At 37.9% G+C, this 72089-nt stretch overlaps 1 protein-coding gene across 1 annotated transcript; it reads right to left on the reverse strand.

The window, feature by feature from the left end:
* Positions 1-25565: 25565 nt before the first annotated feature.
* LOC311183295 (uncharacterized protein) lies at positions 25566-60583 on the reverse strand (the record flags this gene model as incomplete). The annotated part of the gene is made up of 2 exons (XM_084252644.1): positions 25566-26509; positions 59647-60583. 2 exons carry the CDS (start codon positions 60581-60583, stop codon positions 25566-25568), a joined length of 1881 nt encoding a protein of 626 aa, XP_084108770.1.
* Between the last annotated feature and the right edge of the window lie 11506 nt (positions 60584-72089).

Below are 72089 nucleotides of genomic sequence, written 5' to 3' on the forward strand. Positions count from 1 at the left end.
GGGGATGTCTCTCCATTTCTTTGTGTCTTCTTCTATTTCTTTTAACAGTGTTTTATAGTTTTCTTTGTATAGGTCCTTTACCTCTTTTGTTAGATTTATTCCCAAATATTTGATTTTTTTTGTTTCAATAACAAAAGGGATGGTCTTTTTGATTTCTTCTTCTTCAGATTTATTGTTTGTGTATAGGAAGGCTACTGACTTTTGCGTGTTGATTTTGTATCCTGCCACTTTACTGAACTGATTGATGAGTTGAATTAGTTTTTCTGTGGAGTTTTTGGGGTTCTCTATATATATTATCATATCATCTGCAAATAGTGATAGTTTGACTTCTTCTTTTCCTATTCGGATTCCTTATATATCTTTCTCTTGTCTTATTGCTCTGGCTAGGACTTCCAGTATGATATTGAAAAGCAGTGGTGAGAGTATGTTAATGGTCACTGTCACAGCATCTCTCCTCCTTCTGTGTTTAGTTACAAATTTGCGTCTTGAAGTCCTACAGACTTCCCTGCAGGTGGGGCAGCTGGATTGCACTCTGGGTTCCAAATCTCTGGATCCTCCTCTGGGCTCCTACTTCCTGCCAGGTGGACCCAGGCCTGTGGGGGCCTTCAGCTCACCTCTGACTGTGCAGGGAACCTTCTCCCTCTGGCTCCACAGGGATCCTTCTGCCAGATTCAAGCAGTCTTTATGAAGAATGGTCCCTGTTCTAAAATGGCGCTTTGGAGACAGGCACACTCTTCCGCGTGCCCAGTCTGCCCAAGCTGTGGGTACCTGCTCCCCCTCTGGGTTTGGACTGCTGGCCTTAAGGGCCCTGGCGTGGGCAAACTTCCCAGCTCACCTCTGGCTCCTCCGGGAGCCTTCTGCCAGTTTCAAGCAGTCTAAATTGAAGAAAGGTCCCTATTCTAAAATGGCAATTTGGAGACAGGCACGCTCTCCTGCACGCTGGATCTGCCCTGGATGTCGGTGCCTGCTCCCTCTCTGGGCTCGGACTGCTGGCCAGAAGGGGCCTGGCCTGGGAGAACTTTCCAGCTCACTTCTGGCTCCTCTGGGAGCCTTCTACTGGTTTCAAGCAGTCTTTACTGAAAAAAGGTCCCTATTCTAAAATGGCGATTCATATACAGGCATACCCTTGCGCGCGCCCTGTCTGCCCCAGCCCTGGATGCCCACTCCCCCTCTGGGTTTGGACTGCTGGCCAGAAAGGGCCTGGTGTGAGTGAACTTCCCAGCTCACCTCTGATTCCTCCAGGAAACTTCTGCCGGTTTCAAGCAGCCTTTATTGAAGAAAGGTCCCTGTTCTAAAAAGGTGATGTGGCTATGCACTACCCTGCACGCCTGGTCTGTCCCGGCCATGGGTTCCCGCTCCCCCTCTGGGCTCGGACTGCTGGCCAGAAGAGACTTGGCGTGGGTCAACTTCCCAGCTCACCTCCCGCTCCTCCGGGAACCTTCTGCCGGTTTCAAGCAGTCTTTACTGAAGAAAGGTCCCTATTCTATGTGGTGTTGGTGTTTTTTTTTTTTTCTGGTCACGAGGTGGCGCCAGAGAGCTCTTCTAGTGTCCTTGGGGAGCTGTTTTTTTTTACCCCATGGGACAGGGGAACAGAGTGGGAGTGGTGGGGAAAGCCTCAACGGCTTTGGGGTGCTGTGTCTGCCTTGTGTCCCTCCATCGTGGGGAACCCATGCCCCAAATTTCGTGCCCCAGGTCTCAGTTCCAAAGCCTTCAGGTCCAGAACGCGGGCTGTAGCCCATTTCAGTGTCAGCAGAAATGGCACCTTTTGCACCCCGCTCCTGTGTCCGGGCGCCTGGTTTCTGATTACTTAGGGAGGGACATTCACCTCAGTGAGGGCCCCCGTGCATCTCCCTGCAAGACTAGGTCTCAGGTGAGGGGACCTGGGCAGCCGCGATCTGCGTTTACTTTTTAAGCGCACCACTTTTCCACACAAGCTTACCGGCTGGCCTGGGGCTGTTTGTAGGTCTCCAGGAGTCTTTCTTTTTCTCTAATGGCACCTGGAGCCATTCACTCACCTCTGTGGTGAATCCTGCAGCTCCAGTTCACAGGGTGTGGTGGCTGAAATAGTTCCTTTCCACTCACAGGTCTGCTTGATGTGTAGTTTGTACTTGTTGATTGTTTTAATTTTTTTGTTTTTTCCTCCTTCCTGTTGGTCGGAGTGTTCCGACTTTGTGGGTGGGGGAGGGTAGCAGGGTTCTGAGCTTTCCTCCCTTCTAGTCCTCTTTTATGGCAACTTTCTTCTTCAGGTAGTTTGCTGGAGTTGTCCGTTTATCTTCCATGTCCCAGTTCTCACTGGGACCTGCCGCTTTTCCTCCCTATTAACTTTTTTTAATGGGAGATCTTACTCACAGCGTTTCCTCACCACCATGTTGATCCACCCCCAATTGTAATTTATTTTTGATGAACTTCAATTTTGTGTGGGCTTTAGTTTATTTTTATTTTTTAAATTTATTGCACAGGTTTTATTAATGATTATTTTTTTTTAAATATTTATTTATTTATACAAGCTCTGGGTACAGTCAGAAACACGTGAGGGTGAGAGTTTCACCAGAGCCAGAGCGGGGAACAGAACAGACAGACCGAGGAAATACACTAATGAGGGGAGCAGCGGGTGCAGCAGGAAAGGTCTGTCTCACCATGTGGGACTCTCGCCTGGTGGCCAGTGATCAAACCCTGCTGCAGAGGCTGTGGGCAGCTTCGCAGCCCAGAGCTCAACTGCTGTGCCACCAGGGGAGGCCCATATTAGTGATAATTTTTATTTGGAGATAATATTGGCTTACAGTTTTGTACATGATTTAAGATCTTCCCCTTCAGATGTTGTTACCACACATACCCACCACCAAAACACTCCTATTCATAGTTTGCCAAACATTTATATGATTATACAATTTTAGGAGTACATCTTCACTCCTCCATCTGTATGCATGGTTTTATGGTGGCTTCATGAGGTGGCTACTGTGAATATGCCATGATGAATATTGGAGGCCATCAATATTTCTATTAGATCCGTCATATACTTTGGGTAAAAGAATATGTGGTATTCTGGATCCTTTTGCCACTGGGCAAGGAGAAGGTGCACTTACTCTTGTGGCCTCTTTTCCACCTAAGGCCTCTGCACCAGTGAGCACATGGCCTCTCTGTATGCCTATGTATGTGTGAAAAATTTGGATAAGGCACTCCTGCATGACTGTCTTGAGACACTGGCCCATATCATGAGGTGACCGGGGATGCCTAGGTAACCATTGACTGATTGTGTGGTCAGGAATCGAGAATGTTTGGGAGTAGCTTGAAAACCATGCCACGCACCTGCAAGGGAAGTACTCCCTGAACATGTGGCCGACATGTCCTCCCTGTTCCCCATAAGATTGATTACCTTTTGATCCCTTTGAAGTCCTGTTCCCCAGGTACAGAGGCCTTAAGTGGAAAAGAGGCCACAGCTCCAGTTTATGACTCTCTGACCTGGGCTTGTTTACAGGAACTGAAGCAGAATGCCAGTAGCCTCAGGTCCAGACCAAGCCAGGTATCTCCAAGAAGGTGATGGGGTGGCAAGTGCAAAAAGAGATTTCCACTTTCTGTACCTAATTAGGTTTCTTTTTTTTTTCTTTTTTGGTTATGATCATTTCTTAGTAGGGAAGGAATGATGCAGGGTATTAGCCCCATTTTCATTTTTTTTTTTTTTTGAGGTATCTCCATAATGTTTTCAATAAAGGCTGTAATAAATTGCATTTCCACCAACAATGCATGAGTGTTCCTTTTTCTTCATATCACCAACATTTATAATTTTAGATATAGGTCATTCGCATAGGACTGAGGTGATATCTCATTGTGGTTTTTATTTGTATTTCTGTTATAATAATAAGTGATGCTAATGTGCCTGTTGGCCTTCTGAATACCTTTGGAAAAGGGTCTATTAAGTTCATTTGCCCATTTATTTTATTTGGTGTTTGTGTGTTTGCCGCTATAGTTTTTATTGAGTTGTATGAGTTCTATAAATTTTGGAAATTAATGTCTTGTGGGATATAACGGTGTCTTTACATACAAATGTCTTCTTTCAGTTTGTAGTTTGCCATTTTGTTTTTGCAGTGTTTTCCTTTGTGGTACAAAAGCTTTTTAGTTTTATGTAGTCCCATTTTTTTATTTTTGCTTTTGTTTCCCTTGATATCGAATTGTGTTACCTAATACATCTCAGTGCTTGATGTCCAGAAGTGAATCTCACTCTTTGACTTAAAACTATTACATGGCAATAGTAATCAAAACAGTATGATATTGGAACAGAAACGGACCATAGAAAACCCAGAAATAAACCCACAGAAATATGGACAATTAATCTTTGGCAAAGGACCCATGGCCAACAATGGATAAAGGAAATTCCTTTTAACAAATAGTATTGGCAAATTAGATAATCACATGTGAAAATGAGATTATTAAACTCTGTACACAAAAATTCATTAAAAATGAATTATAGACTTGGACATATCATATGAAGCCACAAAATATATATATATATGACTTTAAAAATATTACTGAAGTTATTAGGGTTTTATACAGGTTGAGAAAATATAAGACTCAATTTCTAATTATATAAAAAATGTAAGTTTTGCTATATCTAGAGCTGATGATTCTCAAGGATTATTTTCCTTAAAAGATTTAATTCATAAATCAATTTTAACCTGGCTACTCAAAAATTTATTTCGTATCATTTTAAAGATCTTTCACATTTCTGGCAATTTGTGGATGTTGTATAAGAAAGCAGAAGTGCTTCATGTTTAAAAAACCCTTTTTTATAATTTTTTTTTTACAGACACTTACCCAAAAGAGTAGGTCCTTTTACTTCTAGGGAAATAATTGACTAGAAAGCAGTCAGTGTAGTTGAACCAGGCAAATTTTATTAGAAACTCATGCAGGAGTTATTACCAGGTTGGGGGTATGAGTTTGTCTATTATGGAGCCTCATGGTCAATGCAGTGTGTCAAATTGTTTGGACAGAGCTTGCCAGTCCATGATTCAGTTATTCCTGTTCAAATAAGACTTGGGGCAACTCATCCTACTGTAACCTGTGGCTGAAGCCATAGACTGTTACAGATGGTATTGGTGAGAATATATAATCTCAGGGAAAATGCTAAAAAGTATTGCATTTTGGGATGGAGTGACTGATAAGGACTATAAGGGACTGCAGACGGAGGCATGGATTCATTCAGTCTGCGGAATTCAGCATTTTTGGATCTTTAGCATTTGGGGTCAGTGGATTTTGGCTCCCACCACATCAATCTTCCAGAAGGCTCTTGTGAGCCTCTGAAGGTGGAGGCCTGCAGCAACCAACCTCAGAGAGGAAGAATTTGGAGGTTTTGCAAGTAGCTGAGCGACTGAAACTGTTCCTGGTTTTGCTGCTGTTACAGCCTGGCAGAGAAAATGAAGACCTGAGATGTGAGTGTGGCCATTTGTCTGGTTGTTCAGCTGATGAAGCTGCTGGTTTGACTGTTGCTGGTCTGGTGCTGCTTGGGGGCATACTCGCATCTCTGGGAGCAGCTCCTTCTGTGTCTTCTATTGTCTTTGTGAGTTGGAACGTGAATTATAGTCTGGCTACCATGTGCTCCAGGTCTGCAGAGGCAGGAAGATGCCATTTTGGGCACATGGCCTATTGTTTGGGAGAGGAGCTCTGTGTCCTCAGTGCTGGAAAGATGCCATCTTAGCTGCTTTTGTTTAGGACTTGAAAACACTAGACATTACTTTGGGCGAGATAAATGGCCATCTTGGCTTCAGTGATCCTTTGATTTTCTCTGGTTTGTTAAATAAATCCCATTATTGTTGTTCCCTGAGCCTGAGTAGTCTTGCAACTGTGTGCATGGCAAAGAACTCAGACAGTGACTGGTAAACTATTTGGGCAATGTCCTTGGCCACTTTAGCCCCCCTTGGTGCCCTGAATCAATGAGCAATTACTGTCACCTATGCTGTCTCAATTTTATCACTATATTTTCAATTACAAGGTAATTGATACTAAATTCTTGGTTTTTGTTAATTGGTTTTTGGTGCTTCATATGTTATGTGTTTTTCCATTACTAATCTTTCATTTTAATTTTTAAATTTTAAAATAACCTATGAGATTATTACCTAATAATCTATTTATATTTCTATTCTATTTCTAAGCCTATAGATATGTGATTTTCAATGTTTCAGCAGTTTTTAAAACCATAGATTCTGGATTCTGACAAATTTTAATAACACTGATATGCTTTATTACAGAAACTATGTGTATGCTTATTTATTCTTTTTGCATCTCAAACATTCATCTATTTTTAATAATTAATTTATTAAATTGAATACTGGCTTACATTATTGTTGGTTTATGGAAGTATTGCTTCCCCTCTCCGTTCCATTAAGTAACACTGTTTTATTGCACTCACTGCTAATTCACCCATAATCCACCACCACAGTCCATTGTGCTCCCGTCCCTTTTTGTTCTTTCCCTTCCCCCAGCTTTACCCCTAACTCTTTCCCTATCTGATAGCTTCAGTTCTCCAATCAACTCAAGGTTTTTAAGCTTGTCTCTATTTGACAGTTTGTTTTTGTACAGTCCACACCTAACACTATCAGGTGTTTATTTTTCTCCTTCTGATTTACTTCACTTTGCATTAGCCCTTCAGCGCCATCCCCTTTGCTGCAAATAGCATGTGTTTGTCCTTTTTGATTGCTGAGTATATTCCATTGCGTGTGGGTGTGTGTATGTGTGTGTGTGTGTGTATATACACACATATATATACATACACACATATATGTATATAGATACATATATGTGTGTATGTATGTATATGTATGTATGTGTGTGTGTATGTATATATGCACATACACATACACACATCACATCTTGATTCACTCATTTGTTTCTGTGTACTTAGGTTTTTTTCCCAGTTTGGCCATTGTAAATTATGCTGCAATAAACAGGGGGATGCAAATTTCCTTAAAATTAGTTTTTTTTTTTTAATTTTTCAGGTAGAGGTCTAGGATTGGAATTACTGAGCTGTATGTTAGCCCGTTTTTGATCTTTTGAAACACTGTCATACTGCTTTCCGTAAGGGCTATACCAGTCTGCATTTATACCTACCATGTAGGAAGATTCTGTTTTCTCCACATTCTCACCAGCATTTGTTGTTTCTGGTCTTTTTGATTGGGGCCATTCTCACCAAAGCGATTTGTATATATATATTTTTAAAAAGATTTATTTATTTATATATACGAGAGCTAGGGTACAGGTCAGAGATGTGGGGGGTGAGAGGATTTACCAGAGACAGAGTGGGGAACAGAACAGGCAGACTAACTGAAATATACTGCTAAGGGGAGCAGTGGGTGAGACAGGAGAGGTCTGCCTCACGATGTGGGTTGCTCGCTGGCTGGCTGGGATTGAACTTGTGCCACAGAGGCTGTGGATTGCATCATTGTGTGGTGCTTAATCCCTTGTGCCAGCAGGGAGTCCCATGATTTTTATGTATATAATGGTAAATGATGGTGATCTATTTTTCATGTTCCTGTTTGCCATCTGTGTGTCTTCTTTGGCAACATGACTGTTCATTTCTTCTGGCCATTTTTTTAATTGAAATATTTTATTTTATATCATTTTTATATCATTTTTCATCTTTGCACAATGTATGCATTTTCATTATGGTTACATTCCCCATGCAATTGCACCCCCCCCTTATTTGACTCTAGTCCTTCCTTCCCCCCCCCCCCGCCCCCATAGTGTGTCTCTGGTTTATAGTTGCTTGTTGATTTTGATTTTCACTTTGTATTGATTAGTCTTTTTCCTGGTCTCTTATTTAGGTTTTCTAAATTTCTGCTATGAGTGAGACCATCCAGTATTTTTCCTTTTCTTTCTGGCTTATTTCGCTGAGCATGATCCCTTCCAGCGCCATCCATGTTGCTGCAAACTGCATGCATTTATCTTTTTTTGATTGCTGAGTAATATTCCATTGTATATATGTACCACATCTTCTTGATCCAGTCATCTATTTTTGGGCATTTGGGTTGTTCCCAAAGCTTAGCTATTGTAAATAGTGCTGCTATAAACAAAGGCATGCAGGTGCCCTTTGGAATTACTGTTTCTGTGTCCTTTGGGTAAATACCTAGGAGTGGAATTGCTGGATCATATGGAAGCTCTATGTTTAGTAGGTCCAGAAATCCCCACACAGCTCTCCATAGTGGTTGGACCAGTTTGCACTCCCACCAGCAGTGCAGGAGAGTTCCTTTTTCTCCACATCCTCACCAACATTTGTTGTTGCTAGTTTTTTTAATATGTGCTACTCTTACTGGTGTAAGATGGTATCTCATTGTAGCTTTGTTTTTTTTTTTTTTTTTTTTTTTTTTACTTAGAATTTTGGTTTATTTTCTCCAAGACACTTCCAGGACACCACTTATTTATCACAAATTTATATCTTGGCATGACCCACGCTATTAGCCTGGCATTTAAGAGTCTATATTGAAGGTTTTTTCTATTCAAATGGCCATGACTAGATCTATTTAGAAAATTCATCTAACTTTTTTTTTTTTTTATAAATTTTATTGTTATATTCCCCATACAATTGCAGCCCCCCATTCTGACCCCAAGCCCTCCCCTCCCGCCCCCGCCCCCGCCCCCCTAAAAGTGTCTCTGGTTCATAGTTTTTTGTTGATTTTGATTTTCACTTTCTTATAGTTATTCATTTTCCTGGTCCCTTATTTAAGTTTTCTAGATTCCTGCTATGAGTGAGACCATCCGGTATTTTTCTTTTTCTTTTTGGCTTATTTCGCTGAGCATGATCCCTTCCAGCGCCATCCATGTTGCAGCAAATTGCATGTGTTTATCTTTTTTGAATGCTGAGTAATATTCCATGGTATATATGTACCACATCTTCTTGATCCAGTCATCTATTTTTGGGCATTTGGGTTGTTTCCAAAGCTTAGCTATTGTAAACAGTGCTGCTATAAACATAGGGGTGCAGGTGTTCTTTGGAATTGATGTTTCTGTGTCCTTTGGGTAAATACCTAGGAGTGGAATTGCTGGATCATATGGAAGCTCTATGTTTAGTAGGTCCAGAAATCTCCACACAGCTTTCCACAGTGGTTGGACCAGTTTGCACTCCCACCAACAGTGCAGAAGAGTTCCTTTTTCTCCACACCCTCGCCAACATTTGTTGTTGCTAGTTTTTTTAATATGTGCCATTCTCACTGGTGTAAGATGGTATCTCATGGTAGTTTTGATTTGCATTTCCCTGATGACAAGTGATGTTGAACATTTTTTCATATGCCTGTTGGCCATTTGCATTTCCTCTTCAGAGAAGTTTCTTTTAAGCTCTTCTGCCCATTTTTTGACTGGATTATTTTCTTTGTTGTTGTTGAGTCTCATCAGCTCTTTGCAGATTTTTGTGATCAGTCCTTTATCATTAGTGTTGGGTGCAAAAATGTTCTCCCAGTTGGTGGGGTTTCTCTTTGTTTTTGTTATTGTCTCTTTTGCTGTGCAAAAGCTCTTTAATTTGATGTAGTCCCAGCTGTTTATCTTTGCCTTCACTATCACTGCTTTGGGTGATGTGTCTGTAAAGATGTCTTTGATGTGCAAATCACGTAGTGTTTCGCCTATATTTCCTTCTATATATTTTATGGTTTCAGGTCTTATGTCTAGTTCTTTAATCCATTTTGAGTTGATTTTTGTGTATGGTGTGAGGTGGTGGTCAAGCTTCATTCTTTTGCATGTAGCGACCCAGTTTTCCCAGCACCATTTATTGAACAAACTTTCTTTGCTCCAATGCATATTCTTTGCTCCTTTGTCAAAGATTAGTTGACCATAAATCTGTGGGTTTATTTCTGGATTTTCTATTCGATTCCATTGGTCTGTATGTCTGTTCTTGTTCCAATACCATGCAGTTTTGATGATTATGGCTTTGTAGTATAGTTTGAAGTCTGGGAGTCTGATGCCTCCATTACCTTCTTTTTTTTTCAGGAGAGCTTTGGCTATTCGGGGTTTTTTGTGATTCCATATGAATTTCATCAATAATTGTTCTATTTCTTTGAAGAATGACATTGAAATTTTGATTGGAATAGCATTGAATCTGTAGATTGCTTTTGGTAGGATGGCCATTTTAATAATGTTTATTCTTCCAATCCATGAGCAGGGGATGTCTCTCCATTTCTTTGTGTCTTCTTCTATTTCTTTTAACAGTGTTTTATAGTTTTCTTTGTATAGGTCCTTTACCTCTTTTGTTAGATTTATTCCCAAATATTTGATTTTTTTTTGTTTCAATAACAAAAGGGATGGTATTTTTGATTTCTTCTTCTTCAGATTTATTGTTTGTGTATAGGAAGGCTACTGAATTTTGCGTGTTGATTTTGTATCCTGCCACTTTACTGAACTGATTGATGAGTTGAATTAGCTTTTCTTTGCAGCCCAGCGCTCAACTGCTGCGCCACCAGGGGAGGCCCTGAATTAGCTTTTCTGTGGAGTTTTTGGGGTTCTCTATGTATAATATCATATCGTCTGCAAATAGTGATAGTTTGACTTCTTCTTTTCCTATTTGGATTCCTTGGATGTCTTTCTCTTGTCTTATTGCCCTGGCTAGGACTTCCAGTATTATATTGAAAAGCAATGGTGAGAGTGGACATCCTTGTCTTGTTCCAGATCTTAATGGAATTGCTTTCAGCTTTTCACCATTGAGAATGATACTGGCTGTTGGCTTGTCATAGATGGCCTTTATGATGTTGAGGTATGTTCCTTGTATCCCAAGAATTTCAAGGGCTTTTATCATGAATGGGTGTTGCACTTTGTCGAAAGCTTTCTCAGCATCTATTGATATTATCATATGGTTTTTATATTTCTTTTTGTTGATGTGTTGGATAACGTTGATTGATTTTCGGATGTTAAACCATCCTTGTGCCCCTGGAATGAATCCAACTTGGTCGTGGTGAATTATCTTATGGATACATTGTTGGCAGCACATATACTAAAATTGGAACGATACAGATAAGATTAGCATGGCCCCTGCGCAAGGATGACACGCAAATTCGTGAAGCGTTCCATATTTTTACCTGATGGATTTACAAATGAATTCTACCAAACATTCAGAGACGAATTAGTGCCTATCCTTCACAAACTCTTCCAAAAAATTGAGAAGGAAGGGACAATACCAAACACGTTTTATGAAGCCAACATTACACTAATACCAAAACCGAACAAGGACAACACAAAAAAGGAAAACTACAGGCCAATCTCCCTAATGAACACTGATGCAAAAATCCTCAATAAAATTTTAGCTATCATTGTAGCTTTGATTTGTATTTCCCTGATTACAAGTGATGTTGAACATTTTTCATATGCCTGTTGGCCATTTGCATTTCCTCTTCAGAGAAGTTTCTTTCTAGCTCTTCTGCCCATTTTTTGACTGGATTATTTTCCTTGTTTTTGTTGAGTCTCATCAGCTCTTTGCCGATTTTTGTGATCAGTCCTTTATCATTAGTGTTGTGTGCAAAAATGTTCTCCCAGTCAGTGGGGTTTCTCTTTGTTTTTGTTATTGTCTCTTTTGCTGTGCAGAAGCTCTTTAATTTGATGTAGTCCCAACTGTTAATCTTTACCTTCACTATCACTGCTTTGGGTGATGTGTCTGTAAAGATGTCTTTGATGTGTATGCCATTTTTGATTGGGTTATTTGATTTCTTTTATCAAGTTAAATGAGCTTTTTGTAACTCTTAGATGTCAATCCCTTGTGAGATATATGGTGTGCAAATATTTTCCCCCATTCAGTAAGTTGCTTTTCATTTAGTTGTGTGTTCTTCTGCTGTGCAGAGTGTTTTGGTTTAGTGTAGTCCTAATTGGTTATGTTCTCTCTCTCTCTCTCTTTTTTATTTTAGGAAGATGAACCCCTAAAGAAAACACTGAAGCTTATGTCATGAAGTTATTTACTTCTATGTATTTTTATAGTTTCAGGTTTTACTTCCAAACATTTTATTCATTTTAAATTTAATTTTTTTGTATGGTGTGACATAATGGTTTAGCTTCATTCTTTTTATGGGCTGTCCAGTTTTCCCAACAACATTTATAAAAGACAACTTCCTTGTTCCGTGTATGTGCTTGGCCCCTTTGTCATAGGTTACCTGATTATATAGGTATGAGTATTTCCCAGTAAGTCAGTCAATAGTTCGGATTTTGTTTATTGGGCTCTCAATTCTATTCCATTGGTCTGTTTTTTTTTTTGTTCCAGTATAAAACTGTTTTAATTATTATGACTTTATAGTATAGTTTAAAGTCTAGAAGTATGATTTGCCATTGTTTTTCTTTTCTGTCTGGATTGCTTTTACTCTTTGAGGTCTTTTGTAATTTAATATGAATTTTAGTAATGTTCATTCTAATCCCTTGAAGAATGACACTGATATTTTTGTTGGGATTACCTTAAATTTGTATATTGCTTTGGGTAGGATGGCCATTTTTTTTTTTAAGATTTATTTATTCACATAAGAACTGGGGCCAGATGTGTGTGTGTGGGGGGTGAGGATTCACCAGAGGCAGAGCAGGGAACAGAACAGGCAGACTAATGAAATACACTGCTGAGGAGAGCAGTGGGCGAGATAGGAGAGGTCTGCTGCGCTATGTGTGTTTCTCCGCAGTCAGCTAGGATTGAACCCACGCTGCAGAGGCTGTGGACAGCTTCATAGTGTGGTGCTCAACCACCTGCACCACCAGGAAGGCCAGGATGGTCATTTTGATAATGTTGATTTATCCACTACATGAGCAGAGAATATGTTTTCATTTCTTTCTGTATTGTTTCTTTAAACAATGACTTAAAGTTTTCTTTGTATAGATCTTTTAATTCCTTTGTTTGTGTTCTTTGTTATTTTATTTATTTTATATTTTCATTTAATTATTTGTTTCTAGAGAGTCCTCAAAGATGTTTATGAAGTGTATGTCATGGACTGTTTTAACCTATGTTTTCTTCTATATGTTTTATGGCTGCAGGCATTACATTCAAGTCTTTTATTCATTCTGAGTTGGTTTTAGTGGATGTTTTGATGTAATTTTATTGACTGCATGTTGCAGTCCAGTTTTCCCAGCACCATTTATTGAAGAGACTATTCTTGTTCCAGTGTAGATTCTTTGCCCCTTTGTCATAGATTACTGGGCATATATGTGTGGCTATAATTATGGGTATTCAATTAGATTCTATTGGTCTGGAGGTCTTTTTTTATTCCATTACCTTGCTGTTTTATTATTATGTATTTGTGGTATAGTTTGAAGAACAGGAGTGTAATATCTCAAATTTTCTTCCTTTTAGTCAGGAGAGCTTTGGCTATTCAAAGTTTTTTTGTGATTACATATGAATTTCAGCAATATCTGTCCTATTTCTTTGAACAATATCATTGAGATTTTTATTGGAATTGCATTGAATCTGTAAATTGCTTTTAATAGGATATCTATTTTTTAAAATGTTAATTCTTCTGATCCATGAGCTGGAAATGTCTTTCCATTTTTTATGTCTTCAATTTCTTTTAAAGAATGTTTTGTAATTTTCTTTGTGTAGGTCATTAACCTCCTTTATTAGGTTTATTCCCATGTATTTAATTTCTTTGGGTACAGTTTTAAATAGGATGGTGTTCTTAATTTCCTCTCCTTTACTCTGATTGTGTGCATGTAGAAAGGCTACTGACATTTGTGTGTTGATTTTGTAACCTGTTACTTTACTGGTTTATTTTTTTCCATTAATTTTTCCATGGTATTTTTAGAGTTTTCTCTATATATTATCATATCAAGTGCAAATAATGATAGTTTTACTTCTTTCCCTATTTGATTTCCTGTATGGCTTTATATTGTCTAATTGCTCTAGCTAGGACTTCCAGCATCATACTGGAAAACACTGGTGACAGTGAGCATCTTGTCTTGTTTCTGATCTGAAAGGGAAAGCTTTCAGTTTTTCACCATTGAGAATGATATTAGCTCTGAGGTTTGTCATATAGCTTTTATTATGTTTGTGTATGTTCCTTCTACCCTAGGAATTTTGAGGGCAATCATCATAAATGAATGCTGAAATTTATCAGATGCATACATTTGATAAATTCTCAGCATCTATTGATATGATCATATGGTTTTTATTTTTCTTTTTTGTTGATGTTTTGGAATACATTAATTGGTTTTTGGATGTTGAACCATCCTTGTATCCCTGAAATAATCCTACTTGGTCATGATTAATTATCTTTTTGATGCATTGTTGCATTTGGTTTTCTAAGATTCTATTAAGCATTTAAGCATCTGTGTTCATTGGGGAGATTTGCCTATAGTTTTCTTTCTTTGTTGTTGTCGTTGTCTTTGAATTTGGCAATTGTGCAATCCGGGCTTTATAAAATGTATTTGGTAGTATTTCTTCTTTCTCAATTTTGGAAGGAGTTTTGTAGGACAAGCAAGAGTTCACCTAAGAAAGTTTGATACACCTAGTTTTTGAATCCATCTGGTTCTGGACATTTGTTTTTGAGGAGGGTTTTGATTAGTTTCTTTTCTTTTTTTTCCTTTTTCAGTAAGGGAAATTATTTTCTTTCTTTTTTTTTTTTAAATAATAAATTTTATTTTTATATTCCCCATACAATTGCAGCCCCCCCATTCTGACCCCAATCCCTCCCCTCCCGCCCCCGCCCCCCTAAAAGTGTCTCTGGTTCATAGTTTTTTGTTGATTTTGATTTTCACTTTCTTATAGTTATTCATTTTCCTGGTCCCTTATTTAAGTTTTCTAGATTCCTGCTATGAGTGAGACCATCCGGTATTTTTCTTTTTCTTCTTGGCTTATTTCGCTGAGCATGATCCCTTCCAGCGCCATCCATGTTGCTGCAAATTGCATGTGTTTATCTTTTTTGAATGCTGAGTAATATTCCATGGTATATATGTACCACATCTTCTTGATCCAGTCATCTATTTTTGGGCATTTGGGTTGTTTCCAAAGCTTAGCTATTGTAAACAGTGCTGCTATAAACATAGGGGTGCAGGTGTTCTTTGGAATTGATGTTTCTGTGTCCTTTGGGTAAATACCTAGGAGTGGAATTGCTGGATCATATGGAAGCTCTATGTTTAGTAGGTCCAGAAATCTCCACACAGCTCTCCATAGTGGTTGGACCAGTTTGCACTCCCACCAACAGTGCAGAAGAGTTCCTTTTTCTCCACACCCTCGCCAACATTTGTTGTTGCTAGTTTTTTTAATATGTGCCATTCTCACTGGTGTAAGATGGTATCTCATGGTAGTTTTGATTTGCATTTCCCTAATTTCACTGCTTGTTATTGGTTTGTTTCTTTTTCTATTTCTTCTTTACTCAGCTTTGGATGATTGCATAGTTCTAAGAATTGTTCCATTTCATCTAGGTTGTTGAACATGTTTGCATACAAATGTTCACAGTAATCTCTGATTATACTGTGGATTTCTACTGTATTAGATGTAATTTCTCCTCTCTCATTTATGATCTTATTACTTTGAGTTTTCTCCCTTTTTATCTTGGTAAGCCTGGCTAGAAGTTTGTCTATTTTGTTATTTTGTGGAAGAACTGGCTTTTGGTTCCAATGATCTTTTTGGATTCTCTTTTTTTTTTTTCTATTTCATTTATTTCTGCTTGTATTTTTATTAAATCCTTTAATAGTTTTATGATTTTCTTCTTGTTCTTTTTCTAGAATGTAAAGATGGGAGATTAGCTTGTTTCTTTGAGTTTTTTCTTGTTTCTTTTTGTTTTAAAGATTTATTTTTATTTGTTTATTCATACAAGAACTGGGGTGCAGTCCAGCAGTGCAGTGGCTGGGAGGATTCACCATAGACAGAGTGGGGAACAGAACAGGTGGATCTACTGAAATACACTGCTGAAGGGAGCAGCAGCGAGACAGGAGAGGTCTCTACACCATGTAGCTTAGCTCCCTGGCCAGGAACAAACTCATGCTGCAGTGGCTGGCAATAGCTTGATAGCGCTTAGACTTTAACTCCTGCACCATCAGGGAGGCCTTTCTTTCTTGTTTCTTCTTGTGGGCCTATATTGCTATATAGTTTCCTCTTATTACTGCTTTTCCTGTGTCCCATATATTCTGGAAATTTATGTGTACTCATGTCATTTGTCTCAAGGTATTTTTTAATTTTCTTCTTTGATTTCCCCATTAATCCATAGTCTTCCAGTAGTGTGTTGTTCAATCTCCATGTAATGGGGTATGTTCATTGCTTTCTTTTCAAGGTTGATTTCTACTTTGATGCCATTTTGATCAGAAAAGATAGTTGGTATAATTTTGATTTTTGGGTATCATTGATGTCTGTCTTGTGACCCAGAATGTGGTCTATCCTGGAGAATGATCAGTGTGCACTTAAGAAAAATGTGTATTTGGTTTTTTGGGGGTGCAGTGTTTTATAGATGTCTGGTAGGCCCATGTGGTCTAGATCTTTATTTAGGGTTTTTGTGTCCTTGTTTATTTTTTGCCTTGTTGTTCTGTTTCTTGGTGAGAGTGTAGTACTGAAGTCTCGTAATATATGTATTTTCTCTAATGTCTGTTTTTAGAAATGATAATAATTTTCTAATGTAATTTGGTTTGCCTTCATTTGTTAAGTATAGATTAATGATTGTAAAATTTTCCTGCTATATTGTCACCTTGATCATCATATAGTGTCCATCAATGTTTCTTGTCACATTTTTTTAGTTTGAAATCTATTTTATATGATAAGTATAACTGTCCTGACTTCCTTTGTTTTAGAATTGTTTTCCAGCCCTTTGTTTTAATCTGTTTATTTTTGGCAGATAGGTGTGTTTCCTGGAGACAGCAGAATTTGGATTCTGTTTTCTAATCCAGCATGCTACTCTGTCTTTTTATTCATGAGTTTAATCCATTTGTGGTTAGGGTGATTATTGACATATGGTAGTCTATAATTGCCATTTTGTTCATCATTTCTTAGTTCTATTCAGTATCTTGTTCAGTTCTTCCTGTTCATTCCTTTGTTGGTTTAAATTTTAAGGCTTATTGTAATGTATTTTGGGGTGGGGTTTTAGCTGTAGTGAATTGTTTTTTTTTAATATTAGTTTTTTAAATTTTTTACATCATTGTTCATTTTTAAACAATATTTGCTTTCCCCCACCCCCTCAAGTGTAGTCCCCATAGAGTTCACTTCACCAATGCACCCGTGCACTATCACCTCAGTCCCCTGTGCTCCTCCCTCCCTCCCACTGATTCCTCTCCCTCCTCCTCCCCTGCAGTATGTCTCAATTTATAATTGTCCATTTTTGCTTTGTTGTGTTTTGTACTGTTATTATATTTTTACACTGATGTCTTATTGGATTTCCCTATATTCCTGCTATAAGTGAAACCATTCAATATTTCTCTTTTTCATTCTGGCTTATTTCACTGAACATAATTCCTTCTAGTTCCATCAATGTTGCTGTGAATGGCATTAGTTTATCTTTTTTGATTGTTGAATAATATTCCATTGTGTATATGTGCCACATCTTCTTGATCCAGTCATCTATTTTTGGGCATTTGGGTTGTTTCCAGGTTTTACCTATTGTAAATAGTGCTGCAATAAACATAGGGGTAGAGGTGTTCTTTTGAATAAATGTTTTTGTGTCCTTTGGGTAGATCCCTAGGAGTGGAATTACCAGGTTGTATGGTAGCTCCATTTTTAGCAGGTTGAGAAATCTCCACACAGCTGTCCATACTGGTTGGACCAGTTTGCACTCCCACTAGCATGTAGGAGATTTCCTTTTTCACCACATCTTCGCCAACATTTGTTGTTGTTTTTTTTTTTTGATATGTGCCATTCTTACTGGTGTAAGGTGGTATCTCAATGTGGTTTTAATTTGCATATCCCTGATTATCAGGGATGTTGAAATTTTTTCCTGTGCCTGTGAGGCCATTTGCATTTCCTCTTTGGAGAATTCTGCCCATTCCTTGGCTGGATTGTTTATTTTGTTTTTGTTGAGTCTTGTGAGTTCTTTGAATATCTTTGTGATCAGTCCCTTATCAGTTTAATGGAGTGCAAAGATTTTTTTCCCAATCAGTGGGGTGTCTCTCTGTTTTGGTTAATGTTTCTTTGGCTATGCAGAAACTTTTCAGTTTGATGTAATCCCAATGTTTATCTTTTCTTCCACTGTCTTTGCTTTGGGTGATGAGTCTTTAAAGATGTAACTGACATGTATGTCTTGTATTGTTTTACTTATTTTTTCTTCTATATATTTTATGGTTTCAGGTCTTATGCCCAGTTCTTTGTGAGTTGATTTTTGTGCATGGTGAAAGGCAGTGGTCTAGTTTCATTTTTTTGCATGTTGTGGTCCCATTTTCCCAGCACCTTTATTGAACAAACTGTCTGTGGTCTGTGTTCCATTGCATATTCTTTGCTCCTCTGTCAAAGATCAGTTGTACATATAAGTGTGGTTTTATTTTTGGGTTCTCTATTCAGTTCCATTAGTCTGTGTGTCTGTTTTTGTTCCAATACCATACTGTTTTAATTATTATGGCTTTGTGGTATAGCTTGGAGTTTGAAGTGTGATACCTCCTTTCTCCTTTGTTTTCATAAGCAGGGCTTTGGCTACTTGTGGGTTTTTTTTTTCTCTGTGGTTCCATATGAATTTCATCAGTATTTGTTCTATTTCTTTCAAGAATGTCATTGAGATTTTTATTGGAATATCATTGAATCTGTATATTACTTTTGGTAGGATGGACATTTTGATAATGTTAATTCTTCCAATCCATGAGAAGGGAATGTCTTTCCATTTCTCTGTGTCTTCTATTTCTTTTAACAGTGTTTTAAATTTTCTTTGTATAGGCCTTTAAACTCTTTTGTTAGGTTTATTCCCAAGTATTTGATTTTTTTTGTTTCAATTATAAAAGGGGTGGTTTTCTTCATTTCTTCTTCTTCAGATTGATTGTGTATGGGAAGGGTACTGATATTTTGTTTTGATTTTTTTTTACAACACGGTATGATTTATTTTTTTTGAATATTTTATTTTATATAATTCTTTCATCATTTTTCATCTTTTTCACAATGTATGCATTTCATTTTGGTTATATTCCCCATAAAATTGCACGCCCCCCTTATTTTGACTCTAATTCTTCCTTTCCCCACCCCTCCCCCCTAAACCCTCTCCCCCATAGTGTTGCTTATTGATTTTGATTATTACTTTGTATTGATTAGTCTTTTTCCTGGTCTCTTATTTAGGTTTTCTAAATTTGTTTTGATTTTTCATCCTGCTACTTTACTGAACTGGTTGATTGTTTTGAGTAGTTTTTCTGTGGTGCTTTTAGGGTTCTCTATGTATATTATATCATCTGCAAATAGTGATGGTTTTACTTCTTCTTTCCCCATCTGGATTCCTTGTATGTCTTTCTCTTGTCTTATTGCCCTGGTGAGGACCTCCAGTATTATATTGAAGAGCAGTGGTAAGAGAGGACATCCTTGTCTTATTCATGATCTTAAAAGAAAGGCCTTCAGCTTTTCACCATTAAGAATATTATTGTTGGATTCTGTTGGCAAGGATTTTGTTGAGGATTTTTGCATCAGTGTTCATTAGGGAGACTGGCCTGTAATTTTCTTTTTTTGTGCTGTCTTTGTTGGGTTTTGGTGTTAGTGTAATGTTGGCTTCGTAGAACATATTTGGTAGGATTCCCTCTTTTTCAACTTTTTGAAAGAGTTTGTGTAGGATAGGCAGTAATTCACTGCTGAACGTTTGGTATAATTCATTTGTGAAGCCGTCTGGGCCTGGGCTTTTGTTTTCAGGGTGTGCTTTGATTACTGCTTCAGTTTCGCTGCTTGTAATTGTTCTGTTTAGTTGTTCTATTTCTTCTGTGTCCAGCTTTGGATGATTATATCGTTCTAGGTATTTGTCCTTCTGTTCTAGGCTATTGAATTTGTTTGTGTATGTGTTCATAGTAATCTTCTGATTATCCTTTGGATTTCTACTGAGTCTGTTGTGATTTCTCCTCTTTCATTTATAATCCTATTTATATGTGTTTTCTCCTGTTTTTTCTTTGTGAGTCTTGTTAGAGGTTTGTCTATTTTGTTTATTTTTTCAAAGAACCAACTTTTGGTTTCATTGATCTTTTAGATCGTTTTTTAATTTCTAGTTTATTTCTGCTTTGTTTTTATTATTTCCTTTTTTTTCTACTGGCTGTAGGGTTTTTTGGTTGTTCTTTTTCCAGTTCTTTGAGATGTGAGATTAGGTTGTTTCTTTGAGTTCTTTCTTGTTTGTTGATGTGAGCCTGTATTGCTACATATTTTCCTCTTGTTACGGCTTTTGCTGCATCCTATACATTCTGGAATGTGGTGTCCTCCTTGTCATTCAACTCAAAGTATTTTTTAATTTCTTCTTTAATCTCCTCATTAGTCCAGTGGTCTTCCAGTAGTGTGAATTTCAATCTCCATGAAGTGGGAGTGTTCCTTGTTTTCTTTTCATGATTTATTTCTAACTTGATGCCTTTATGATTAGAGAAGATAGTTGGAATGATTTTGATTTTCATGTATCTGTTGATGTTTGTCTTGTGGCCCAGTGTGTGATCAATTCTGAAGAATGATCCATGCACACTTGAGAAAAATGTGTACTCAGATTTTTTTGCGTGCAGTGTACTATAGATGTCTGTTAAGTCCATGAGTTCTATGTCTTTATTTAGGGCTCTAGTGTCTTTGTTTATTTTTTGTCTCGATGATCCATTGGTGAGCATGGGGTGTTGAAGTCTCCCACTATATATGTATTTTTTTAATATCTGTTTTCAGAGCTGATAATAATTGTCTAATATATTTGGCTGCCCCTTAATTTGGTGAGTATATGTTAATGAGTGTTATATCTTCCTGATGTATTGTCCCTTTGATCATAATGTAGTGTCCATCTATGTTAATTTTTACATTTTTTAATTTGAAATCTATTTCATCTGACATAAGTATGGCTGCTCCTGGCTTCTTTTTTGGTCCATTTACTTGTAGGATTGTTTTCCAACCTTTTACTTTCAGTCTGTGTTTATGGTTTGTGGTTAAATCAAACAATGCATCCATTAGATAATTCACAATGACCAAGTAGGATTTATTCCAGAGACACAAGGATGGTTCAACATCTGAAAGTCAATCAATGTAATCCAACACATCAACAAAAAGAAATATAAAAACCATATGATAATATCCACAGATGCTGAGAAAGCTTTTGACAAAGTACAACACCCATTTATGATAAAGGCCCTTGAAATTCTCGGGATACAAAGAACATACCTCAACTTCATAAAGGCCATATATGACAAGCTCACAGCCAATATAATTCTCACTGGTGAAAACCTGAAAGCATTTCCATTAAGATCTGGAACAAAACAAGGATGTCCACTCTCACCACTGCTTTTCAACATAATACTGGAAGACCTAGCCAGAGCAATAAGACAAAAGAAAGACATACAAGGTATCCAAATAGGCAAGGAAGAAGTCAAACTATCATTATTTGTGGACGATATGATAATATACATAGAGAACCCCAAAAACTTCACAGAAAAACTAATTAAACTCATCAATCAGTTTAGTAAAGTGGCAGAATACAAAATCAGCATGCAAAAACCAGTATCTTACCAGGCCTCCCTGGTGGCATAGAGGTGGAGTGCTGGGCTGCAAAGCTGCCCGCAGCCTTTGCAGCACTGGTTTGATCCCTGGCCGCCGACCAGTGTCCCACATGGTGCGCAGACCTCTCCTTCCATGGGCTGCTCCCCTCAGCAGTACTTCCCAAGCCTGCCTGATCTGTTCCCGCTCTGGCTCTGGTGAATTTTCTCACCCTCCCGCACTTCTGACTGTACCCAGTGCTTGTATAAATAAATAAATAAAGCTAAAATAAATCAGTAGCCTACCTATACACAAACAATAAATCTGAAAAGAAGAAATCAAGAAAACCATTCCTTTTATTATTAAAACAAAAAAAAATCAAATACTTGGGAAGAAACATAACAAAAGAAGTAAAGGACCAATACAAAGAAAACTATAAAACATTCTCAAAGAAATACAAGTAGACACAAAGAAATGAAAAACATCCCCTGCTCATGGATTGGAAGAATTAACATTATCAAATGTCTATCCTACCAAAAGCAATATACAGATTCAATGCTATTCCAATAAAAATTTCAATGTCATTTTTCAAAGAAATAGAAAAAAAAATGATGAAATTAATATGGAGCCACCCAAATCACTGAATAGCTAAAACAGTCCTAAAAAAAAGAAAGGGAATGGAGGCATCACACTCCCAGATTTCAAACTATACTACAAAGCCATAATAATCAAAACTGCATGGTACTGGAACAAGAACAGACACATGGACCAATGGAACTGAAGAGAAAACCCAGAAATTAACCCACAGATTTATGGTCAACTAATCTTTGACAAAGGAGCAAAGAATATGCACTGGAGCAAAGAAAGTTTGTTCAATAAACAGTGCTGGGAAAACTGGGTCGCTACATGCAAAAGAATGAAACTTTACTACTTCCTCACACCATGCACAAAAACCAACTCAAAATGGATTAAAGACCTGAAACCATAAAATACATAGAAAGAAATATAGGCGAAACACTACATGACATGCACCTCAAAGACATCTTTACAGACACATCACCCACAGCAGTGATAGTGAAGGCAAAGATAGACAGCTGGGACTACATCAAATTAAAGAGCTTCTGCACAGCAAAAGAAACAATAATCAAAACAAAGAGAAACCCCACACAACACTAATGATAAAGGACTGATCACAAAAATCTACAAAGAACTGATGAGATTCAACAAAAACAAGGAAAATAATCCAGTCAAAAAATGGGCAGAAGAGCTAAAAAGAAACTTCTCCAAAAAGGAAATGCAAATGGCCAACAGGCATATGAAAAAATGATCAACATCACTTATAATCAAGGAAATGCAAATCAAAACTACCATGAGATACCATCTTACACCAGTGAGAATGGCACATATTTAAAAAACTAGCAACAACAAATGTTGGTGAGGATGTGGAGAAAATCTCCTGCACTACTGGTGGGAGTGTAAACTGGTCCCACCACTGTGGAAGCCTGTGCGGAGATTCCTTAGCCTACTAAATATAGAGCTTCCATGTGATCCAGCAATTCCACTCCTAGGTATTTACCCAAAGGACACAGAAACATCAATTCCAAAGAGCATCTGCACTCCTATGTTTATAGCAGCACAATTTACAATAGCTAAGCTTTGGAAACAACCCAAATGCCCAAAAATAGATGACTGGATCAAGAAGATGCGGTACTTATACCACAATGGAATATTACTCAGCAATCAAAAAAGATAAATTCATGCAATTTGCAGTAACGTGGATGGAGCCAGAAGGGATCATGCTCAGCGAAATAAGCCAGAAAGAAAAAGAAAAAATACTGGATGGTCTCACTCATAGCAGGAATTTAGAAAACCTAAATAAGGGACCAGGAAAAAGAATAACTATAAGAAAGAAAAAATCAAAATCAAAAAACAGCTATAAACCAGAGACACACTATGGGTGGGTGAGGAAATAAGGGATTGGGGTCAAAATAAGGGGGGTGCAGTTGTATAGGGAATATAAAAATCAAAAAATAAATAAGGTATAATCATATTGAAACAAAAAGAATAATTTTGGCAGTGGGTTTGCTGTATATGGCTTTTATCATGTTAAGGTAGGTTCCTTTTATCCCAAGAATTTCGAGGGCCCTCATCATAAATGGATGTTGGACTTTGTCGAATGCTTTCTGAGCATCTTTAGATATGATCATATGGTTTTTATTTTTCTTTTTGTTGATATATTGGATTACACTGATTGATTTTTGTGTGTTGAACCATCCTTGTGCCCCTGGGATTAATCCCACTTGATCATGGTGTACTATCTCTTTGATGGATTGTTGTGTTCTGTTGGCAAGGATTTTTTGAGGATTTTTGCATCAGTGTTCATTAGGGAGATTGGCCTGTAATTTTCTTTTTTTTTGTGCTGTCTTTGTTGGGTTTTAGTATTAGTATAATGTTGGCTTCCTAGAACTTATTTGGGAGTATTCCTTCTTTTTCAATTTTTTGAAAGAGTTTGTGTAGCATAGGCACTTATTCACTGCTGAATGTTTGGTAGAACAAATTTGTGAAGCCATCTGGACCTGGGCTTTTGTTTTTGGGGAGTGCTTTGATTACTACCTCAATTTTGCTGCTTGTAATTGGTCTGTTTAGGTGTTCTATTTCTTCTTTGTCCAGCTTTGGATAGATGATTGTATTGTTCTAGGAATTTGTCCATCTCTTCTAGGTTGTTTAATTTGTTTGCATATCAGTGTTTATAGTAATCTCTGATTATTCTTTTTATTTCTACTGAGTCTGTTGTAATTTCTCCTCTTTCATTTAAAATCCTATTTATAAGTGTTTTCTCCCCTTTTTTCTTTATGAGCCTCGCTAGAGGTTTGTCTATTTTGTTTATTTTTTCAAGGAACCAACTTTTGGTTTCATTGATCTTTTGTATTTTTTTTTTTAATTTCTAGTTCGTTTATTTCTGCTTTGATTTTTATTCTTTCCTTTATCCTCCTGGCTTTGGGTTTTTTTTTTTCAGGTCACTTAACTTCAATATTTTTAATGAGATCACAAAAATATCAAGTCACTAGGGCCTCTAAAAATCTTTTTTATAAAAAAAGATATTTGTATAGTATAGACAACAGATGTCATGAAACTAAACAAAGGAACAGAAAATGAAAACCCAAACAAATCCCGGAAATAGGAATATAGAATTGAAGCTACCAGAGAGGAAATTTGTGGGGAAGGGAAAAATGAGGAAGGTGCCCAATGGACTGTGTTGGAGGATTATAGTATTTTGGCAGTGGGTGTGGTGTTGTAACATATATCTGAAGAGGTATGGACATATACACAATGTTGGAAACCATTGTTACCTCAATAAAAATAGTACAATGATGAAAAGATATGAGTGGACTTAATGTAATATGTACAGATGTTTATTTATATGATGCACAACTGAAATTATGTCATAAAACATTGTTACTTCAAAAATGTATTTTCAAATGATAAGCAAGCAAGCACATGAACATGCTTGTTTTACTGGATATTTCATATCCCCACCCATATTTTACATAACACAAAATTTCACACATCATATAATGAATAAAAATATCACTTTTATGTATATATATATTTTAAAAACATATTTTGAATGCTATTCAACATAATAAACACGGAACGATTGATATGTTGAAATGTTTTTATTTCAAACTGTAATATTCCATAAATATAAATCCAAACAAGATTTTAAATACCTAGAATAAAAGCAAAATAAGAGATTGCATTAACTTTTAAGGTGGATTGCATAGAAAATGATTATAATTATAATAGTAATATATGAACAAATATATACAAGATAACCTATTTCATATTAAATATTACAATAGTGCATAATTACTTCAATATTGATATTAGCATTGTTTTGGATTCATTGAATATACTTAGATTTATTTCACTTTTAAATATGGCTACTAGAAAATATTAAATTACATAATGGCACACATTGCATTTCTATCAGGTAGTGATGTTCTAGTTAACATTGAAAGGAAAATAAAGGTAAGTGAGAGCAGAAGAACCATTATTTCTTCTTGGAGGAGAATATTGGAAACACTCTTGTGATGGCTCCCAGGACTTCCTTATTCCTCAGGCTGTAGATAATGGGATTGAGCATGGGGGTCAGAATAGTGTAGAAAACCGCCAGAATCTTATCTTCTGCTGGGGAGCGGAGATTCTTAGGCCTGAGATAAGTATAGACAAAAGGTGCATAGTAAAATGTCACCACGGTTAAATGTGTGGAACAGGTGGTGAAGGCCTTCTTTTGTCCCTCTTTGGAGCGCATATGGTAGACAGCAAAAAGCACCCGACCATAGGAAGCTGTGATTCCAAGGAAAGGAATGAGAAGAAAGAGACTTGTACTCACAAAAACCATGTACTCATAGACCCAGGTGTCCATACAGGCCAGAGTGATCATGGCTGGGACATCACAGAAGAAGTGATTAATAGCCCTGGACCGGCAGTAAGGTATATGGAATGCATAGGCTGTGTGTGAAAAAGAGTTGATGGACCCCAAAATCCAAGATCCTATGATCATCTTCACACACATCCTTTTACTCATGCGAATGGGGTAATGGAGGGGGTGGCAGATGGCCACATATCGATCATAAGCCATAGAAGCCAGGAGTAAACCCTCAGAACATGCCATAGTCAGAAAGAAGAAGCTCTGAAACCAACATCCGAGGAAGGAGACAGTTTTCTGACCTGAGAAGTAGTTGAACACCATCTTGGGGACAGTGGTGGAAATATACATCAGGTCCATGAGGGAGAGCTGGCTGAGGAGAATGTACATTGGAGTGTGGAGCCGGGGATCCACGCGTATGAGGTGAATCATAGTTGAGTTTCCCAATGAGGCAAGAAAGAATATGAAGATGATAAGGAGTAAGAGAAACAAGCCAGTTCGATTTGGGGGAAACAACCCCAACAAAATGAAATCAGTGGAAGTGTGATTCCATTTCTCCATGAAAACTTACTGCTTGTTAAACTTCCTTGAAGAAAATTAAAGACAAAATAAGTCTGGAAGATGAAATGAAACAAAGCAGTTGCAAAAAAAGGAGTTGTGACTTTATTAATGTTAGTTAATGAATTGCTTTTCCTTGACTATGACAGACTTCAGTAAATCCTTCCATTAGCAATTGAATGCTGCTCTTCAAGTTTTCTCTGGCAGCAGCTCAGCAAGTGAATTTTTCATAGATAGCCTAGTATCATAGCCAGCACAGGTAACAAGATCACTAAAGCTTCCTTCCTAGATAACTCATGCCCAGCAATATAACTTGATTTATCAAGTCAGTAAATGGTTGCCTTCTTCATGGACATGAATTTAATTCAGCATATGGAAAGATCAGCTGGCACATATAACTGAATGTTTTTGTTTTGTTTATATCCTAGGTCCTGTATTACTTATTCCCTCTCTGTCTTTAACTCACTTTTTTCAGTTCAACAGATCTTATTTCAGAAAAATAAACCTTGACTTCCTTCCTTTCATAGTCTTCACCACTTCTTTGCCTTTCCCAAAATGTGTCACCACCTGAAATCACTGCTCTTGAACTGTGAAGTCATCACATGCTCTCTAAGGTCCTCTCTAATTATAAGAAATGATTGGTAGATTTTCTCTTCTATTATGATGTTTCCATTTCCTGATGACCTACAGGACCAGAAACAAATGCACAGATGGTCAGTGACATGTTCTTTTCTTCATGTAGGTTAATTGCACATTACAAATGTCACAGATTATAGATTTTGCATACATCTGATGTTGATTCTTCTTGTGAGAAGTAAGTTCAAAAAATGCACATGTCTTGTCATGACTCATGGTTGTGATGGCAGGGTATTTAGCAATCACTATTCTGACGTTTACCATGGTACTGACCTTTACTGTCATGACATTTACCATGGTTCTGATACAAGAATATCTGTGCCCTGGCAGCATATATCATATTTTTTTTCAGTCTGCTTTACTCTCCTTTCTTTTGGAGTTTGTTATTTTATGCTGGGGCTTCCCTGATTTTAAAACAGGAAGATTTAAGATACAAGCAATAATGGGACATGTTGTTACCCATTCAAAGGTAAGGTAATACCTGAAGAAATGATATTCATTTCCTATATCGGATTATGACTATCATACCTTTAGCATTTTTCTGTCTCATGAAATGACCAAAGTTTTTTATTTATTAATAACTTAATATGATAATTCACCTGATAATACATGACCAGTTGAGTTCCAAAATTAGTCTTTAGTATATGTGGCCTGAAAATTAGGGCTCAAGAGTCTGTTTAGGTATTTTTCTCATTCTTTGGTTTAATCTGGGTTGAAAATTCAGGGGAATAAGAGAAATAGTAATTCCTGTTGGGAATTGTTTTTCTAATAGCAAACAGAACAAATCATCAACTCTTAGTTTATGTATTCCACGTTTACAAGAGACTGATTTGTATACTCTTCTGTATACAATTTTGTATATAGATTAGTAGTCAGAGTATAACAACTGTTGATGACAATTACAAAAACTGATTTGCATGCCAAATTGAATAACGACATTTCTAGGGAATAGAATAGGATCCTGTAAATCTGGAATTTAATGTTTTTAGGGTATAGGCCATGAAAGTTCGATCTCAGGATCTATTTCCACTGATGATCTTTGGGTTTGTTTTTTTTTTCTCAATGTGAGACCTTATTTAGTGCATTGGTACTCAATGAGGAACCATATTCTTGCTTGCATTAAACATAGAGAATATTTTTCCTGGGATTACAAGTAAATATCTACATTAATGTCCCCCTTGATGATATTAAGAAACATATTGCTGACATTTATATATATTTGCAAAAGTTATGATATAAGTGCACTTTCAATAGTCTTAAACATAATCAGCTCCAGACCAATAAGCAATTTTTCTCTGAACCTCAGATAAATTTCTAGGATAGCGGTAAAGATGGAATTGAGAGTTTCATGTGTTCAGCACATAAAAGTTCTCAATGAGCATCAAAATCCTTTGTCCATTCCATCTTAAGCACTGAAAGACCTCAGATACAGAGAAATTAAGTATCTTAATTAGGTCACACAACTCTAGGTCTGGATATTCTACACTTCTAACAGGTTCCTACTCTTTTTTTGGCATTCCATTTCACTTTTGTCTTTCCCAATTTGTTAGTAAAGTGCCGATTCTCTAAGCAGCAGAAAATGTCTTCATAGCATAAGAAAACCTAATATCCAAGGTATCTACATAAGTTAAAGCTAACACAAATCAACAAGATTCATAAATATTACTAGACTCACCTTGTCCATAGTTCTTGAATTTGTATTTTTGAAAAAGGAGTTGGTTTATAATGACAGTATTTACTGCTGATAGTTCATTGGATTATTTAAAATCGCTAGGTACAAAACATCACTGACATGGTCTCTCAGGCTTTGCTACAAGATTGATTATTGCTGCAGATTAGAGCTCAGAGTATCACAAAGAATGAAGATAATTACAGCAATGATTTTGCTTTCTGAATTGAAAAAGAACTTGTTGCTAGGTGATAGAAAGCAACAGTTACACTGAGGGCACTCAAGACTCCAGTAAATCTGGTACTTGAATTTTTTGGATATGGGGCATAGGAGCTAGAACTCAGAGCCTATATTAAAGCCTAATTTGTTTATTATTAGATTATATTTAATGCATTTGAATTATATTAAATATCATTGATTGGTTACATTGTGAATTGAGAATATTGGCTACAATTTGCATCAATGACCCTCTGAAAATTTTGAGCATATTGATGACATGTATATAGAGACTTCTGTATATAAATGTAGCAATTACATAGTCCTCATTTTATTTTGCAAAAGTTACACGTGAGGGGGCCTCCCTGGTGGCACAAGGGTTAAGATGCAACCTATAAAGCTATCCACAGCCACTGCAGCATGAGTTCGATTCCAGGCCAACCAGGGAGCAACCCACATGGTACAGCAGACCTCTCCTGACTTGCCCGCTGCTCCTCTCAGCACTTTGTACTGAGTACTTTGGTCAATCCACCTGTTCCACCTGTTCTGCTCCCCACTCTGTCTCTGGTGAATCCTCTCACCCCTCACGCCTCTGGCCTATACCCCAGCTCTTGTATGCATAAATAAATAAGTCTTTTAAAAAAAATTACAGGTGAGGTGCATTTTGAACATTCTTATAGATAAGCAGCCCAAAACCATTAAGCAAATTGTCTAGCCTCACAACTTAAAGGATGTCTATATAGATGGAAAAGTATCAGTGTGTCCAGCACATGGTAGATCATTTGCAGGTATTATGTATTTATCTCCATCTATTCCAAGTATGTAACCACTGACAGACCTTGGGTTCAGGAAAATCAAACATCTAGTTAAGGTCAAACACACAAGGCCACACATCACAACATTCTAAAAGGTTTTGATTGCCTCTTTTCATATTTTAAATTTATTTTTGGTTTTTGTATTTGTTATTGAGCAACCTATTCTCTGTGACACAGCAAATATTTCCCCAAATAAGAATATTGTATCTCCAACATAACTACATGTTTTAAACTTAACTTGAATCAAATTGATTCAAAACTATTACTATGACTCACCTTGTTCGAAGTTCTTGAACTTGTATTTTGGAAGAGAACATAGATTTATAATGACACTTCCTGATGATAGAACTATTTAAAATCTCTAGGCACAAAACTTCGCTAACATTTCTCTAAGGCTGTGCTACAAGATCTTGTCACTGCTCAATAGATTGTCAAATCAGAACTCTCTTTCTGGCATGACAACTTCTTTATCATCTAAAATTCATGAGAAAGAAATCCCTAAGGATGTTTTGTAACATCTGTTCTTCACTGCTTCTGCTATTTGTAAAACAAAGCTTAAGGCCACACTTACGATCTTGTTGTTAGGATTTGTTGGACTTTCTAGTGAACTTTTCTCATTTGTATATGTATTTCTCTGTTAAAACATCTTCCATTCCTCTAGCTTAAAACATTTCATAACTAATTCTCTCAGATTTTACTGTGGGAAGCCAGAAAGATGAATTACTCCTATTTATTTATAAAAAATTACACCATCAAGACTTAGATTGTCCTCTTTCTCCTGTAATTGATCCCTAACGTCCATGTCCATGGGGGCCAAATCTTGGTCATTACACTTGCCTCTGTTATTTGGAGATCACTTAGTTCTGCACTTAGCTATAGGAAAAAATCAGACTAATCAATGCTGTTGATTTCTGATGTAACCCAGAATTAGAGCAATGTTCAATACACTGGATTATTTCAGAACACAGTTTGAGCACTAAAAAGAAAGTCAGACAATGTAAGTCTTATTTCATAAGTTAGACAACTGAAGTACTGGACACCACTTTTAGAGCTTAGCTATATAGCAGAAAACTTAGTACCAAAGACAATTTTCTGTGTATTGTCTGGAACATTTGTAGTGGAAATTATTAGTGATTGTGTTTAAGTTTTATTGTAACAAAACACTTTTATTTGTAGAGAGCTAACACAATTGATCTATGAAAATATCAATCTATTCAACCTTTATATTGAAGGGGCAATTTATCTTTTAGTACAGGGCAGTAAAGCAAACATTTGTACTCAGCAGGAAAAGTCTAGCTACCAGAATGTACTGATTAATTAGGAAGTTACAGAGGAAATTATAAAAGTTTATAGCTTGTTGCCAAGTCTTTAAAGTTGTTGCAAGAACGTTCTAAGATTTAAGTGGGGGTGATATAAACCATTTGTTTTTATATTATACCTGCTGCAAAAGAAGGGCTCAATAGATTAAGGATTTCTATCCTATTCAATTCTCAGATTTGTAATTCAGAAAAATGTCCATTTAAAGTAACTCTGGACTTTTGCTTTGTTTAAAATAATATCACTTGTTCTAGGACAAGGTGATAAAATATTATTTAACACAATTTTATTTGATTGCTATCAATTTCTCCTGCATGTATTGATACATGTATGATAAAATACAAAACTAGACAAATTATTTATACTAGTTACCATATGGGAATATAAGTTACAAATATAACTTACTCATATATATGTTATATATAAAATATTTTAATATATAAATATTTTTATAATTTTATATATTTATATATTATATTTTTATGTATTTTACATAATTTATATATTTTTATATAATTTTTTCATATATAGTTGAGCCATAGCTGTTAATAGGGCATGGACAGCATCTTCCCTCCTATAGTGTGGCACCTTCCTGCATTTTCTTAGTAAAATTCCATCCCAGCCTAACCCTACTTTCAGCCTATATCAAGCTAAAAAATGCATTAAAATGAGTTTGAAAAAACCCAGAACCATGCTTAAGAATTTCACTTCAAATATATGAACACAGATTTCAAGTTGGCCTCTCTGTAAAGTCACAATATGGTTGTAACCTCTGCACATTTTCTCTAAAGGAGTAAACTTTCTCCATAATCCAAACTCCAACATACTTCCCCACTCCAAAGATTCAGATGGGAAAGAAAATAAAGGTTTTAAGAAAATAGGGCCTCCCCGGTGGCGCAGCGGTTGAGCGCTGGGTTGCGAAGCTGCCCGCAGCCTCTGCAGTGCCAGTTTGATCCCCGGCTGCTCCCCAGCCACTGGAGGAGGGTCCCACATGGCGCTCAGACCTCTCCTGCCGCCAGCTGCTCCCCTCAGCAGTGTACTTCGGTCCTTCTGCCTGCTCTGCTCCCTGCTCTGGCTCTGGTGAATTCTCTCACCCTCTGGTGCTTCTGACTGTACCCAGTGCTTGTATAAATAAATAAATAAATTTAAAAATAAATAAATCTTTAAAAAAAAAGGTTTTAAGAAAATACAATATATAAGATTTCAAATTCTACTGTTAATTTGCCAGTCTCCTATACCATGTACTGGGCACTCAGTCTTATTCTGTAAATGTGCTTGGAATACCTTGGTCCTTGCCCAAATCTTCTTCTCTTTTCAAAGGTGGGCCTTATCCCTTCGCATCTACTTCTATTTCCATTTCTCTCTTTGCTGGATGTTCCTATTGGCAAAAAAAAAAAAAATATTAGAGAAAAAAATGGATGTGAAAATTTGATCTTGCTCTTAAAATCAGTAAAAGAATTGAAACACATACCAGAGATTGAGCATCTGTTTCTGTCTGTTGAGATAAAAGTTGCTAGTATTTAAAGTAGAGTAGTAGTGTATTATGGATAAGGGGTTGCAAAACTATGATCAATGGGAGAAACAGTGAGAAATGTGTTATTTTGTAATCATGTTTTCATGGATCCTGGAGGTATAGAATGTGCTGAGACAGACTTCACAGTGCCTTACAGACAATCAGGTTTTTGTTTACATTGTGTGCAGAAACCCTTCTAAGAAGAATTTTGGATTCAGGTAAACTTGGTGTTGGCAAACACTATTTAGAGAATATAATGGATGGTTGCGGAAGTCTGTGAAGGTAGAAAGGGCTACATGAAGCAGGGTATGGATTAATATGAGACCATTACTGTAAACAATGGCTAGTTAGACTAGGGAAGAACAATGTTAAAATGGTGACTGTTTGGGATAAGTGCAGAATATGACATATTTATCCATGTCCTTTAATACTTACCTCAGGATAACATCACTTCACAGAAAGCACAAATAATGTGGTAGAAATGTTTACCTAGACTATGCCAGCATTTTCTCCAGCCAGGTTGGTACTTTCTTCATGGGACTTTTTACAAAATGACTATGGTAGCTTGAATGGGGTCAATGCATGTGCTCAGGGACATGAAGTCCCCAAGGTGGATTTGGGTAATGTCTAATCTTCCAACAGGGTAAGCCAAAGGTAAGCCACTGCATGGCAACATTCACCAGTGAAATGAGCTGGTCACCTGGGGAGTGGGCTGTTCTACTGAACTCTTCTGTACACCATATAGGGAGCAGCATTTTTTCTCCAACATATGGCACACATCTAACCATTTGTATTTGCCAGCCTATCCTTTTGCCTTTCTGAACAATAACTCTCTCCAAGAACATGTACAATTTCATCATTCATGTACTTCATTAAATACAAGACAAGCACATACATAGTACCTTACTTATGGGATTTTAACAGTGTAGAGTAGATAGGTTTTATGGAAAAGAAAGTGAACAATGGAAGCCAGTAGATTTTATCACATGCAGAATCACTCAGAAATATCTGTCCTGACATAAGAGAGGAAATTTGAAGTGGAAGTTAGTTCATTTATGGTTCCATCTAAGAAAATCACTTTGCAAAGTAATTTTCTACAGGCTATAATATATGGCTATTTGTGATAATGTTTCCTTAATTCTCAATTCCATCAATAAATGGTAGATATTGAAGTGATTGCTTTTATTACTACAATGTGTGTGTGTGTGTGTGTGTGTGTGTGTGTGTGTGTGTTTTCTGTTGCTGGGAACTTAGGTCAGTGAATTGATATATTATAATGTTCAAGGGAGAAAAATATAGTCAATCACAATGATAACAGTGCTGGATCTAATTGGTTGGAATTTAAATTCTTTGCAATCATTTCATGGATCTCATAATACCTAATGAGATTTGAAAACAATATCGCCACACTGTACTGAGTAATTGATCAATATTGTTATCATCAAAGTATACTGCTTCAACCCCAGGAACAAAGAGCAAAATTCTTAAGATTCAAGGGGACACTATTAATTTTCATGACCAATGATTCTGGTGAATGAAAAACATCCATTCTATAACAACAGGAAAAAAAATAAAAAAACAACTGCATATCCCATGAAACTGACGTTTTGGATTATTCTGTAACATTTTTGAGCAACAATTATGGAAACCAGGTGACTAGAAGAACTTAGAATGTGTGGTTAAAGAAGGTAATTATAGTCATAATTAACTTAAGGTTTGTGTTTCGCTACAGAGGAAGGGTTCTGTAGTATTTCCAATGATAAATTATATTTTAGATCTCCTATATGAAGAAAACTAATGGTGGGTTTTTAGTCCATGATTTATGTAGGACTATTGCCTACTTTCTATGTAGGACTATTGCCTACTTGCTATCGTTACTGTTATTTGAAAATATTTTAAAAATTCTCTGTTATTCATATATATAAATATATGTTGATCACAATCTAAAATTTTTGGAGGTAGGAGTTCAGTTATCTTTTTATTATTAATTTCTTTGAGGTATGAAAAGCAGATCTTGTGTTGTTTATATTCCTTTGACTTTTGAAGTTCTGCTTATGACTCAGAATGTGGTCTTGGGGAACGTTCTGTGTAAGCTTGAGAAAGATGTACATTCTGATAATGTTGGATTAAGAAGTACAGATGTTAATTATATCTAACTGGTTGTTGGTGGTGCTTAGTAGAACAATGACCTTACCTATTTTCTGACTATAGATCTTTTAAGCACTGACAGATAGCAGACAGCTTAATTCTCCAATTATAATAGCAAATTCAGTATTTTTTGCAGTTCTACGTGTTTTTGACTCATGTATTCTGGCACTCTGTTGAGGATACAAACACCTTAAAGATTATTATGTGTTCTTTGAGACAACACTATATCACTAGAACCTTTCATCATTGATAATTTTCTTTGTTTTGAAGTTGTGTTGGTCTACAATTAATAAAACCATTAATGAATTTTACTTTTAAATGATGTTATTATGGTATATATTTCTTCATCTCTTATTTCTAGTCTGTCTGTACCCTTATTTTGAAATGGGTTTTTTGACCCCGTGACCAGGAACTGTGGAGAACTGTGTGAGAATCTCCACGGAAGTTTGAAAATGGCACCAGGTAATTGAAAATCTGCACCATTTGAGGAAGATAAGGAATCTGCAGAGAGACCTGCAAATAGCCAAAAACCAGGCAGTAAGCTTGTACAGAAAAGCATGAGCGTGTTTGTAATGCATATGTGGATCATGACTGTCCAAGTGCCCACACCCACGACCTAGGTTTCTGGGGACTAGGTCTGTGGGGAGACATGCAGGAGCCCTCACTGAAGTGAATGACACTCACTGAGCAATCAAAAGCCAGGTGCCCTAGCATGGGAGTTGGGTGCAAAATGTGCCATTTCTGCAGACACTGAACTGGGCTACCACCAGCATCTCAGATCTGAGGGCTTTGGAACTGAGAACTGGGGCATGAAATTTGGGGTGTGGGATCCATCCCCACAGCAGCGAGGCATAAGGCAGAGACAGCACCTCCATGCCATTGAGACACTCCATGCCTCCCCCACTCTTCCCCAGAGACCCACGGGAAAAAGCACAGTTCTGGAAGATACTAGGAAAGATCTCTGGCACCACCTAGTGATCAGAACAAAATCACCAACTTCCTGATAGTTGGAAGCCAGGGATCCTAAAACCACCCTCAGGCTCTGAGAGGTGGTGGGGCACACAAACAGGGGTGAGAAGGGAAACAAGGAGTGGAGCAAGACCCCATTCTGGAACTGAGAGCCAGGCACAGGATATGGGGCATGGGACGTGCCATAACAGTGGGCACTACACAGGGTGACAGCCAGAGTTTTGGATCTGAGAGCCCTGGAACTGAGAACCAGAATGCAGAATTCATGGTGTGGGATCAATTCAGCTATGGGCACAGCACCAGGTAAACACTGGGCAGAGACAGCACCCAGCTTGAGCAAAGCCCCTGTGTTGAGGTGCTCCCCTGCTCCGTTTCTAAGAGAACTAATGGGATAAAGCACAGGTCAGCAAGTACAGGTCTCTACGCCACCTAGTGACCAGAACAAAAAAAACAACTAGCTGATTCCCTGCTGTTACTGAGTAAATACAGAGGGACAGTGCCCAGCAACACAGCCAACACTGCATCAACACCCTGGTGGAGTTTTGGAATAACAGTGCTGTATTCAGTCTGGTAAACAGTTTCTGACACCCTTGAAGGAGCACTCTAAAGAGATGCCTGCCAATACCAGTTGCACAATGTCCCAATGCATAGAACTAATTAGAAAGCAAACAGCAGGGAAAAGGAAAAACATAATAAACCAAGCAAGCCCGCAAGAGAATACACCACCAAAAAAAACCAAAAAACAAAAAACAAAAAACAAAAAAAAACCCCCAAAAACAAAACCAAAAACAACAAAACAAAACAAAACAAAAAAACCCAGTCACCAGAGCTCAACATTGACATAGAAGAACTTCTCAGCCAGTAAGATAGAGAATTAATAATCATCATGATTAAAAAGCAGAAAGAAAATGAAAAGGAAAAAAAAATGATTTGATACAAATAATCAATGAACTGAAGAACGAAAATGAGACCTTAAGAATGGAAAGAAAAGAAACACAGGAGATTAAAAGATTACTAGAAGAGATAAAGAACTCTGGGAAAAGCAATGGAAACAGAATTGATAAAATGGAAGAATGGATCAGTACTCTCAAAGATACAGAAATAAAAAGAACCAAAAAGAGTAAAGGAGAAGGAAGTACAAAGGAAGAAGAATTAGGGCACTTTTCGACAATGATCAGACTCCATGAAGAGGAAATGTATGTGGGCATTCCAGAAGGATAGGAGAAAGACAAATGATCTGAGAATTTTTTCAAGGAGATAATTGAAGAAAAATTCCCAAGCATGAAAAGGAGACAAATATAGACATACAAGAAGTGAGAAGAACTCCCAATTACCACAATGAAAAGAAAACTCCAGCAAGACACAAAATAGTAAAGCTTGCAAGAGTCCAAGACAAGGAGAAAATAATGAAACTGGCAAAGGGAGAAAACAGATAACTTATAATGGAAAACCGATCAAGTTAATTTCAGATTTCTCCAAAGAAACACTACAGGCAAGAAGAGAATGGAGTAACATATTCAAAAAACTTTAAGACAGCAAATGCCAACCAAGAATACTTTACCCTGCAAAGCCCTCCTTCCTCTATGAAGAAAAAATATGGACCTTCTCAGACAAACAGAAACTCCAGAAATTCATTAAAACTAAAACCTCCTCCAAAAAACATCTACAAGAAGTCCTAAAGACAAAGCCAACAGAGGAATAAAGAAGAACAGAATAAAGCAAGGAATAAAATCTCAAAAAGATAAACAAAATGGCAAATGCAAATGCCAACATATCGATATTAACTCTAAATGTGAATGGATTAAATTCATCAATAAAAAGACAACAAGTACCAGGTTGAATTAAAAAACAAAATCTGGGCCTCCCCTGGTGGTGCAGCAGATGAGTGCTGGGCTGCAAAGCTGCCTGCAGCCTGTGCAGTGCCAATTTGATCCCTGGCCACCAGCGAGGGTCCCACATGGCACGCAGACCTCTCCTGCCATGCCTGCTGCTCCTCTCAGCAGTGGACTTCGTCAGTCTGCCTGTTCTGTTCACCGCTCTGGCTCTGGTGAATTCTCTCACCCTCCCGCGCTTCTAACTATACCCAGTACTTGCATAAATAAATAAATAAATCTTAAAAAAAGAAAAACAAAAACAAAATCCGGGCCTCCCTGGTGGCACAAGGGTTAAGATGCAACCTATGAAGCTTTCCACAGCCACTGCAGCACAAATTCAATCCCTGGCCAGGGAGATCACCAACATGGCACAGCAGACCTCTCCTGGCTCACCAGCTGCAACCCTCAGCAGAGTGTTTCGGTCCATCTGCCTGTTTTGTTTCCCACTTTGTCTCTGGTTGGTCCACTTAACCTCTGCACCTCTGGCCTGTATCCCAGTTCTTGTGTTCACAAATAAATAAATGTTTAAAAAAACAAACAAAATCTAACCTTCTGCTATCTCCAGGAAAGGCATTTATCTACAAAAGATAAACATAGACTGAAAGTAAAAGGTTGGAAAGCAATCCTACAAGCAAATGGACCAAAAAAAAAAAAAAAGGTATGGACAGATATTCTTGTATCAGTTGACATAGACTTCAAATTAAAAAATGTATAAAGAGACATGGATACTACTTTATGATCAAGGGGAATATATATCAGGAAGATATAGCACTCATCAACATATACTCACCAAGTGAAGGAGCACTAAAATATATTAGACAATTATTATCAGCTCTGAAAACAGACATTAAAGAAAATACATTTATAGTGTGAGACAACACCACCCAACTCTCACCGATGGACAGATCAACTAGACAAAAAATAAACAAAAACACTAGAGTCCTAAATAAAGATATAGAACCCATGGACTTAACAGACATATATAGGAGACTGCACCCCAAAAAATCTGAGTACACATTTTTCTCAAACACGCACAGATCATTCTCCAGAATTGATCACATTCGGGGACACATGACAAACATCAACAGATACATGAAGATCAAAATCATTCCACTTTCTTCTCTGATAATAAAGGCATCAAACTAGAAAGAAATAATGAAAAGAATAGGAACACTCCTACTTAATGGATATTGAAATCCACACTACTGGAAGACTACTGGACTAATGAGGAGATCAAAGGAGAAATTAAAAAATACTTTGGGCCTCCCCTGGTGGCGCAGAGGTTGAGCAAAGCTGCACACAGCCTCTGCAGCACCAGTTCGATCCCCAGCTATTGACAAGGGTCCCACATGGCACGCAGACCTCTCCTGCCGCCTGCTGCTCCCCTCAGCAGTGTATTTCATCGGTCTGCCTGTTCTGTTCCTTGCTCTGGCTCTGGTGAATTCTCTCACCCTCCTGCATTTCTGACTGTACCCAGTGCTTGTATAAATAAATAAAATAAACCTTTAAAAAAATACTTTGAGTTGAATGACAAGGAGGACACCACTTTCCAGAATTTATGGGATACAGCAAAAGCAGTAATAAGAGGAAAATATAGAGCAATGCAGGCTCACATCAAGAAAAAGTAAAGAACTCAAAGACAAAACCGAATATCACATCTTAAAGAGCTAACAAAGAACAACCAAAAAACCCCTAGTGCCAGTAGACGAAGGAAATAATAAGAATCAAAACAGAAATAAATGAAATAGAAATTAAAAAACAATCCAAAAGATCAATGAAAACAAAAGTTGGTTCTTTGGAAAAATAAATAAAATAGAGAAACATCTAGCCAGGCTCATAAAGAAACAATGGGTTGTCTCTAGGTTAGATTTTTACTTTTTCTATTCTTTTGCATTCTCACATTTTTTTAATATTAAATTTTATTTTTATATTCCCTCATACAATTGCAAACGCCCCATTCTGACCCCAATCCATCCCCTCCCGCCCCCCACCCCCCAAAAAGTGTCTCTGGTTCATAGTTTTCTGTTGATTTTGATTTTCACTTTCTTATATTCATTTTCCTGGTCCTTATTTAAGTTTTCTAGATTCCTGCTATGAGTGAGACCATCCGGTATTTTTCTTTTTCTTTTTGGCTTATTTCACTGAGCATGATCCCATCCAGCGCCATCCATGTTGCTGCAAATTGCATGTGTTTATCTTTTTTGAATGCTGAGTAATATTCCATGGTATATATGTACCACATCTTCATGATCCAGTCATCTACTTTTGGGCATTTGGGTTGTTTCCAAAGCTTAGCTATTGTAAACAGTGCTGCTATAAACATAGGGGTGCAGGTGCTCTTTGGAATTGATGTTTCTGTGTCCTTTGGGTAAATACCTAGGAGTGCAATTGCTGGATCATATGGAAGCTCTATGTTTAGTAGGTCCAGAAATCTCCACACAGCTCTCCATATTGGTTGGACCAGTTTGCACTCCCACCAACAGTGTAAAAGAGTTCCTTTTTCTCCACACCCTCGCCAACATTTGTTGTTGCTAGTTTTTTTAATATGTGTCATTCTCACTGGTGTGAGATGGTATCTCATGGTAGTTTTGATTTGCATTTCCCTGATTACAAGTGATGTTGAACATTTTTTCATATGTCTGTTGGCCATTTGCATTTCCTCTTCAGAGAAGTTTCTTTTTAGCTCTTCTGCCCATTTTTTGACTGGATTATTTTCTTTGTTGTTGCTGAGTCTCATCAGCTCTTTGCAGATTTTTGTGATCAGTCCTTTATCATTAGTGTTGGGTGCAAAAATGTTCTCCCAGTTGGTGGGGTTTCTCTTTGTTTTTGTTATTGTCTCTTTTGCTGTGCAGAAGCTCTTTAATTTGATGTAGTCCCAGCTGTTTATCTTTGTCTTCACTATCACTGCTTTGGGTGATGTGTCTGTAAAGATGTCTTTGATGTGCAAATCCCGTAGTGTTTCACCTATATTTCCTTCTATGTATTTTATGGTTTCAGGTCTTATGTCTAGTTCTTTAATCCATTTTGAGTTGATTTTTGTGTATGGTGTGAGGTAGTGGTCAAGCTTCATTCTTTTGCATGTAACGACCCAGTTTTCCCAGCACCATTTATTGAACAAACTTTCTTTGCTCCAATGCATAGTCTTTGCTCCTTTGTCAAAGATTAGTTGACCATAAATCTGTGGGTTTATTTCTGGATTTTCTATTCAATTCCATTGGTCTGTATGTCTGTTCTTGTTCCAATACCATGCAGTTTTGATGATTATGGCTTTGTAGTATAGTTTGAAGTCTGGGAGTGTGATGCCTCCATTTCCTTCTTTTTTTTTCAGTAGACCTTTGGCTATTCGGGGTTTTTGGTGATTCCATATGAATTTCATCAATAATTGTTCTATTTCTTTGAAGAATGCCATTGAGATTTTGATTGGAATAGCATTGAATCTGTATATTGCTTTTGGTAGGATGGCCATTTTAATAATGTTTATTCTTCCAATCCATGAGCAGGGGATGTCTTTCCATTTCTTTGTGTCTTCTTTTATTTCTTTTAACAGTGTTTTATAGTTTTCTTTGTATAGGTCCTTTACCTCTTTTGTTAGATTTATTCCCAAATATTTGATTTTTTTTGTTTCGATAATAAAAAGGGTGTTTTTTTTGATTTCTTCTTCAGATTTATTGTTTGTGTATAGGAAGGCTACTGACTTTTGCGTGTTGATTTTGTATCCTGCCACTTTACTGAATTGATTGATGAGTTGAATTAGTTTTTCTGTGGAGATTTTGGGGTTCTCTATGTATATTATCATATCATCTGCAAATAGTGATAGTTTGACTTCTTCTTTTCCTATTTGGATTCCTTGGATGTCTTTCTCTTGTCTTATTGCTCTGGCTAGGACTTCCAGTATTATATTGAAAAGCAGTGGTGAGAGTGGACATCCTTGTCTTGTTCCAGATCTTAAGGGAATTGCTTTCAGCTTTTCACCATTGAGAATGATACTGGCTGTTGGCTTGTCATAGATGGCCTTTATGATGTTGAGGTCTGTTCCTTGTATCCCAAGAATTTCAAGGGCTTTTCTCATGAATGGGTGTTGCACTTTGTTGAAAGCTTTCTCAGCATCTATTGATATTATCATATGGTTTTTATATTTCTTTTTGTTGATGTGTTGGATAACGTTGATTGATTTTCGGATGTTAAACGATCCTTGTGCCCCTGGAATGAATCCAACTTGGTCGTGGTGAATTATCTTATGGATACATTGTTGGATTCTGATAGCTAAAATTTTATTGAGGATTTTTGCATCAGTGTTCATTAGGGAGATTGGCCTATAGTTTTCCTTTTTTGTGTTGTCCTTATTCGGTTTTGGTATTAGTGTAATATTGGCTTCATAGAACGTGTTTGGTATTGTCCCTTCCTTCTCAATTTTTGGGAAGAGTTTGTGAAGGATAGGCACTAATTCGTCTCTGAATGTTTGGTAGAATTCATTTGTAAATCCATCAGGTCCTGGGCCTTTGTTTTTGGGGAGGTTTTTGATTACCATTTCAATTTCGCTGCTTGTAATTGGTCTGTTTAGGTGTTCTATTTCTTCTTTATCTAGCTTTGGGTGATTGTAGAGTTGTAGGAATTTGTCCATCTCCTCTAGATTGCTGAACTTGTTTCCATATAACTGTTCACAGTAGTTACTGATTATTCTTTTGATTTCTGCTGTGTCCATTGTGATTTCTCCTCTTTCATTTATGATCCTGTGTATTTGTGCTTTCTCCCTTTTTTCCTTTGTGAGCCTGCCTAGGGGTTTGTCTATTTTATTTATTTTTTCAAAGAACCAGCTCTTGGTTTCATTGATCTTTTGGATTGTTTTTTTAGTTTCAATTTCATTTATTTCTGCTTTGGTTTTTATTATTTCTTTTCTTCTACTGGTTTTGGGTTTTTTTTGTTGTTTTTTTTCTAGATCTTTGAGCTTCGAGATTAGGTTGTTTCTTTGAGTTCTTTCTTGTTTTTTGATGTGAGCTTCTATTGCTATATATTTTCCTCTTATTACTGCTTTTGCTGCATCCCATACATTTAGGATATTGGTGTCCTCCTTGTCATTCAATTCAAAGAATTTTTTAATTTCTTCTTTGATCTCCTCGTTAGTCCAGTGGTCTTCCAGTAGTGTGGCTTTTAATCTCCATGAGGTAGGATAGTTCCTTGCCTTCTTTTTATTATTTATTTCTAGTTTGATGCCTTCGTGGTCAGAAAAGATGGTTGGTATGATTTCAATCTTGGTGTATCTGTTGATGTTTGTCTTGTGCCCCAGTATGTGATCGATCCTGGAGAATGATCCGTGTGCGCTTGAGAAAAATGTGTACTCCGTTTTTTTGGGGTTTAGTGTTCTATAGATGTCTGTTAAGCCCAAATGCTCTAGGTCCTTATTTAGAGCTTTAGTTTCTTTACTTATTTTTTGTCTTGTTGATCTATCCATTGTTGATAGTGGTGTGTTGAAGTCTCCCACTACGTATGTGTTTTCTCTGATGTCTGTTTTCAGAGAGGACAACAGTTGTCTGATATATTTTGGTGCTCTTTCGTTTGGTGAGTATAGGTTAATGAGTGTTATTTCTTCTTGAAGTATTTTCCCCTTAATCATAATGTAATGACCATTGGGGTCTCTTTTTATCTTTTTGAGTTTGAAGTCTGTTTTATCTGATATAAATATAGCTGTTCCTGCTTTTTTTTTTTGGCCCATATGCTTGTAGGATTGTTTTCCATCCTTTGACTTTGAGCCTATTTTTATCTTTTGTAGCTAAATGTGTTTCGTGGAGACAGCAAAAGGTTGGGTTTTGTTTCATAATCCAGGCTGCAACTCTGTGTCTTTTTATTGAAGAGTTTAGTCCATTTACATTTAGAGTTAATATTGATATGTTAGCATCTGTATTTGCCATTATGTTTGTCTTTCCTTTGATTTTATTTATTCTTTTAATAACTTTTTTTTTTTTTGGTCTTCTTTCGTTGTTATTCGTCCCTCTGAGGTTCTGGCTTTAGGATTCCTTGTAGTATTTTTTGGAGTGGGGGTTTATTCGTAATGAAATTCCGGAGTTTCTCTTTGTCTGGGAAGGTCCATATTCTTTCTTCATGGAGGAAAGAGAGCTTTGCGGGATAGAGTATTCTTGGTTGGCATCTGTTTTCTTGGAGTCTGTTGACTATGTCCCTCCACTCTCTCCTTGCCCGTAGTGTTTCTTCAGAGAAGTCTGATGTCAGCCTGATTGGTTTTCCTTTGAATGTTATCTGTTTCTTCCCTTTTGTCAGCTTCATTATTTTTTCCTTGTCCTGGATTCTTGGGAGCTTTACTATTATGTGTCTTGCTGTGTTTTTCCTTTCGTCGTGGAAGTTTGGTGTTCTTCTTGCTTCTTGTATATCAATTTTCAGCTCCTTCTTCGCATTTGGGAAGTTCTCTTCAATTATCTCCTGGAATATTTTCTCTGGTCCTACATCTCTCTCCTCTCCTTCTGGAATTCCTATAACTCTTATATTTCCTTTCCTCATGGAGTCAGATAGTTTCCGAAGTCTTTCTTCATTCTTTTTCCTTCGTACTTCTCTTTCCTTTTCTGTTTTGGTTCTTTTTATTTCTGTGTCTTCAAGAGAACTTATTCGTTCTTCCATTTCATCTATTCTGCTTTCCTTGCTTTTCCCGGAGTTCTTTAGTCCCTCCATTAATTCTTTGATCTCCTGCATTTCTTTTACTTTCCTCTTTAGGGACTCAATTTCATTCTTCTGACCATTGTTTTCCCTCTTTAGGGACTCAATTTCCTTCTTCTGATCTATCACTTTTTTAATCGTGGCAATTTTAAATTCTCTTTCTGGAAGGCTTAGAATTTCTTCCAATTTGCTGTCGTTGCAATCTGGGGAGTGGTTTCCTTTTTGTGGTGTGTTTCTTTCCTGAGGAGTTGTTAGGTTGCGTGTGGTTCTTCTACTCTCTACTGTCTGTTTTCTAATTTGTCGTAACTGTTGGGACACTGTGTTGCTCGGACTGACTGGCATCTTGGGTGAACTTCTCCGCTCCCCTCTGGCTCTTCCAGGAGCCATCTCTGTCTTCTGGGGGAGCTTTCTGCTGGTTTTAGGCAGTTTTTACTGAAGAAATGTCCCTGTTCTCAAATGGCGAAGCGGGATGCAGTCCCTGCGCCTCCGGTTTCAGGCACACTCTTCTGCGCACCCGGTCTGCCCCGGACGTGGGTGCCTGCTCCCTCTGTGGGCTCAGACTGCTGGTCGGAAGGGGCCTGGCGTGGAATAACTTCCCGGCTGGCCACTGGGTCCTCCAGAAGCCTTCTGCCCTCTTGAAGCAGTCTTAAGAAATTTCCTGTTCTATGGGGTGTTAGTGACTTTTTTTTTCCTGGTCGCTAGGTGGTGCCAGAGATCTCTCCTATTGTCCTTGGGGGGCTGTTTTTCGCCTCCCCCCACCCCGTGGGACAGGGAACAGAGCGGGAATGGTAGGGTACACCTCAACAGCTTTGGGGTGCTGTGTCTGCCTTGTGCCCCACCGTCGTGGAGAACCCACGCCCCGTATTTTCGTGCCCCGGGTCTCAGTTCAAAGCCCTCAGTTCCAGGACGCGGGCTGTAGCCCAGTTCAGTGGCGCAGGAATGGCGCCTTTTGCACCGCTCCCGTGCCTGGGTGCCTGGTTCCTGCTTACTCAGGGAGGGTCCTTCACCTCAGTGAGGACCTCCGCGTGTCTCCCTGCAAGCCTAGGTCGTCTCCCCGCAAGCCTAGGTCGCAGGCGCGGGGAGCTGGGCAGCCGCGATCCAGGTCTGCACTTGCTTTTCAAGCGCGCAGAGCGCGCCGCTTTTCCGTGCAAGCTTACCGGCAGCCCGGGCTGTGTGCTCGTCTCCCGGGGTCTTTGTTCTTCTCTAATGGCACCCGGAGCCGTTCGCTCACCGCCGCGGCGAATCCTGCAGTGTTCGCCTCAGCTCCCGTTCACGGGGTGTGGTGGCTGCAATAGTTCCTTTCCACTCACAGTCCCGCTTGCTGCGTCGTTTGTTCTTGTTGGCCGTTTTGGTTTGTTGTTTTCCTCCTCTCTGCCGGTCAGAGAGTGCCGCCTCTGTGGGCGGGGGAGGGGAGCAGGGTTCTGCGCTTCCCTCCCTTCTAGTCCTCTTTTATGGCCACTTTCTTCTTCGGGTAGTTTGCTGGAGTCACCCGTTTATCTTCTGTGTCCCAGTTCTCAGTGGGACCTTCCGCTTTTCCTCCCTATTAACTTTTTTTAATGGGAGATCTTACTCGCAGCGTCTCCTCACAGCCATGTTGCTCCGCCCCCTAAATGCAAAAAATTTCAACAACCTAGAAGAGATGGACAAATTCCTAGAATGATACAGTCATCCAAATCTGCATAAAGAGGAAATAGAACACCTAAACATACCAATTACAAGCAGCAAAATTGAAGCAGTAATCAAAACACTGCCCAAAAAACAAAAGTCCAGACCCCAAAGTCTTTACAAATGAATTCTTCCAAATGTTCAGCAATTAATTAGTGCCTATCCTATACAAACTCTTTCAAAAAAATAGAAAAAGAAGGAATACTACCAAAATACACTCTATGAAGCCAATATTACACTAATACCAAAAGCAAACAAAGCCAACACAAAAAATAAAATTACAGGTCAATCTCCCTAATGAACACTGATGCAAAAATCCTCAACAAAATCCTTGCCAACAGAATACAACAATGCATTAATGGGATAATACACCACAATCAAGTAGGATTCACCTCAGGACCACAGGGGTGGTTTAGCATATGAAAATTCATCTGTGTAATCCATCACATCAACAAAAAGAAAAATAAAAACCACATGGTAATATCAATAGATGCTGAGAAAGCATTCGACAATGTCCAACATCCATCTATGATGAAGGTCCTTGAAATTCTCAGGATAAAAGGAACATAACTTAATATGATAAAATCCATATATGACAAACCACAGCCAATATTATTCTCGATGGTGAAAAGTGGAAGGCCTTTCCTTTAAGATGAATTACAAGACAAAGATGTCCTCTTTCACCAGTGCTCTTCAATATAATACTGGAGGTCCTAGTCAGAGCAATAAGACAAGAGAAAACACACATGGAATCCAAATAGGGAAAGAAGAAGTAAAATTATCACTATTTGCAGATGATATGATAATATACATAGAGAACCCCAAAAACTCCACAGAAAAACTACTTAAAATAATCAACCAGTTCAGTAAAGTAGCAGGATACAAAATCAACATACAAAAATCAGTAGCCTTCCTATGCACAATCAGTCTGAAGAAGAAGAAATCAAGAAAACCATCCCTTTTATAATTGAAACAAAAAAATCAAATACTTGGGAATAAACCTAAGAAAAGAGCTGATGGATCTATACAAAGAAATTATAAAATACTATTAAAAGAAATAGAAGAAGATAAAAAGAAATGAAAAGACATCCCCTGCTCATGGATTGGAAGAATTAACATTATGAAAATGCGCATCCTAACAAAAGCAATTTTCAGATTCAATGCTATTCCAACAAAAGTCTCAAAGACATGATCCCTTCTAGCTCCATCCATGTACTGCAAATTGCATGAGTTTATCTTTTTTGAGTGCTGAGTAATATTCCATTGTGTATATGTACCACATCTTCCTGATCCAGTCATCTATTTTTGGACATTTGGGTTGTTTCCACAGATTAGCTATTGTAAATAGTTCTGCTATAAAACATAGGGTTGGCAGGTGCCCTTTTGAATTAATGTTTCTGTGTCCTTTGGGTAAATACCTAGGAGTGGAATTGCTGATCATATGGAAGCTCCATGTTTAGAAGGTTGTGGAATCTCCACACAGCTTTCCATAGTGCTTGGACCAGTTTGCATTCCCACCAGCAGTGTAGAAGAGTTCCTTTTTCTCCACATCATCACCAACATTTGTTGTTGCTAGTTTTTTTTAATATGTGCCATGAAAATGATGTAAAAATATAAAATAAAATAAATATGCTAAAAAATGATTTGAAATGTTATTACCATTCAAGCCTTTAGAAATAAAAATTTTGAATGTCAAAAAAATGACATTCTTCAAAGAAATAGAACAAATACTGATGAAATTCATATGGAACCACAAAAGGCCATGAATAGCCAAAGTCCTACTGATGAAAACAATGGAGAAAGGAGGTACCACATCTCCAGACTTCAAGCTGTACTACAAAGCTATAATAATTAAAAGTTTGGTATTGGAACAAAAACATATACATAGACCAATGGGACTGAATAGAAAGCCCAGAAATAAAGCCATACATATATGGACAACTAGTCTTTGACAAAGGAGCAAAGAATATGCAATGGAACATGGACAGTTTGTTTAAAAAATTGGTGCTGGGAAAACAGGGCCATTACTTTCAAAAGAATGAAACTAGACCAGTACATCTCACTGCACACAAAAATCAACTCAAAATGGATAAAAGAACTGGACATAAGACCTGAAACCATGAAATATATAGAAGAAAATATAGATAAAACACTACAAGGCATACATCTCAGTAACATCTTTAAAGATTCATCACCCAAAGCAAAGAAAGTCAAGGAAAGGATAACCACCTGGGATTACATCAAACTGAAAAGCTTCTGCACAGCAAAAAAGACATTAACCAAAACACCACACTGACTGTGAAAAAAATTTTGCATTCCATACAACTTATAGGGGACTGATCAGAAAGATAAACAAAGAACTCACATGATTCAACAAAAATAAAGTGAACAATCCACACAAGAAATGGGCAAAATAACTTAAAAGACATTTCTTCAAAGAGGAAATGCAAATGGCTAACAGGCATAGGAAAAAATGTTCAACATCCCTCATAATCAGGGATATGCAAATCAAAACCACATTGATATACCACCTTATACTAGTAAGATTGGCACATATCAAAAAAAAAAAAAAAACCAGCAACAACAAATGCTGGCGAGGATTTGGTGAAAAAGGAACTCTCCTACATTGCTGATAGGAGTGCAAAGTGGCTCAACCATTATGAAAAGCTGTCTGGAAGTTCCTCAGTCTACTGAAAATGGAGCTACCATATGACCTAGCAATTCCACTTTTAGGCATCTACCCAATTGAATGTTGTATCAAGAGACAGGAGTGGATAGTACATAATGATTAAGGGAAGAAAACTTCAGGAAGATATAACACTCACCAATATATAATCAGCAAATAAATTAGCACCAAAATATCTCTAAAAACAGACATTGGGAAAAATACAGTTGTAGAAGGGTTTTCTTTTTTTTAATCTCCTCACTATCATTACTGACAGATCAACTAGGAGGAAATATATAAGGACACAATAGCCTTAAGTAAAGAATTAGACAACAAGGTACTAATGCCCCCAAGGCAGAATACACATTTTTCTCAAGTGCACCTGAAATATTTTCTAAGATTAACTACATGTGTGTCAAAGGAAAATGTCAACAAATTCAAGAAGATTAAATTTTTACCAGGCATCTTCTATTACCATAAAGGTAACAAAGTAGAAATCAACTATAAAAATAAAATAGGGAAAACCTCTAATATGTGGAAATTGAACAACATGCTACTGAAAGAATACAAGGTTTCTGAGGATTCCAAAGAAAATATAAAAAAAAAATACTTTGAAACAAATGACAATGAGGACATGACCTACCAAAATTATGGAACACAGAAAAAGCAAAAATAAGAATTATATAACATTGCAGGTCTAAATTAAGAAACCAGAAAGAGTTCAAGTAAATAATGATTGCTTAACTCAAGGAAGTAAAAAGAATAACAAAACAAACCAAAAGTCAGTAGAAAAGTCAATAATAGAAATTGAAGGAGAAATCAATGAAATGGAAATGTAAAAAGACAATACAGACTAGTCCCAGGAAATCCTGGGCTCTTTTGGAAATGAGTGAAGGCAGAGGGAGGGCTCCATGCACAAATGTGAGCAGCTAGTCCCAGGAAATTTCAGGCCTGCCTGCAAGGCTGTTGGAGGTCAGCGACCCCCCTGCGCCTCCCTTCAGGAACTGAGTGAAGGAAGAGGAAGTCTCCTCAAACAAAGGTGAATATCCAGTCCCAAGAAAGCTCAAGCTAGCCTGCAAGTCTGTTGGAGGCAGAGACACCCAAGCGCTCCTTCTGGCAGAGGGAGGGCCCTGAAAACAAAGGCCCTCTATAAAAACATCTTTAAAAACAGACATTGGGAAAATAGAGTTGTAGAAGGGGGTTTTATCTCCTCACTGTCATCACTGACAAATCAACTAGGAGGAAATATATAGGGACACAACAGCATGAATATAATGGTAGCAATGTTTTATTACTCATGTCAGAGTCTATTTTTGCATAACTTCAATAGGGAATTTTGTCTGCTTAAGATATAAATTGAAACGTATTTCATTGTGTGGCTTTGAGTGGAATTCTTCCAGAAAGTTGAAATAGGGATAAACCAAGAAGAGAAGAACCTGCTGCTTTGTGGGGTTCCAGAGACCTCCAAAGAAATTGAGGAAGCTTGCCTCCATTGGCAGGGCTGGACAACCCAGAAAAAGAAAAAAGTCCTGGTACCCTTGAGAAGAGGAAAGCCTAGGTGGAGTCTGGTGAGACCAACATTGTTCCTGAAGCCTACATGGACCGGATGTCAAGAGTTCACTCTCATCTTATATGGAGTGTGCCAATAAAGCAAGCTAAAATTGCTGTTTGGTAATTCTGCCCCATGATTTTATGTAAAAACAGATAAAATGGTTTAAAAGTAAATTTAGTTTGAAGTTTTGCTCTACCATTGAAAAAATTGGGATCAAGGTGCAGAGAACTTGTTTTTAGATAAGTTTAACCTGTTTTAAGATTTTTTTTTCTTGCGTAATTTTGATATATTTGCTGTTTTGTTTGGCTAATGACTCCAGATGTCTCTTTTTCTTTTGATATGGATTATGGACTATTTTCCAGTAATGGAAAACTGTCATACCGGACATTCATGGACAATGCTGGTGACTTATTGATGCTTCTCTTCCATACACTAAAAACCTAACAAAGACTGTCTGTCTATCTCCTAAAATTACACCCTGAGATCTGTGCCACCATAGATATGGTTGAATAAAAATTAAAAGGGGGGATTGTAACAGGGTGGTCACCCAGAAAAGGGGAAGTTCCAGGTTTCCTGCCACACCCAAGGGAGGATGGAGTTAAAGAGAGATGAGAAGAAGCTGGAGAGGAAACAAAGAAGGAAGGAAGCAGGATAGAGAGCCAGAAGGAGACCTGGAGGATGCACATGAGTAGAGAGTCACGTGAAGAAACTGCACTTGACTTTTGGTTGTGGACTGGTTGAAAGAAATTAGGGTGAGAGACCTGTGGGGAGAAAACAGTAGCAGCTTTTTATTTTTATTTTTTATTACTTTTTTAATATTTTATTTACATCATTTTTTATTTTTGTACAATGTATGCATTTAATCTCGGTTATATTCCCCATACAATTCCCACCCCCCTTATTTTGACTCCAATCCCTCCTCCCCTCCTCCAACCCCCACAGTGAGTGTGTCTCTGGTTTATAGTAGCTTGTTGATTTTGATTTTTACTTTCTTATAATTAGTCTTTTTCCTGGTCCCTTATTTAGGTTTTCTAAATTCCTGCTATGAGTGAGACCATCTGGTATTTTTCTTTTTCTCTCTGGCTTATTTTGCTGAGCATGATCCCTTCCAGCTCCATCCATGTTGCTGGAAATTGCATGAGTTTATCTTTTTTGATTGCTGAGTAATATTCCATTGTATATGTATATATCCACATCTTCTTGATCCAGTCATCTATTTTTGGGCATTTGAGTTGTTTTCATAGCTTAGCAATTGTAAATAGTGCTGTTATAAATACAGGGGTGCAGGTGTCCTTTTGAATTAATGTTCTGTGTCCTTTGGGTAAATACCTAGGACTGGAATTGCTGGGTCATATGGAAGCTATATCTTCAGCAGGTTGAGGAATCTTAGTTTTGATTTTATTCTTTTCTTCCTAAACTTGTCTGGCTTTTTCTGACCCTTTTCTATAGGTCCTTACTAGAAGTTGTTTTAGACTTGTGGCAGGCTTTTGAGCCTTGCTCTGGGCTAATCCCATTTGGGTGGACTTTTACCTACCAGGGGATGGGTAACTGTGAGTGCTTGATTTAGAAACTATATTCTTTGTCTTTTCTGTATTGTTTACTAATTGTATTAAAGTTACTTTACATTAAAGTCTCATATGTTTTGTGTTGATGTGGCAGATGGAAGAAACTATTTCGAGCAGGCAGGTTTGGGGGCTCTGGGGTACCCCTTTCGCTGTCCTGTAACAGTTTCATGAGGTAGCTATTTGATATACCAATATATTATGAATATAGGAAGGTGTTGATATATCATATTAGAGTTGTCTTACTCTTTGAGTAAATATCTAGCAGTGGTATTGCTGGATCATTTTACCATTGGGCAAGGAGAAGGTACCTTACTTCAGTTCATGACCCCTGAGCTGGGCTTGCTTTCAGGGACCAAAGAAGAATCTAGTAGCCTCAGGTTCAGACCAAGCCAGATATCTCCAAGATGGTGATGGGGTGGCAAGTACAAAAAGACAAGAGTTCAAAGATGCAAAGTGTACAAAGAAGTCTACTGAACATAAGTCAGTAAACATTTTGGGTCTCATGGTCAATGTGGTGGGCCAAACTGTGTGATCAGTGCTTGCCAGCCCATGATTCATTTCAAAAAAGGTTTGTGGCATCTCATCCTATTAATGAGAAATCTTGTACTTATGCTCTATTAACTTTATCACTGCATTTTCAATAATAGGACATGTTTCATATGTAAAGTGTTCTTTTCCTTTATTTTATTTTTAAAAAATTAATTTTTTAAATAATCTCGATTTTTTTTCTATTTCTAAGCCTATGGATATTTGCTCTGCAATGTTTCAACAGATTAAATGCCACAGAGTCTGGATGCTGAAATTTTTATAATTCTCTGATATGCTTTATCACAGAAACTATGTTTATGCTTTCATTTTGTAATAATTTACTGGCAAAGTTCACTACTTAAATTCCCTAGCATTTCCTATACTGACACTTGGGCTGACAAAATGATATTTATCATTTTGTCATTGCCACAGTGTTGGACTTTGGAGTCCAGAGTAAGTCAGCTGCAAACATGGGTAATTACTGTTGCAAGACAGAGTTCCTCTTCTCTCCTAGGCAATAACTTCTGAACTACTGATGCTACATTTTCATCTGCTGCTATCACCACCCATCTGGGTTCTGTTCCCATACCAGGTACTCCTTTGTGGTCCTGTGGTACCATGAATGAAATGCATGTTTTGTACAAGGAGGAGGGCAGGCTAATTGTTCAATGTGCATGTTGGATGAACCCACATGTGCTAGAGATGCTGCAGAACAAAACTGCATGCTAGTGATGCTGCCTAGCATAGTTCCTCTGTTTAATGCACACTTCTAAAAAAAAGAGCAGTGTTACATCACTAAAACAAGACTAAATACTCACCTTAACTTCATCTTCAGCTTCTCCCAGGAATCTTAATCACAGAATCTGGAATTACCAGTAAGTAACAATGAAGTAATCTACCTGGGAGACCCTTTTGCTCCCCCATATACATGATCTTCTCTTTAACAATTCACTGTTTCCTTTATTCTTTCCTCACTTGCTCCATTCACTCTCAAAAAGTCTTCTATTTTGTTCATATGTTTAGAGATGTGGTGCTGCTTAATACATAAATTATTGAATAAAATGAATACTATCACTAAAACTTACTCAGATGATTTTTTAATAATACATAAAGACAAGATTATTAAGAATTTCAATATAGCAAAAATGGATTAAGCCAACAAGGAATTTTTCTGAGTGTTGGGAATCTATATAAGGACAAAGGCCACATATAGATAAGACCAGTCCTGAGAAGGATAGAATGAGTGAATAGAAAGGAAATTAATGAGATGATGGGAATGTTTGCTGTTTCTGTCAGCTGCAATTGGAATTAATCTGAGGGATGTGAGTGTGTTCTGGTTCACCAACTTGGAAAATATGTGAATCTCATCATTTTGGGTTTTATGGAGGTTTCATTACACAGACTGGTTAAATCATTAATTTGTTAAATCCTACCTTCCTCCCCCTCAAGTCCCAAGTCCCTCTTCCCATAAGTCTTCAGAATAAGACTATAGTTACAAGAATGGTTCCTGATAGTCCCTACCCTAAGGTTATCTAGGCACTTTTCAAAATCACCTCATTCGCATAACAAAAGAAAGCTTTATTGTTCTCATCTTTTAGGGAATTACAAGATGTTAGGTGTTTATGCTAGCTATGGGGGATAATATGAAATTATAAATCATAATATCATGGAAGCTCAGAAATAATTGGTAAAGCTATTATTCATGGAGAGAGTAGGTAATACAGGATGAAAATGTCTCAGAACTGAAAAACTCAAAACTGGAATCCAAAGGATAACTATTGTTTCCAGCTCTCTGACCTAAGGCAAAATTTTTTGTTCCCCATGTGCCCAAGTTTCAATGTGCTGACTTAAAGTGGAACAAATATCAGAATAGCATTTTGGTAATGGCCAACATGAGTATTTACATTTCTTAAATATTAAATTGAGTCAACATCCTAATTATTATTATGTGTCATGAGATTCAATTTAAAATGATAGACATAGGCCTCCCCTGGTGGCGCAGGTGGTTGAATGCAGTGCTGTGAAGCTGTCTGCAGCCTCTGCAGTTCCTGTTCAGCCAGGGAGAATACCACATAGTGTGGCAGACCTTTCCTGTTTCACCTGCTCCTCCCCTCAGCAGTGTATTTTGGTCAGTCTGCCTGTTCTGTTCCCCACTCTGTCTCTGGTGAACCTTCTCAAACTCCTGCACATCTGGCCTGTACCCCGGTTCTTGTATACATGAATAAATAAATCTTTTTAAAAAAGTAAAATGATAGGCAGATGTAAGCAAGGATAAAGTTCAGTAACATGCAACTGTAAACACGACAGTAGTAGAGAATTGAGGAGGGAGATATCAACTGTGCATAGGTAAATGGGAGGTAAATTTGAGTTATCTATTAATTAAAAAGGACAATTAAGGCTGACAGTCTTTAAAATTATGCAACAGAAGTTTTCAGGAGTAGGAAATGACCTAAGGTAAATTTCAAATGTGTGATGGAATGCAGTGCTGCAGGGAGAGTAGAGGTCTAAGGTAATTATGACACTAAATTTTTGGATTTGGAGGAAGAAACAGTTAAATTGGAAAGTGGAACAAAATAATAAAAGAAGGTCCCTATTTCACTTAAAGGAGGAGAATTTGAAAGTTACCAAGGAGATTACTAAACTGGAGGGTCTAGTGGTGAAACGAATACATTTTGGAGATCAGAGACCATTATGAACTTCACCAGGAGGGGTAATGAACATATATTGTTCCATTTAACAAAATGTTTGTGGAGAGAAATGCTTGTCAGCTGTGGCCCAGGGCAAGTGTTGACATGGCAAATGACAGAGTTGTGCTCCTGTTTAACTTGTAGGCCTTGGAAGAAGAAACAAGTAGTATGAAGTCAAATCCTGTTTAGGGGGATTGTCCTAGTAAGCAGAAAAAAAGTACAGTATGCTGAAATGTATTCCTCTTCCCTCACACTCAGGTACTAAGTTGTGAAGTACTCTAAGTGCACAGACTGTGAAGAGTTCAGTCTTAAATGCTGGCAGGGAGGACTATCAGTGATGCCAAAAACAAACTAGCCCCTCACCAAAATCTCACAGTGACTGGCTGACTCTACTCCTGCAACCCCTTGTCTCACCAGTAGCAGATTAGTTGTCCCTGACACATGCCTTATGGATCAATGAAAAGGTCAAATATCTAAAATCACACAGAGGTTGAAAAAGGTAAAAAAAAATACACAATGCATCTTTTAAGTCACTTCTAGGGACACATTTTTAGAAAATACCAAACTCTAAAGTAGCAAAATAATTACAGAATCTAATAACAAAGACACAGAACATTTTTATCATCAAATATAGAGTAAAAAATTAGTACAATATGAAATTTAAGTAAAATGAAGAAAATCTGAAAAATATATAGGAAAACAGAAAAAAATGATGTCCTGAGAAATAAAATTAATGAACAAGAAATAGATATTAAAGTTTGAACAAGAAAATAATGGAGATGCAGGATTGAAAAGATCAATAGAAGGGATAAAACATTTTGAAAAACTATGTAAACTGAAATGACCAAGTGGAAGATTGAATCAGAGTTCATAAATCAACAAAAAAATCCAAGTGGAAGAAGAAAGAGAAATACGAAAATGAAAACATGAATAAACATTTTGAGAATTATCTGAATTTTTGGGAAAGGCAACAAAGAATAATAGTATTTCCAGGAGGAGAAGAAAATGAGAAGGTAGAAGAGAAATTATTCAAAGAAATGATAGAGGAAAACTTCCCAAATCTCAGGAAGATATGAAACATAAACACTGAAGCTAAAGAACACAACCAGGTGGATAGCTGAATGTAATGAAACCTACACCAAGACATATAAGTGTGAACTTTCAAAGAGTTAAAGAAAAAAAAAAAAAGACTATTGAAGGTGGCTTTGGAAAGAAGCAGATAACCTCTGATTGTATCTCCACTAGGCCTACATCTCACTTCTCTGGGGATCTAGACAAGCAAGTAGAGAATGGCATGATGTATACAAAATACTTAAATATAAAATCTCCTAGTCAATATTGCTTTATCCAGCAAGACTTTCCTTCAGATATGAGGGAGAAATAAAGTCCTCCCCAGACAAATTCCAGCTAGAGCATTTTGCAAACAGGAGTCTTCCCCTATGATATTTTTTTTTTTAAAGATTTATTTATTTATACAAGCACTGGGTACAGTCAGAAGCGCGGGAGGGTGAGAGAATTCACCAGAGCCAGAGCAGGGAGCAGAGCAGGCAAAAGGACAGAAGTACACTGCTGAGGGGAGCAGCGGGCAGCAGGAGAGGTCTGTGTGCCATGTGGGACCCTCCTCCAATGGCAGGAGAGCAGCTGGGGATCGAACCAGCGCTGCAGAGGCTGCGGGCAGCTTTGCAACCCAGCGCTCAACCGCTGCGCCACCGGGGAGGCCCACGATATGTTTTTAAGGACAATCTTATATCCAAATTGAAGAAAAGAATATCCACACAAAAAATGAACAAGTATATGGCACCCAAAAACTAAAGACATGATAACTGTAGCAGCCCCTCATATATCATTAATCACCCCAAAAGTAGATGGGCTGAACTCATCAATCAAAAGGCACAGAGTGGCTGTTTGGGTCAGAAAACAAACAAACAAACAAACAAACAAACAAACTAACAAACAGGTGTACAACCAAGTTTCTGTTCCGTTCTGGAGATCCATCTAAGTTTGAAAGATAAACATAGTCTCAAAATAAAAGTTGTGAAAACAATTCTGCAAAGCAAATAGTACCTAAAAAAAAGGGAGGGACAGTTGCCTCAGATCAACTTAACTTTTTTAAAAGATTTATTTTTATGTATTTATGCATATAAGAACTGGGGTACAAGCCAGAGATGCAGTGGAGGGGGGGAGAGAATTCACTAGAGACAGAGTGGGGAGAAGAACAAGCAGATTTACCAAAATACTTTTTTGAGGGGAGCAGCTGGTGAGACAGGAGAGGTCTATTGTGCTATGTGGGTTAGCTCCCTGGCTGGGGATTGAACTCATCCCACAGTGGCTGACAATAGCTGGATAATGCTGAGATTTTAACTCCTGTGCCACGAGAGGCCCCAGATCAAATTGACTTTCATGTATAAGTGGTTAACAAAAGACAGGGATAGAAATGCTGTATATGTTAGTGGAAGAAAAAATCCCTTCAGTATAACATAACACTAATTTATATTTATGCAACAATTGAAAAAACATCAAATTATGTAGACTAGTATTATCAATCCTGAACAGACATTGGTTATAACATACTAGTGTAGGGGCCTGTAACACTTCACTTTCAACAGTTAAGACAGATAAATTGCACAGTAAATCAGCAAAGAAACTTTGCTGATAGTCTTTAAGTAATAACTGGACAAAATGGTATTAATATATATTTACATCACACTGCATCCCTCAAAAGATGAATACACATTGTTCTCCACACACATGAAACGTTTCCAAAGACAGAACACATGTTAGGTAACAAAACCAGCATGAATAAATTAATGAAGATTGAAATCATATTAAGTGTCTCTGTGATAACAGTATTATCAAACTAGATATCAATTACAAAAAAGGAGTAAAAAATTTAGTATGTAGAAACAAAAATACATTTAACTGAAATGTGGGTCACATTGGAATACTACTCAGCAAACAAAAAAGATAAACTCATGCCATTTGCAGCAATATGGATGGACCTGGAAGGTAGTATAAACTCAGTGAAATAAGTCAGAAGGAAAAAGAAGAAAATTGGATGATATCACTTACAGGAGGCATATAAGGAAACCAAACAAAGGGTCAAGAAAAAAAAAAAAACAACAACAAAAAGCTTAGATCTGAGGCTTAAAGCAGGGGAGGGTTGGAAAAGGGATTAAAACAGAGATGGAAATAGCACAGGGGACCATGGTAATTGTTCACAGGTGATGTGGTGGTGGGATATTTATGGGGACTAAATCTGAGGGTGGAAATCAAATACTATACAAAAAGTGAACAACAATGTAAGAAATTAAAGAATTAATAACAGAAAAAAATATATTCAACTGAGTGATAATAGGGTTAATGAGGAAATCAAAGAAAAACTTCAAATATCAAGACAAAATTAAATGAAGATTCAATGTACAAGTAACAATGACAAAACAAAAGCACAACTAAACAATGCATCAAGAAATGAGAAAAGTTCAAAGAAATACGATTACCTCTAAAATTAAAGTTCACAAAAGGCATAAAAAACTAAACCATTAGTCAACAGAAGGAAGGCAATATTAGATTTGAGCACATATAAAGATGAAAGAATTCAAAAAGAAAGCCAAAACATTAATGAAATGAAATGCTGGTTATTTGCAAAAATCAAGGAAAGAGACAAATCTGTGACTGGAATGAAAAAGGAAAAAAATCTCTAATTAATATAATAAGAAACAAAATAGGTCATTTGCAACTGAAATCTCAGAAATACAGAGGGTCATATTAATTCTATGAACATTTGTGTACTAGTATGTTAATGATCTAGAAGGAATGTCTAAATTTTCAGAAATATTAACTATCCTGAAACTGAATTAGAAAGGTGTCCAATGGACTATGTTGGAGGATTCTTGTGTTTTTGTGGTGGGTATGCTTTTGTAACATACAGCTAAAGAAATATGGATATATAAACAATGTTAGAAATGATTGTTACTTATATAAAAATAGTATAATGATGGAAAAATTGAGAGAATTTAAAGTAATATATACAGATGTTGATTTATAGTGATGTACACCTGAAGTAATTTAATGTCATAAAACAATGTTACATTAATAATTTTTTAAAATAATGAGCAAATGCGTAAGCATATTAGCATGCTTGTTTTCTTATTTCATAGCCCTGCATCCAAATATTTTATATATATTTTGCATGTATATATATATATATTATATACACACACACACACAAACACTTTATTGGATATTCTAATTCAGTATTGCTTAACATAGTAGCTATGTGACAATTGTGCACTTGAAATATTTTTATTCAAAACTAATATTCTCTGTGTATAAAATGCAAGCAAGACTTCAAATACTTACAATGAAAACAAAGTAGAGATTTCATTAACTTTTAAAGTTGATTGCATGTAGTAGTGATAATATGTCAACTAGCAAGAATATAACAGTAATAGCATTATATGTAAAATTTATTTCATATCATATATTACAATAATGTGTGATTAATTTGATATTGATTATAACAATGTTTGGGTAAATTGAATATATTTAGATTAATTTCACTTTTTAAATATGGCTTCTAGAAAATATTAAATTACATATATGGCTCACATTGCATTTCTAGTCAACATGGAAAGGGAAATATAGGTGAGTGAGAGCAGCCATGATTATTTCTTCTTGGAGAAGAATGTTGGAAATGCTCTTGTCATGGCTCCGAGGACTTCCTTATTCCTCAGGCTGTAGATAATGGGATTGAGCATGGGGGTCATAATGGTGTAGAAAACCGCTAGAATCTTATCTTCTGTTGGGGTGCGAAAAGTCTTTGGCCTGAGATAGGTATAGACAAAAGGTGCATAGTAAAATGTCACCACAGTTAAATGTGTAGAACAGGTGGCGAAGGCCTTCTTTCTTCCCTCTTTGGAGCGCATATGGTAGACAACAAAAAGCACCCGACCATAGGAAGCTGTGATTCCAAGGAAAGGGATGAGGAGAAAGAGAACTATGCTTACAAAAACCATATACTCATAGACCCAGGTGTCCATACAGGCCAGAGTGATCATGGCTGGGACATCACAGAAGAAGTGATTAATGGCCCTAGACCGGCAGTAAGGAATATGGAGGGCATAGTAGGTATGTGGTAAAGAGTTGGTGATCCCCAAGATCCAAGATCCTATGATCATCTTCACACATGTCCTTTTACTCATGCGAATGGGGTAATGGAGGGGGTGGCAGATGGCCACATATCGGTCATAGGCCATAGAAGCCAGGAGTAAACCTTCAGAACCTGCCATAGTCACAAAGAAGAAGCACTGCACCCCACATCCCAGGAAGGAGATGCCTTTCTGACCTGAGAAGAAGTTGTACACCATCTTGGGGACAGTGGTGGAGATGTAGATCAGGTCCATGAGGGAGAGCTGGCTGAGGAGAATGTACATTGGAGTGTGGAGTCGGGAATCTGTGCGTATGAGGTGAATCATTGTTGAGTTTCCCAGTGAGGCGAGAAAGAATATGAAGATAATAAGGAGTGAAAGAAGCAAACCAGTCTGATTTGGGGGTAACAGCCCCAACAGAATGAAATCATTGGAAGTGTCATTCCATTTCTCCATGAAAATTTACTGCTTGTTAAACTTCCTTGAAAGAAAAATAAAATACGAAAACAAAGTCTGGAACATGAAATGAAACAAAGCAGTTGCAAAAAAAGCATCTCTGACTTTTAAATGTTAGTTAATAATGAATTGCCTTTCCTTGTATATGTCAGCTTTCAGTAAATCCTTCCATTAGCTAAATGAGCGCTGCTCTTCAAGTTTTCTCTGGTAGCAGCTCAGCAGGTGAATTTTTTTGTAGAAAGCCTAATATCATAGCCAACACAGGTAACAAGATCACTAAAACTTTCCTTTCTAGGTAACTCATGCCAGGAATAGAGTTCTTGATTTATCAAATCAGTAAATTATTGCCTTCCTCCATGGACATTAATTTAACACAGTATATTGAAAGAGTAACTGGCATATGTAACTCCAAATCTTTCTGTTTAAATTCTCAGGCCTATATTACTTATCCCTTGCTGTTTTTAAATGGACTTATTTCAGTTCAACTCTCCTCCTCTGGCCTTATTTCAGATAAATAAAACTTGATCCCCTGTCTCATATTTTTTACCATTTTTTGCCTTCCCTAAAAATGTGTGCTTCACCCAAAATCACTGCTCTTGAACTGCAAAGTCATAACAGGCTCTTTCAGGTCCTTTCTAATTATAAAATATGATGTGAATATTCTCTCTTCCATTATGATATTTCCATTTCCAGATGACCTACAGATCCCAGAATCAAACATACACATGATCGGTGGCATCTTCTTCATGTAGGTAAATTGCAAATGACAGATGCCACAGACTACAGATTCTGTACACATTTGATATTGATTCTTGTGAGAATTAGGTTTAATAAATGCATACATCTTGTCAACTCATGGCTGTGATGGCAAGGTGTCTAGCAATTACTATTCTGACCTGTCATAACCTTATCACGGTTCTGATTTAGGGCCTCTGTGCACTGGCTGCCTAGTTCATATTTGCTGTGTCTGTCTAACTCACCACTCTTTTGAATTTGTTCTTTTATGCTGGACATTGCCCTGGTTTTAAAACAGAAAGCAATAATAATATGGCAAATCAGGATATTTTGAAACCCGTTCAATACTTGATGAAATATTATTCCTCTCCTGCATCACACAGATTTTTCTCTAACATTTTTATGTGTTTGATGAAACACATAAAGTTTTGCTTCATAATTAATTTAATATAATTCATTTCACAAAACTTGAATGGTTCAGTTCAAGAATCAGTAGTTAGTGCATCTGGTGCAGACTTTAGTGACATCTTCAACCTTTTTTTTTTGTGTGTGTGATGAAATAAACCAAAGTTTTGCTTTACAAGTAAACATACATTTTTCAACTCATAAAAGTGACCAGTTCAGTGAAAAAATCTCTCTTTAGTATATGAGACTTGAAACTTAGGAGACAAAATCTTGTGTGATTTCCTTTCCATTTACTTCATTTAATGCAAATTTAATTCAGGCAAAGAAAGATACCAACAAGTCCCCAGAAAATGATATTCCAAAAGAAGGCACTGAACAACAAAACAGACTCTGAGCTTATTATGTATTCCATGTTTAGAAGACAAACATTTGCATTTGATTATTGCTGCAGATTAGCACTCAGAGTATCATAAAGATTGAAGATAATTACAACAACACTTTTGCCTCTTGAATTGAAATGAGGCATATTGTTAGATGAGAGAGGCAACAGTTACATTGAGAGGACTCAACTCAAGATTCAGTTAAATCTGGGACTTGAATTTTTAGGACATGGGGCTTAGGAGCTAGATCTCAGAGTCTATTTATATTAAAACCTAATGAATTTTTTTTTTATTAAGAGACCTTTCTTAATGCATTGGAATTACATGAAATGCCATTGATTGGTTACATTGTGAATTGAGAATGTTGGCTACAATTTGCACCAATGCCTCCCTTGCTTATCTTAATTGTATTGTTGATATTTATAGAGATAAAAGAATACCTAAACTTACAGAGCCTTCTGTATATAAATGTGAGAATTACATAGTCCTAATTTTATTTTTCAAAAGTTACATTTCAGTTACTTTTTTAAAATTCTTATAGATAAGCAGCCTAAAACCAATAAGCAAATTGTCTAAGCTTCCCAAGTCATAGGATAACTATATAGATGGAAAAGTGTCAGTGTGTCCAGCACATGGTAGATCCTTTGTAGGTGTTATGTATTGATTTCCTTTGTCTATTCCATATATGTAACCATCAATGGACCCCACGTCCAGAGAGATCAAATGTCTAGTTAAGGTCAAACACACCACTCCAATCTGGGCCACATAGCACAGCGTTGTAACAGGGTCTGATTGCCTCTTTTCAAATTTTAAGTTCACTTTTGGCTTTTCCTATTTGTTATTGAGCAGCCTAGTCTCTGTGAAACAGCAAATGTTTTCCCAAATAGGAATATCATATCTCCAACATAACTATGTGTTTTAACCTAAATAAAATTGGTTCAAAATTATTACTATGACTTACCTTGTTCAAAGTTCTTGAGCTTTTGGGAAATGACATAGATTTATAATGATATTTCCTGATGACAGTTCATTAACTATTTAAAATCTATAGGCACAAAACTTCACTGATATATCTCTCAGGCTGTGCTACAAGATCTTTTAACTGATCAATAGACTGTCAAATCAGAAGTCTAGTTTGCATGACAACTTCATTATCTGCTAAAATTCACGAGAAAGAAATTCCTAAGAATGTTTGGTAACACCTGTTCCTCACTGCTGTCTTTCTCATAAAATCTAAAGCTTAAGGCAACATTTAAGATCTTTTTGGTAGGATTCATTTAAATTTCTAGTGAACTATTTCTCTAGAAATAGTTTCTAGAGGCATATGTATTTGATTTTTAAATCATCTTCCTTTCTTACTGCTTTGCTCCAGCTTAAAATATTTCACATTTAATTCTCTCAGCTTTTACTGTGGAAAGTCAGAAAGATGAATTACTACAATTTATTTATATAATTTTTTCACCATCAAGCCTGAGAATGTCCTCTTCCTCCTGTAATTGATCCCTAATGTCAAAGTCCATGGAGACCAAACCTTGGTCATTACACTTGACTCTGTTTATTTGAAGATAACTTAGTTCTGCTATTAGTCATAAGAAATCAATTAAACTAATCAATGCTGTTGATTTCTGCTGAAGCCCAGAAGAATTGGAGCAAAGTGGAAAGTACTGGATTATTCCAGAACATGAGTGAGCACTTAAAGAAAGGGAGTTAGTGCCTCCCTGGTGGCCCAGGGGTTAGTCTGAGCATTATCAGCACTACAGCTAAGTTCCATCCCCTCCTGGGGAGCTAACCCACATATGGTGCAGCAGACCTATCCTGTCTTGCCCACTGCTCCTCTCAACAGTGTATTTCAGTGGAGCTGCCTGTTCTGCACCCCATTCTGTCTCTGTTGAATCTTCTCACCCCTCTGTACCTCTGGCCTAGACCCCAGGTCTTCTAAGCAAAGATAGATTAAAAAAAAAATCTAAAAAAAAAAAGAAAAGCAGTTAATGTTTATTGAAGTCTTCTCATTTAGTAAATTAGAAAAGTAAGTCTTCAAACCACTTCTAGATTCAGCTACATAATAGAAGTGTTAAAATCAGGAACATTTTTCTTCATACTAACTAGACAACTTGCAGAGGAAGTTATTGGTGATTGTGAGCAAATTTTATTCTATCAGTACACCTCTATTTGTAGAGATCTAATACAATTGACCTATGAAAATATTAATCTACTCAACTGTTATAATGAAGTGGAAATTTGTCTTTTAGTATAGGACAATAAAGCAAACATTTGCACTCAGAGGGAAAAGAGGCCACCAGGCAACACTGATTAGGTTAGAAGTTACAGAGGACATTATATAAGATTATAGCATGTTGCCAAGTCTAGAAACAGTTGTAAGAGTTAATTGGGGGGTGACAAATGTTTGTTTATATTATACCTGCTGAAGAGGAAGGGCTCAATAGATTTAGGACTTTCTAGCCCAGTCAATGCCCTGATTTGTAATTCAGTTACATAAAGTAACTGGACTTTTGCTTTTGTTTAAAATGTTACCATTTATTCTGGAAAAGATGATGAACTATTATTTAAGATGATTGTAAGAAATATGAGTAAATTAGGCTATTTTTTGCCTTCTATACAACAGAGTCCTTACTTTGCAATGCTGTTTTCCACCATTCAAAATCTAGCAAACAATAGATGGGTGTTGTGCAACCATCCCAGGTCGGATAGGGTGATTGTCAGTTCTTGCAGATGAAAAGAGGATTTGGAGCATTTGGCAGATTTTTGCAGTTCTTTAATAATTAGTGGACCATATACAGGGGCAGACAGACAGAGCAAGAGAGACTCCAAAACTCAGAGAGGCAGAACAGCAACTCCACTGCACAGGTCCCTTTACAGTTAAGTGTCCACAGCCACATAAATGGATACATTATTGCAAATGCAAAGCCCCTCTTTTTTTTTGCTAGATTACTAATGGTGGAAAAGCATAGCATTTGAAATATGGACTCTCTGTTGTGTGGGAGGTAAAAATAGCCTAATTTTAACTCATTTTTTTTTACAATGGGCCTTGCATTTGCAACAATGTGTCAGTTGTGTGGCTGTGATCACTAACAGTCTAAAGGGGCCTGGGCAATTGTTAGAGTCTTTCTTGCTATGTCTGCCTGCCTGTGTACTTGGTCCCATCTCAGCGTTAAAGGACTGCAAAGTCCATGAAAGTCAAATAATTTCCTTATTGTCTGAGAGAACTGACAGTGAAACCACCAGGCCTGGCATGGTTGCCAAAGTGGAGTAGATGGCAGGACATTTCTATGCAGATGGATATGGAGCCCTCTGAGACCTGGGGACACATTGAGGGTGGCCAGTCGGGAACAGATTGTACCCGGGGGCCAGCCTCTTTACCCATTGTTACCTCCCCAGAAATGGTCAGAAGTAGATGGAACCCTGTGGTAGTTAGAACAGGCCCTGTTCTAACTAACAGGCAGAATGAAGGGAACTTGGACAAATATAGTGCCAGTGAGGCAGCAGGTGCTGTGGGATGGGTGTTTTTCTCAGCTCTACGGAGTCTTTGTGGAGAGAGGAAACGGAGGCCAGGCAGGAGACAAAGGCCCTGAAAGAATGTGTGGAGAACCTGGAGCTGGAGATTGGGCCAAGGGATTTGTCCGGGGGGACTACTCTGGAGGTGTCAGAATTGCCCTATAGAGAATAGGAGACAACTGGTCCAGGCTTGCCTAGTGGTGACAAAGAAGATGAAGCACAAGCAGGTCAAGGCCCCATGGGTTCAGGCTTCTGGGCCACCACAGATGGCAGAGTTCACCACGTACCACCCAAGCAGATAAACAGTTCCTCAGAAACCAGGAGAGCCCTTGGCAGCCTGCCTGCTGTGTTTGTGGGATCTGAGGGTGGACAGGACTATTTGCATGACACAGGAGGTGGAGAAATTGGCTTCAGTGACCCTGCACCCATTGTTGAGAACAACCGGCAGTATGGCCAGTATGATCATACTCTGTTGGGATGGTGAATGGCTGCTTTGTGAACAGTATGGGCTAATGCAGGAATTGTGGCAGACACTGTGAGTAGATGGCAAACATACACTGAGCTTGTGCAGGTACTTTGTGAACTGGGAATGTGGCAAGCCATGTTTAATGTACACACACACATGGCCCTGATAGTGAGCATTTTACTGTGGGAATGAGCGATTTGGTACTACAGAATGCCACTGATCCTCATTTGGTTCCCTCATGGCAATTCTGCCACCCTATGTGGGATCCTGAATACATGACATCACCACTATGGTAGCCAGCTTGGGGGAAGCTGAGTGTAGGCACACTCAGAAGGGAATGTGGGTAGTTGTTGGACAGCCAAAAAGGATGCTAAGAAAGGCAATCAAATCTCTTCAGATCAGTAAGCCTCTTAAAGTCAACCATGCTCAAATGTGAGTGGATCTACTGAGAGCAAGCACCAAATTAGATGCATGGATCAATGCACACTTGCTAGAGTTAGGGAGATAATTGTGAGAGGACCCAGTAGTTCATGCCAATAAAAAGACAGGCTGCTCTGAAGGGAAAACCTGGGGACTCCAGGCCCTGCACCTGGAGAAATATTTGCTGCTGACTCCAATACATGGAAGGCCCTGTTCACTTTTGAATAAGGGTCAAGGGACTTGTCCAGGGGGACCAGTGGGGGCCAGAGGCCACATGTGGGGCTTGCTATCCATTGGTCCCTAACCAATGTGCAAAGAGTTTTAACCTTAGTAGCTATGGGGGCAGAGTGTACTCTGTTATATGTGAACCCAGAAAACTTTCAGGGGTATACTTGTTACATTTGACACTATAGAGATCAGAGTGTCAAAGTGATGTCAGTGAGAGTACCCCTGGGGACTGGGTGAGTACCCCCTAGGTAGTATAAATTGTATGTGTTGCCAATCTCAGAGTACATCTTGGGGGTAGATGTCCTAAGTGGACTAAGTGACTTGTGGCTGGAGACCACAGACTGAGAATATGACCTTAGGATATGTGTGGAGAGGCCAGTGTTGCATGGGCATGCTGAGCATCTGCTCATACAAATGCCAGTCTCTGGGCGAGTTAACAGTACTAAATAGTATTGGTTACCAGGTGACCACAAAGAGATTATAGGCACAATAGCAGAGTTGGAGAAAGTGGGCATCATGCATGCTGCTCCCTACAATTCAGCTTGTGGCTGGAGAAGCCAGATGGTGATACAGGGAAGCAAGGCACGCTAAAACTGGTCAAGGACACTACCCATACAGTTTATCGGTCACTTTTTTCTATGAGGTTGGCTGCTGGAAGCCTCTCCATGTTCATCAGAGAGCTGCAACAGCCTTCCGGAAGATCGGCATGATGGGGGCATGTAGTGCCAGACAGGCACAGAGCTGGTTCTCTATGATCCGAGCACATGGGTAAAGGAAAATCCTGGAGCCCTTGGTGGCTTTTTCAGGCTTTTATTGAACTTTTACATGTAGTGCAGAAACTAGGTACACAGAAGGCAGGGGTGCCAGGGGGTCAGGAGGCTGGTAGGCCTCTCAGGCCTCTGCAAATCTTCACTCTTTACTGGGCTCTCTGCCCTTGTCTCCTGGCTCTGCTTCTCTTGGAGAATATATATACTGCAGCCAAGGCCCACAGAAATAAACAATTGAACTGAATATAACAATGTAACAAAACGCAGGTGCCCGCCATCCGGCATGCAATCCTAATGGTGGGAGGGCAAAAAAGCCTCAAAATCATTTACCCTGCTGGGCAGAAATTGCTGACTGTGGAATTGCTTAAGATGTGAAAACAGAGTCCTGAATACCAAATGCTCAAACACTGAATCACTGAATTCTCAAATGTTGAATCCTGAACACTGAATCCTGGGTTTTGCTTCTGCAGTCCCTTATATTTCTTATCGGAACTCCACCTCAAAATGTGATACTTTGCTAGCATTTTCCCTGGGGCTGTCTATCTTCACCAGCACCCCTTTCCAGGTGGCACCACTTGTAACAGTCTTTGGTTTCAGCCATGGGTTACCATGGCTTTTGGTGTATGATGGTAGATTATCATGAGTTAAATAAAGTGGATCCCCTCTTGCATGCAGTAGTGCCCTCAGTGGCAGACTTGATGGATCACCTGAACCACAAACTGGGCACACATCATTTTGCAGTTGATCTAAGCATGATGAGAAATACATTATTGAGGAAATGAATATAATTAAGATTCCAGCAGCCAATTGTTGTGCCTGCTGAAAAACAATGCTATCAATGTAACTGTAGGGTAAATGATTGAATGATTGTCAGACTTTTCTGCCCTCCCACCATTAGGATTGATGATGGATCACTGTGGTCCTGAATGCATGCCTGATGATGAGCACTTGGAATAAGGTGTGGGCATACGTAGGTGGGATACACCTGGACTAAGACTGGGCTTATAAGGGCGGTGTCACAGGGACACCAGCAAAGTGAAAGACCAGAGGGAGAACCAGCAGAGAAGCAGAGGCCAGGAGAGAACACCAGAGAGCCCAGGAAGAATGAAGATTTTTCTTTTTTTTTTTTTAAATAATAAATTTTATTTTTATATTCCCCATACAATTGCAGCCCCCCCCATTCTGACCCCAATCCCTCCCCTCCCGCCCCCGCCCCCCTAAAAGTGTCTCTGGTTCATAGTTTTTTGTTGATTTTGATTTTCACTTTCTTATAGTTATTCATTTTCCTGGTCCCTTATTTAAGTTTTCTAGATTCCTGCTATGAGTGAGACCATCCGGTATTTTTCTTTTTCTTTTTGGCTTATTTCGCTGAGCATGATCCCTTCCAGCGCCATCCATGTTGCTGGAAATTGCATGTGTTTATCTTTTTTGAATGCTGAGTAATATTCCATGGTATATATGTACCACATCTTCTTGATCCAGTCATCTATTTTTGGGCATCTGGGCTGTTTCCAAAGCTTAGCTATTGTAAACAGTGCTGCTATAAACTTAGGGGTGCAAGAATGAAGATTTTTCTGGGGTCTAGGAGGCCTGTCAGCCTCCTGGTGCCCTGGCATCCATGCCTGCCATGTACCTGATAAACTCAATAAAATCCTGAAAAAGGAACCAAGGGCTCCAGGACTCTTTCTTTTACCCCGTCTTCTTGGATCATAGAGATCCTGCTCCAGTCCCATCCTGCCTCCACAGTAACAAATATGAAGACAGTTATGTGTAAAAGGAACCCTTTGTCTTTGAACCATGCTCAGACCCTGCGGGGCTACCCAGGTCTGGGACATCATGCATGAGTAATAAAGCTTTTCCTGACCTCACCATTGTTGAAGTACCACTTGTTCTTCCTCTGCCTTGGTAAAGGCCAGAATTTTTACAAGTAATGCTTTCTTTTCCATTGTTATAGCACAAGAGAGCAAGACCAGTTTTTCTTCATGTGGGAAGGCTAGTAGTGGACATTCCCTGTGCTTCCACAAGGACACCTGCATAGCCCTACTCTGTGCCACAGACTGGTGACAGCTTATTTGGCCCAATGGGAGAGGCTGTCCTTGGTGTACTTGTACCATTATACTGATAAGGTTTTGTTGACCAGTGACTTGCAGATTTGGAAAAGGCTACACCTCCTATGGACACACCTGAAAACATGTGGACTTGGCTTAGTTGAATTATATTGTTTCAGTTGCATTGTTATAGCTTGTATTGCTTTTGCAGATTAAGGGTACAGTGCCTGAAGTCCTCAACTAGGGAACTTGTGGAACTTTGGTTCATAGATTGTATGGTGAAAAAAACAAAACAAAACCCACCTGATTTGGTGGAATGTAAGGAAAAGGCTATTTTTTTCACCTTCCACACAATAGAGATCCCATGCCTTGAAATGCTGTTTCCACCATTTGGACATCTAACAAACCACAGAGGGTCTTGCATTTGCACCAGTGCATCAGTTATGTGCCTTAAGCATGTAAAAACAGGTGGAATTGCTTTTCTGCCTTTCTCTGAGTGTTGGAGTGTCTCTTGCTCTGTCTGTGTAGATGGTCCCTTTTCTCAGCATTAAAGAACTGCAAAATCTACCAAAGGCTCCAAATTCTTTTAAGGTCTGTGAGAAATGTGAACCTATCTGGCTTGGGATGGTTGCACAACAACGGTTTTACACAATGCTATCAGTTTCCACTATATATATCTTTACAAATTTGATAAAATAAAAAAATAGACATTATTTCTATGACTTAACATATTGGCATATGTAGGGTAAGTAAAGTATCAGGCTTTTCTGCCCTCCTGCCATTAGGATTGATGATGGATCCTGCGGTCGTGAATGCATGCCTGATGGCAGGCACCTCGAGTAGGGAGAGGGCATATGTAAGTGGGTACACCTGGGCTGAGAGACTGCTTATAAGGGCGGCATCGCGGGGACGCCAGCAAAGCGAAACAGCAGAGAAGCAAAAGCCACGAAAGAACATCGGAGAGCCCAGAGAGAGAAGACTTGCTGGGGCCTGGGAGGCTGGCAGGCACACCTGCCTGCCCTGTACCTGGTAGAATCTTAATAAAACCCTTGAAAAAGCCACCGAGGGCTCCAGAACTCCTTTACCCATCTGCTCCAATCATAGAGATCTTGCACTATGCCATCCTGCCATTACAGCATATGACTGTTACAAACAGTGATGTATGTTGAGTTGTAGCTGTTAGTCATGTATTGATAGCAACTTCCTTTCTATAGTGTGGCACCTGTTTCTGTAGTAAAACTGTCCATTTAAACCCCACTCTCAGCCTATTTCAAGCTCAAAAAATCAATTTTGGTATTAAAACAGAGTCGGAAAAAACTCAGACCCATGCTTGTGCATTTCTTTTCAAATATATGAACACATTTCAAGTAAAACCCTCTGTAAAGTCAAATTATAGCCATAATCGCTGCACAGTTCTCTAAAAGAGTAAATTCTTCTTCTCAGTCAAACTCCATATGCACTGCACTCCTAAGATTCAGATGGGAAAAGAAAATAAAGATGTTAAGAAATACAGTCAATAAGAGTTTAAAATCTCCTGACAGTTCATACCAGTCTCCCATTCTAAGTGCCCATCTACTTAGCCTTATTTTTTTGAAATTTCATGGAGTTGAGTCCTAGGGCAAGTTAGAATTAATTAGGCAGCTTCAGGAACACTGCAGGCAGAGAGTTTGGGAGAGTTAAAAAAGCTTCTAAGAAGGGGGGCTGTAATTGTATGGGGAATATAACAATAAAATTTATAAAAAAAAATTAAAAAAAATAAAAATATAAAAAAAAAGAAAAAAAAATCTAAAAAAAAAAAAAGCTTCTAAGATATGGACAGAGAAATCCAGGAGGACTAATGAGGGCAGTAAATTTTAAGGCTAATGAAAATAATTTTAAGAGACTTTGGAGAGGGGCTGTGAAAGAAAAACTAAGATACGAGCTATAAAGCTGGACACAGCTGCCCAGGGGTTGCAGCTGCCGAGAGAGCTGATCCCCAAGAAGATGATGAGCCCATAACAACTGCTTGCCCCTCTCAAGTACACCGCATTGGGAGTCCTTGCTCTGGTCCTTTGAATAAACTGTTCTTCCCTTACTGGAACAAAATTTGCTTCTCTCTTACATATCTAAAAAATCTGCAAAGTCCTTTTTATGGCTTCATGGGACAAGGACCTGTGGTGGTTCAAGGTCTAAATTAACACACACACACTGGCTTCAGTAAGACCTTGGTCCTTCCAAAATCACCTATCTATTTCATTGTGAGGCTGATCCCCTTTCATCATCTCGTATTTATATTTCCCTTTTTGCTAGATCCTCATTAGACATAAACATTCTTTAGAGAAAAAAATATTGATGTGAAAATGTGATCTTGCTCTTAAAACTAGCATAAGTATTGGAAATTTTGACCAAGATTGAGCATCTCTTTCTGGTTGTTTAGGTAAAAGTTGCTAGTTTGTAAGGTAGAGTAGTAGTGATTATGGATAAGGGGTTGTGGAACTATGATCAATGAGAGAAACAGGATTAAATAAGTTGATCTGTGATGGTGTTTTTGTGGAGTCTGGAGGT

Source organism: Talpa europaea (genome assembly GCF_964194135.1).
Source record: "Talpa europaea genome assembly, chromosome: 13".
Classification (NCBI taxonomy): domain Eukaryota; kingdom Metazoa; phylum Chordata; class Mammalia; order Eulipotyphla; family Talpidae; genus Talpa; species Talpa europaea.